The sequence below is a fragment of the Littorina saxatilis genome, linkage group LG13 (genome assembly GCF_037325665.1).
Source record: "Littorina saxatilis isolate snail1 linkage group LG13, US_GU_Lsax_2.0, whole genome shotgun sequence".
Taxonomy (NCBI): Eukaryota; Metazoa; Mollusca; class Gastropoda; order Littorinimorpha; family Littorinidae; genus Littorina; species Littorina saxatilis.
Window position 1 is genome coordinate 25,840,386 of NC_090257.1, and position 57,500 is coordinate 25,897,885.

Below are 57,500 nucleotides of genomic sequence, written 5' to 3' on the forward strand. Positions count from 1 at the left end.
CTTTGACCTTTTTCAAGGTCACAGGTCAGCGTCAAAGGAAAAATTAGACATTTTATATCTTTGACAAAGTTCATCGGATGTGATTGAAACTTTGTAGGATTATTCTTTACATCAAAGTATTTACATCTGTAGCCTTTTACGAACGTTATCAGAAAAACAAGGGAGATAACTAGCCTTTTCTGTTCGGCAACACACAACTTAACGTTGGGCTTTTCTCGGAAACTATAAAAGTGACCGGGCTCAAATTTTATGTGAACGTGACTCCCAGTGACCTCTACACTTTGACGTCGGCTTTGGTGACCTTTGACCTTTTTCAAGGTCACAGGTATGTCTTGAAGGAAAAAAATTGAAATATCATATCTCTGAAACTATTCATCGGATTTGATTCAAACTTTATAGGATTATTCTTTACATCAAATTATTTACATCTGTATTGTGTTGTGAATAGCAATTTCTTCCTGTCCATCTGATGCCTCATATAATATTCAGAACTGCGAAAGTGACTCGATCGAGCGTTTGCTCTTCTTGTTTTATTTTATTTTATTTTTTAAATTCTTGTTTACTATTGTTTATTATGAACGTTTTAATGTTTAAAGGCAGAGTAAGCCTCCCGTAAACCATCACAGATACGGTCAGGCTTTTACACACAGTACAAACACCATTTCATTTAAACACTCACCAATTGAGAACATCCTAGGTGCCCTCCGTAAAGAGCGAACAATTTTCAAAGAATTTATTTTTGCGTGGATTATCTTACCCCTGAGCCATCGTGAACCCGTGTGATCCAGTTTTCCCTTTTCACAATGCAGTCGTCATAGTTAATCATTTGAATGCGACTCGACGTGAGCTTATCTACAATAGCACGTTTTTTTATGCACGAAACAACGGCTGTGGTTCACAAGAACTCTAGCGATGGCTTTTGACTGTTGAGAGGAACGGCGATTTGCACTGTTAAACCGGCCGTCGTCTGCTACGACCCTTGCGTGACCCTGCTTCCGGGCTTTTCTTTTTTTAAACTTTCACAACTTCGAATTGTTCTGATCTTGTCTTGATGAAAAACGAATTCTTTTATGATTAAAGAATGTTTGTGTAACAAGCTGTCAATTTATTATTTAGATTTTAAAAGTTAGGTCTAGCGCAAAAACGAGGCGCCGTTGTTGTTAACGGAACAAGTCTACGAAAATAAATTCTTTGAAAATGTCTCACGCTCGACAGAAAGCAGCCAGGATGTTCCCGTTCGGTGAGCGTTCAAATGGAAGTATGCTTGTACTGTATTTAGACGCTCGGGGAGCTCTGTGATGGTTTACGGGAGGCTTACTGTGCCTTTAAGAGGTTCATGAGAACGTTATTAAAGGATCTTAAGTCTATCATCTCTTTTCCTTCAAAGTCTAAAAGTCTTCTCAAGCCCTGATTGACGGTCAAGACCTCTACCATAATTCGTGTGGTAACGATTTTGGGGTGGGGGGGGTTGAAAAGGTGGAGGGATGGGAGTGGGCCTTTTCTTTCCATTGGTATATCCAGGCACATTTCGAACAACTTGAATACAGGGTAGCCAAAATATCAGGCAGTAGACTTTTAACTTCTTAATCTGTATTACTCTAATGAAAGCGATTCGTCTATGACCAAAGTGATCCGGGTTCGATTCCCGGTATGGGCGGTCTTTTTTTTTTTAATTCTTGTTTACTATTGTTTATTATGAACATTTTAATGTTTTATCTTAATAATTTTTTCAATTATGTAAAATAAATAAAAATAATTTTTTTTTTAAATCCAAGTGATCCAACATTTTAATGTTTTATTTTACCCTAATAATTTTTTTAATTGTGTAAAATAAATAATATTTTTTTTAAATCACTTGGATTTAAGAAAAAAAAATTTAATTTATTTTACACAATTAAAAAAATTCGATTCCCGGCATGGGCGGTCTATTTTTTTTTTTAATTCTTGTTTACTATTGTTTATTATGAAAGTTTTAATGTTTTATTTTACTCTAATAATTTTTTTAATTGTGTAAAATAAATTAATTTTTTTTTAATCCACGTGCACAAGACAAAAACTTTCATACTGGCGGAGCGAGCCAGTCTGAAGAGTACTCGGGTCCAGCGCCAGCGTTTTTTATCCCCGAGTACGCAGTACTAGGGTCCAACAGACTTTAGTTGTGTGTCTGTCTGTCTCGACTTAACAGCTTATTGCTGGGAAACTACTGGGCGCAGTTCGTTCAAAAGTTGATACACTAACTTGATAATAGGTCCGATTGATCGTATTAAAACTTCATAATGTTACCTGGGACCTAAATGCCAAAAATACCACAAAAGTTCTTGACGGTTGGACGAATTCAATCGGAGCGACAGCCAGCCATTAAGCTGATAGAACAGCGAAACACGTCACCCAGTGACGGGAAAAGAATGATTTTCAAGCCAGCCAGCGGGTGCGGGGATTTGGTCTCGGCAAAGAAACTGCAATATTGGTCTCGGTGAGACTGCAAGAGAGCACGAGAGAGAGCGACAGGGACACACAGTGACCAAAGTGATCCGGGTTCGATTCCCGGCATGGGCGGTCTATTTTTTTTATTTTTAATTCTTGTTTACTATTGTTTATTATGAACGTTTTAATGTTTTATTTCACTCTAATAATTTTTTTAATTGTGTAAAATAAATAAATAATTTTTATTTTTTTATTTTTTTTAAATCCAAGTGATCCGGGTGGAAAGCGATTCGTCTATGGCCAAAGTGATCCGGGTTCGATTCCCGGCATGGGCGGTCTATTTTTTATTTTAATATTTTTTTTTTAATTCTTGTTTACTATTGTTTATTATGAACGTTTTAATGTTTTATTTTACTCTAATAATTTGTTTAATTGTGTAAAATAAATAAATAATTTTTTTTTTATTTTTTTTATTTTTTTAAATCCAAGTGATCTGGGTTCGATTCCCGGCATGGGCGGTCTATTTTTTTTTTTTTTTTAATTCTTGTTTACTATTGTTTATTATGAACGTTTTAATGTTTTATTTTACTCTAATAATTGTTTTAATTGTGTAAAATAAATAAATTATTTTTTATTTTTTTATTTTTTTTAATCCACGTGCACAAGACAAAAACTTTCAGTCTGAAGAGTACTCGGGTCCAGCGCCAGCGTTTTTTATCCTTTTTTTATGGATATTTACAGAATGAGTATACGCTACGTGGAGAAGGGCGGATCTGCCCTCATTTCACGAATTGTTTGTTTGTTTCATTTTCTTTTTAATTGCTGAGGATGTTTCGGGTTCTTCCGGGTTTTCTTTTTGTGGCGGTACCGCTCTGCTATGATACATGAGAAGGTTTCATCACAGACAGGTTCATGGCGATTTTACCGCCGCATTGTGGAGAATTGTTATAATGAAGAATTATTTGTTGTCGGTTTCCGCCACAATTTGCGGAAAAGGTTATGAAACAAATTTTTGAAATAACATATCACTTGGATGCATACTATGATATGCACGGGTTGCTTTTTACATTTAGTCAAGTTTTGACTAAATGTTTTAACGTAGAGGGGGGAATCGAGACGAGGGTCGTGGTGTATGTGCGTGTGTGTGTGTCTGTGTGTGTGTGTGTGTAGAGCGATTCAGACTAAACTACTGGACCGATCTTTATGAAATTTGACATGAGAGTTCCTGGGTATGAAATCCCCGAACGTTTTTTTTTCATTTTTTTGATAAATGTCTTTGATGACGTCATATCCGGCTTTTCGTGAAAGTTGAGGCGGCACTGTCACGCCCTCATTTTTCAACCAAATTGGTTGAAATTTTGGTCGGGTAATGTTCGACAAAGCCCGGACTTCGGTATTGCATTTCAGGGTGGTGGCTTAAAAATTAATTGATGACTTTGGTCATTAAAAATCTGAAAATTGTAAAAAAAATATGTTTTTTATAAAACGATCCAAATTTACGTTTATCTTATTCTCCATCATTTGCTGATTCCAAAAAAATATAAATATGTTATATTCGGATTAAAAACAAGCTCTGAAAATTAAATATATAAAAACTATTATCAAAATTAAATTTTCCAAATCAATTTAAAAACACTTTCATCTTATTCCTTGTCGGTTCCTGATTCCAAAAACATATAGATATGATATGTTTGGATTAAAAACACGCTCAGAAAGTTAAAACGAAGAGAGGTACAGAAAAGCGTGCTATCCTTCCCAGCGCAACTACTACCCCGCTCTTCTTGTCAATTTCACTGCCTTTGCCGTGAGCGGTGGACTGACGATGCTACGTACGAGTATACGGTCTTGCTGCGTTGCATTGCGTTCAGTTTCATTCTGTGAGTTCGACAGCTACTTGACTAAATGTTGTATTTTCGCCTTACGCGACTTGTTAAAATATTGAACTGAGAGCAAAAGCGAGCTTTTCAATATTTGAAAAAGCAACGAGTGTAAATCTGGTACGGCACAACAAGCCATGTTTATCCGACATACCGTACGTACGTGTATTTTACTTAAAACGTCCCGCGGTCCATGCGTCCAAAGTATAGAACGATGCTTCTTTTGAAACCTCGATCTCTTCCAAAGCCTTGTGCAATCTTTGACATCAAAGCAAAGAATCGTCACTGTAGAACGTGGAGCGTGACGTGTAAGTTCTAAATATTCTTCCAGGGTAAACAACAAGCGCAAACGTGTTTCCACAATGACGTTTGTCTCGGTGACTTTGGCATCATAAGCAGTGGAAAAGCAGGTCCCTGCCAGACTATAGTTTGACACGACCTCATTTACACGATATACACACGTGTGGTTTGGACGATATTGTTATCTCATGAGTGGTCTCTCTCACGTGAGAGAGACCACTCATGTAGAATAAAGAACGTTTCGTGGCGACTCGTGGACAAATGACATGTAGCAATAATCGACGTAGTGATAGCGACACGTATCGCAATTTAGACGTAGAACAAATGACAAGTAGTGCAAATATCACGTAGTGAACATGAACGTAGTGATAGCGATACGCACCCGTCTCGGTGATACATAATCCTGAGTGCTTAATTTCAGTCATTCAGGAAGGCAGATTGACTGAATGTTTAATATCGCTTTAAGTTTTATGCTTTTTGTAACTTATTCTTGATTTTAGCCCGCCTCCCAACATGTTTACAAATTGTATTTTTGACCAATGCTGGACATAAGCTTCATTGATATACATGTGCAGTTGGAATATGTGACCCTCCACCACGGAATGAGTCGCATGTCACCTCGCGCGGTTCTGCGCTAGGCTTAATATAAGTCCGGGGGGTGTATGGTAACAGTTTGAGGTTCACCACTGGATAGAGCATAAAAAACTCTTTAGGAAAATGTAAATATATGAAAATCACATGCAAAGGTGACATGCGACTCATTTCGTGGTGGAGGGTCACATATGTCTCTGCAGCATGTAGTAATATAAACACATATTACATACATTATGGCATGTACATTGATTATCTATGTAAGACTTCGGATTTAAAAAAAAAATGGAACGTTAAAGGTGTGTATGTTTTGGATATGTCCCACAGACAAGCATGGAGAGAACTATCATGACGCTCTTCTTCCTTCTCGTTCTGTTCGGCTGCTTCGTTCGTGCAACTGACGGCGATGATGACAAAATCCCTGTATTAAGCAACCCCCCAAGCTCCAGTACAGCGACTATCACCACTTCTGCTGCCAAACCCCCTTCGGACCTCGGAACCCCCAGCGTTGTTGCCAACTCTCAGCGTGCAGAACAGACTAGTTCGCATCTGCCAGAGACTTTGAATAAGGAGGAAACCCAAAATATTAAATCAGATTCAACAGAGAGCATGAATTCAAACCCTATGGATCATTTAGATCTAAACCTAACACTAAAAGCGGATACGACGCCAAGAGAGACGGTAAGTTCTGAGCTGAGAGATATCACCAGTTCCAATCCTACAGCGAGGCTTGGTGGTGAGATTAGAGATATCACCAGTTCCAATCTCACAGCGGGGTTTGGTGGTGAGATGAGAGATATCACCAGTTCCAATCTCACAGCGAGGCTTGGTGGTGAGATAAGAGACAGCATCAGTTCCAATCTCACAGCGAGGCTTGGTGGTGAGATTAGAGACAGCACCAGTTCCAATATCACAGCGAGGCTTGGTAGTGAGATGAGAGACAGCACCAGTTCCAATCTCACAGCGAGGCTTGGTGGTGAGATTAGAGACAGCACCAGTTCCAATCTCACAGCGAGGCTTGGTGGTGAGATAAGAGACAGCACCAGTTCTAATCTCACAGCGAGGCTTGGTGGTGAGATGAGAGACAGCACCAGTTCCAATCTCACAGATAGGCTTGGTGGTGATATTAGAGACAGCACCAGTTCCAATATAACAGCGAGGCTTGTTGGCGAGGTCGAGCAGAGTTTGCAACCAGAACAGACAACAGTGGTCACAGCTAACGGTTTAGGGTCAGAGGCCCTGACCAACGGCTCAGCCTTTGCTGACGACAGGTATTTAGAGCTTGATATGAATGGGTTGGAGCTTGAGCCAAAGCCGGTGACAGAGACCCCGTGGTTCCATACTGGTCTCAATGTCCCGCCGAGCTTCAGCGAAAACCATTGGGGCGACCCCACTCACACTTCATCATCCTCGACTCCTGACACCAACGGGTTCAGCATGGAAAGGGAGGCTTCTCTCGTCCTCTCTCACTTGGCCAACAGTTGTCAGGAGGCTGCCCAGGTATGCAACGGGACCACAGAGTGGAATTTTATGAGCGATGCTGAATGCGGAGAATGCATCCCGTGCGGCTGTGGCCCAGAGTGCTACGCCAACGAAAACTGCTGCCTGAGTATTATCCTTGCCGATCGGAAGGACCACGCCATGCACAAGACCCCCCACTGTCACAGCAACCTCTTCCGACCTACAAAGTTGACGGAAAGTAATCACAACTTCATCATCCTGGCGGACACCTGTCCCGACGATTGGGAGGATGAAGAGGTTCGTGACAACTGTATGAAAGGCTCCAGTATTTCCTCTGGCCGGCTGGATACTCGATGGCCTGTGTGGTCAGCCGTGACCATGTCGTCGTACCGTAACAAGGATTGCGCCGTATGTAACGGGCAGCAGAAGGATGCCTTGACGAGGTGGGACGTCAGCATCCTATGTGAGAACGCTCAGAGCCTGAGGAAGAGCGCGGAGAGTCTGGGGAGGATCGTCAGTGAGGAGGTGCAGAACAATTGCAAGCTTACCTTCGGACCTCCTGCTGGAGTCCAGTGAGTCCTACTGCTTCTATCTCTCTGCCCTTTTGTATATGTCCTTTCACCGGCACGGTTGGCCTAGTGGTAAGGCGTCCGCCCCGTGATCGGGAGGTCGTGGGTTCGAACCCCGGCCGGGTCATACCTAAGACTTTAAAATTGGCTATCTAGTGGCTGCTCCGCCTGGCGTCTGGCATTATGGGGTTAGTGCTAGGACTGGTTGGTCCGGTGTCAGAATAATGTGACTGGGTGAGACATGAAGCCTGTGCTGCGACTTCTGTCTTGTGTGTGGCGCACGTTAAATGTCAAAGCAGCACCGCCCTGATATGGCCCTTCGTGGTCGGCTGGGCGTTAAGCAAACAAACAAACAAACAAATATGTCCTTTCCCCCTCTTCTTCTTCGCCTTCTTTCTCTCTGGGCCTCTCTCTCTCTCACCCCCTCCCCTCTCTCTCTCTTTCGGTCTCTCTCTCTTTCTCTCTCTCTCACTCGCTCTCTTTCTCTCTGTCTCTCTCTCTCACCCTCTCTCGCTCTCAGAGGCCAATGGCCTATAAGGAAATAAACCATTGTCTTGTCTTGTCCTCTCTCTCTCTCGCTCTCTCTCTCTCTCTCTCTCTCTCTCTCTCTCTCTCTCTCTCTCTCTCTCTCTTTCTCTCTCAGTACGAACTGTAATTGTAACGTTTTGTTTTGTCAATAATTAAACGTTCCAATAACAAAAAAGCCAAAAAGCACTGTACTCACCTTGGAATAACAAAAACGAAAGAAATACAGGCGTTTTGTTTTCCTTATTCCAACGTGAGCACAGTGCTTTACAGGGCCGGACCAAATGAGTTGTAAGGGGGGGGGGTTCCTCCTTTTTGGGGGGGGGCAAATCAGCGAAGTGGCGAAGCCACAAGCGCGCGCCTGCTGAACTAGGGGGGTCCGGGGGCATGCTCCCCCGGAAATTTTTTGAAAAACGGTTAAAATCTGTGCAATCTGGTGCATTCTGGGCCTTGTTTTGAGGGTTAAGAGCAGCATTGTTTTGGTGCTAAAACTAGTAAAAGTCAAAGCAAGGTACATGCTTTTTCCAGGGGTGGGGTTCCGGAACCCCTGGAACCCCCCCCCCCCCCCTGGGTCCGGCCCTGCTTTATGGTCTTTTTGTTTTTCGCTTTCACGTGCAGTCGCCATTGTTATTTTGCTTTGTTCCAATAAACTACAATTCTTGGGGTTTTTTATTCTGAATTTTGGAACGTGAACAGTCAATCTGTTTTTGGATTCTAGACCGCAAGAGTGTGATCAATGGACCATGGTAGGCCCCTCGACATGCCGATACCCCGAACCCCTCCCTGGTGTTCCGGAGGACAGCACCTTTTCGACAACATGCGCACTGCTGAATGAGGGGGCTCTCCCAGATAGAGTGGTGCCCAATGCCACTTTATTCTGCGCAATCTGCAATCATCTGTCACATATATACTTTGATTCGTGTGTAGTGAGCATTGACACCCCCTTCCCCTTCGTGCTCGTCGTCAGGTATGGAGTTGTTTCATGTGCCTGGTCAGATAAGGAAAATATCGAAATCAGAAACATGTGCTGAGTAAAATTGGAAATGTATGTAGTCAGAAACATGTGCTGAGTAATAATTATTGAGAATGTATGAAGTCAGAACCACGTGCTGGGTAAAATTGGAAATGTATGTCGTCAGAAACATGTGCTGGGTAAAATTGGGAATGTATGTAGTCAGAAACACGTGCTGGGTAAAATTGGGAAGGTACTAAGTGACAACTGCTGGGTAGACTGGGAATGTATGGAGTCAGAAACATGTGCTGGGTAAAATTAGAAATATAAGTAGTCAGAAACACGTGCTGGGTACAATTAGGAATATATATATATATATATATATATATATATATATACTAGATGAATACCCGCTTCGCCGGGTACGGCTTCGCCGGGAAGAAGTCGAGCCGAACGAAGGAAGGGAGATAAACGCCAGGGCCGGACTAGGCTAAGAGGAGGGGGGGGGGGGTTGCCAGTGGTGGTCCAGGGGGATGTTCCCCCTGGCGGGGTCAAGGGGCAGAGCCCCTTGTGGGGGTCAGGGGGCTTCGCCCCCTGAAGCTGATGGGTAGGTCATATTCTGAGATAGGAAAATGGTCGCTCCTTGCATGAAACGGCATAAAATAAACAATAATAAAAAATGTTTTAAATAAGTGAGGTACATGTTTAGGCTAGGGGGGGGGGGGGGGGGGTTGCGCAACCCCCAGAACCCCCCCGGTAGTCCGGCCCTGAACGCGCAAAACACTGGAGAAGAGTAATACCCGGCTTCGCCGGGACAGTGACCTTCTAAAAATAGTATAACGGGAATATGGATTGAGCGTTGTCGACAGTGACCTTCTAAAAATAGAAACGGGAATATGGATTGACGCCACACGAAGGAAGGGAGGTAAACGCTGAAAACACTGGAGAAGATAAGGAAGAGTTACTGGTAGTGGATCCAGACCAAAAAAAACAAAATCGGTTATATATATAGTAATAAACACATGCTTTGTAAAATTGGGAATGTAACTATGTAGTCAGAAACACGTGCTGATTAAAATTGGCTGTAGTCAGAAAAATGTGCTGGGTAAAATTGGGAATGTTTGTAGTCAGAAACATGTGCTTGGTAAAATTGAGAATGTATGCAGTCAGAAACATGTGCTTGGTAAAATTGGGAATGTATACTGTCAGAAACATTTAATTGGTAAAATTGGGAATGTATGTCGTCAGAAACACGTGCTGAGTAATATTGGGAATCTATGTAGTCAGAAAAATGTGCTGGATGAAACTTGGAATGTTTGTAGTCAGAAACAGGTGCTGGATAAAATCGGAAATGTAATATGTAATCAAAAACACGTCCTAAGTAAAATTGGAAATGTATGTTGTCAGAAACATATGCCGATTAAAATTGGGAATGCATGTAGTTAGAAACAAGTGCTGGGTACAATTGGGAATGAATGTAGTCAGAAACAGATGCTGGGTACAATCAGGAATGTATATAGAAAGAAACATATGCTGGGTAAAATTGGGAATGTATGTAGTCAGAAACATGTGCTGAGTAAAATTGGGAATGTGTGTAGTCAGAAACATGTGCTGGGTAAAATTGAGAATGTATGTAGTTAGAAACATGCGCTGGGTAAAATTGGGAATGTATGTAGTCAGAAACATGTGCTGGGTAACATTGGGAATGTATGTAGTCAGAAACATGCGCTGGGTAAAATTGGGAATGTATGTAATACGTACAGTGTGGTCCTCAGGATTGCGTTCGTGTCATTGACAATTTCGTAGGGGTATTGTGGAATGGTTGTGAACAAACTGAAGTTCTTTTTACAACTAGTGGCAGTGTTCAAATGTCGAAGCTGCTTTTCCCAGTTTTACCTGAGAGACCGACTGTATATTGTGTTATTGTATTTGTCAGACTTGATTGTACCAAGTCCCTACACATGTTGTAATTCGCTTAGAGCCAAATATTTTTGTTTTTTTGTAAGGGATAGGCGCAATATAAATAAACTTTATTATTATTATTATTATTATTATTATTATTATTATTATTATTATTATTATTATTATTATTATTATTATTAAGATATTCGCTGAACTAAAATGACTGGGAAAACTATCCCCTTCGTTGAAAAATCACACTTGCGCACTGGCGCGCACAATTCATCAATGACATGAACGCATTCCTTCATGGGTAACGCCCTCATTCTGCCTGTAATTGCTATATATTCAAGTCATTGGTTGTCTAGAAAGGTTGGTTAAAGTATTCTACGTCCTTCAAATAACACCAAAGGTAACAATTTGTTAGTTCGGCTACCGCTCAATTTCAATTCAAACCTCGTACCAGTTGTTGAATTTATCCCAAAATTCTGACTTTTTTTTTTGCAAGACCACAGAAGTCAGGCAATTTTATTTAAAAACTTACCGCTTTGTGGACTGGTCATCCATTGGCTAAAACTAATGTACACTTAGATATGAAGTCATTCGATCAACAGATATAAAGTTATAAGCATTTTGTGGGTTGAGTGTGTGTCTGTCTGCCTGTATGTGTTTGTGTGATATAGTTACTAATAATGAAGTGTTTTTAAATGGTATTATGTATCTTTATTGTGTTCCGTTGTCGCATTGTCAGTGACAAAATGACTTTTTCAAGCTGAGAAATAAAATATGATTGTATTTTATGTTATTTTAGCTCTAAGGCTCTGCTGAGCTTTGCCACGTCGTCTGCTATTGCTGCTCTGAGAGACAGCTGCCGCTGCGCGTCTGATAAAGTTTACGATGAGTTTGAGGTACAGTTTGAATTAAATAGAATCTCGCTAAACCATGTTACTTTTAATGCATTTAACTAGAAGATTACGGTGCGTTTAAAGGAAAGTTTGAGTAAAAGTTGAATTAAATAGAATCCCTCTAAACCATGCCGCTTTTAATGCATTTAACTTTAAGTTTAGGATGAGTTTGAGGTACAGTTTGAAGTAAATAGAATCCCGCCGTTTTTAATACATTTCACTGGAGATTTACGGTACGTTTGAGGTACAGTTTGAGTAAAAGTTGAAATAAATACAATCCCCCTATTCATGCTTAATTCATTTAACTAGAAGTTTTCGGTGCGTTTGAGGTACTGTTTGAGTAAAAGTTGAATTGAATGCAATCCCCCTTAAACATGCACTTTTGTTGCATTTAACTAGAAGTAAAAACGATGAGTTTGAGGTACTGTTTGAGTAAAAATTGCACTGAATGCAGCCCGCTCAACCATACACTTTTTTGCATTTAATTTGAAGTTTACGATGAGTTTGAGATACAGATTGAGTAAAGGTTGAATTAAATACAATCCCCCTAACCATGCCGTTTTTAATGCATTTAACTAGAATTTTCTACACGATGAGTTTGAGTTACAGTTTGAGTACAAGTTGCATTGCATAGAATCCCCATAAACCAAGGATTGTACGATATGATGCATTAAAACAGAAGTTTACGATGATTATGAGGTTCAGTTTGAGTAAAAGTTGATTTAAATAAAATCCCTCTGAAACATGCATTTTTGATGCGTTTAACTAGAAGTTGACGATGAATTTTAGGTGAAGTGTCAGTAAAATATGCATTAATTTAAATAGAATCATCCTAAGCCATGTATTTGTTGATGCATTTAACTAGAAGTTTACGATGCGTTTGAGGTACAGTTTGAGTAAAAGTTGCATTGTATGGAATCCCCCTAAACAATATACGATCGATTCTTTTTTTTTTTGGGGGGGGGGGTGGGGGGGGGGAGATGGGATACTGATGTTTGAAGCTAGACCCAATCCAAAGCAGGGACGCGTCACACTTATTCACACTTCGCACAACTGATTTTGGGGGTACCCTTATTTGAGAGGCGGTCACGTGACCCCTGTAAAAAAAATTGATCCAAAAAGTGTGCCAGACAGCCAAGTGTGATGCCTTTAATAGCAAAGAAAATTTGAATGAAATGACACATGAATTATCATTTAAGTGGGGTACAAACATAATTTGTATTTTGTGTGTGCGAAGAAATGTAATGTCATTGTTATTTGCTTGCATGGTACGGTTAGCCATATCGATCTATTTCCTATGAGCGTGAGAAGTCATTTCCCACCCCTCGCAACCGTCAGCCCCTTGTCTTGGAGCTATATGACCCTCCTTGATAAATTGATATTTGTTTGCAACGTTAAGCAAGCCATATTATACTGAAATATGAGGCTTACCCTCGACCAGAATATGGTTGGCACTTTGGACGTTCTTTTTATGGTTGGCACTTAATTTCTTATTTTTTGGACGTTCTTTTTATGGTTGGCACTTTAGTTATTTTTTTGACGTTCTTTTTATGGTTGGCATTTTAGTTCTTATTGTTTTGACGTTCTTTTTATAGTTAGCACTTTATTTATTTTGTTGACGTTCTTTTTATGGTTGGCATTTTATTTCTTATTGTTTGGACGTTCTTTTTATGGTTGGCACTTTAGTTGTTATTGTTTGGACGTTCTGTTTATGGTTGGCACTTAAGTTGTTATTGTTTGGACGTTCTGTTTATGGTTGGCACTTTAGTTGTTATTGTTTGGACGTTCTGTTTATGGTTGGCACTTTAGTTGTTATTGTTTGGACGTTCTGTTTATGGTTGGCACTTTAGTTGTTATTGTTTGGACGTTCTGTTTATGGTTGGCACTTTAGTTGTTATTGTTTGGACGTTCTGTTTATGGTTGGCACTTTAGTTGTTATTGTTTGGACGTTCTGTTTATGGTTGGCACTTTAGTTGTTATTGTTTGGACGTTCTGTTTATGGTTGGCACTTTAGTTCTTATTGTTTGGACGTTCTGTTTATGGTTGGCACTTAAGTTCTTATTGTTTGGACGTTCTTTATATGGTTGGGACTTTAGTTCTTATTGTTTGGACGTTCTTTATATGGTTGGGACTTAAGTTGTTATTGTTTGGACGTTCTTTATATGGTTGGGACTTAAGTTGTTATTGTTTGGACGTTCTGTTTATGGTTGGGACTTTAGTTATTTTTTTGACGTTCTTTTTATGGTTGGCACTTTAGTTTGGACGTTCTTTCCGCAGTCAGTCGCAGTAGAGGTTTTCTTACATCTTGTGCTGTTGCTACACTTATTTACTCATTTTGTTTCCAGTCTAAATGTCAGAAGCTGCATTGCTCTCTAACAAGAAGATTAGAGAATGGAAGCTGTAGGCCCTTTTTCGAGAAATCGGAGGGTGTGGCTTACGAACTCACAGTTCGTCTCACGCCGACAGAAACCGAGGGAGTACTCGAAGTGCCTGATACAGAAATCCTCCTCGACATTGCCCCTTCGCTCCACAGAGAACTTATCCGTCTGACCGGACTGAGGATGCCCCAAATTGATCTGTTTCAAATGACGGTTAAAACGGAGCAATCTCAAGACAGAAGCCTAAATGCAGTGTTGTTGATCCACAGCGTTGATCTGAAGGTGAAGATGATCACCAGAACTCCTTACATTGTAGAGGAGCTGGATGACCTCCTGCTGCTTGCCTCCCGCTCTGCTTGGAACGTCAACATCGGTGAGAAGAAACTGTTTCGTGCTGCACCTATCTACAGCAAGACTGTTGACATGGACAGCTTATATAGCCAGTATGGGTTTTCACCCGTCCCGGTGTTGTCCTCTGAAGGACCATACAGTTATTACATAGTCGACATCACTTCCGATTTGGAGTCCATTGAGGGTTTTCCAGTGAGTACGGACAGTTACCAGCCAGTGCAGGACAGCTTGAACTGTAGCAAAGTGGCCTTCACTCTCGCAACTGACACATCCCCACAGCAAACTGCAGGCACAAACACTCGAAACCCCTTCCAGGCACCTGACGCCGAAGGACAATCAAAGAAGAATGCACAGACGTCGGAGCAGACAAGCAGCAGCATTGTGCAGAGCGTGGACGAGACTACGGGAGAGGTGATACTCAGCCTGGACCGGGACAAGGGGGAGGTTCAGCACCACCCTTCAGGACGGCGAATCAGCTTCCAGTACGTGGAGCAGCGTGAGGACGGCCTGGTGCTGGTCTGTGCCGAGCAGCTGTACGACACGCTCACCGCCTCCACCACACACAGGCCGGACCCTCTGGTGCTGGAAAAGTTCTTCTCCTCGCACATGATCTACGCCTCTGTGGCCTGCCAGTCCCTGTCCGTCGTCAGCCTCTTCGTCGTTCTCGTCACCTACTGTCTCTTCCCGGAGCTGCGGACCCTGCCCGGCAAGAACACTATGGGAATGGTGACCTCCCTTTTCGTCGCCATGTTGCTCTTTGAGGTTAGTACTCATGATGTATGATGATGATGATGATGATGATGATGATGATGATGATGATGACGATTTGATTTGATTGGATAGTTGTTGCTTTTTGGGTCCAGCGGACCATATAATTATAGGCCAAATCAGGACCCCGATGATGACAATGATAATGATGATGATGGTGTTGTTGTTGTTGGTGGTGATGATGATGATGATGATGATGATGATGATGATGATGATGATGATGATTAGTGGTGGAAGTGCGGTCTCGGAGAACAATGATTGTATCGATATGTGTATTTGTTTGTTTGTTTGTTTATTTGTTGCTTAACGTCCAGCCGACTACGCAGAGCCATATCAGGACGAGGAAGGGGGGGATGAAGGGGGCCACTTGTCAAGCGATTCCTGTTTACAAATGCACTAACCCATTACTTGTGTCCCAGCAGGCTATCGATATGTGTAAAATGTTTTAGTTTTAATCAATAATACAAATAATACATAATACTGTAAATAAAAACAAACAAAAACATACACGGTCTATGACATGATAAACTGGCTCAAGTCGGGTGCAGGTGGGCGTGGCGAGGGTAGAGCTACCGGCGGTGTGCACAGTGCTGGGCGTGGTCATCCACTTCTGCCTGCTGTCCGCCTTCACCTGGATGGTCATCTGCTCCGCCTACATGTTCCACGTCTTCAAGCGCGTCCGCGCCTCACGCCACAGGCAGTCCGAGCACGACAAGTCGCTCTTCGCAAAGCACGTGGTGCTCTCCCTCACCCTGCCGGCTCTCATCGTCACCCCGACCTTGGTCGGGAACTGGGTCGCTCACCGTGACGACTGCGTCCTGGACCTCGGGTACGGTCAAGGCATCTGCTACCTGTCCAACACCTGGAGCCTCGCCTTGGCCTCCGTCCTGCCCATCTGCGTTGCCGTGGTGACCAACCTGGGGTTCTTCATCGCCACCCTGCGGGCGATCCGCACCTTGAGCGCGGAGACCCTGATCGCCACGCAGCGACAACGACGACAGTTGACCGTCTACGTCCGTATGTCTACACTGACAGGTCAGTCCGTCTGAGTGGTTCCAATACGACCTGGGAACCCATACGATTTCGCCGTATTTTGTACGCTTGATTGTCTAAAATACAATCAGTACGGTCGGTGGAAAAAAAATACGATTAACAAAATTTCACACTACTTATTTTAACAAGCGCATAATCGAAGCCGATACAGTATTTTGCATGTTCGAATGCTGTGTGGAGTACACTCATTTTTCTGAAAATACGTCAAGTTTCTTTGAGAATACTCCAAAACAGGGGTTCCCAGGTCTGACAATTGTAATCGTTCGGGAGTCCTAGATATTATTGTTACGTTTTTGTAAAGAAATGTATCTCTGCTATGCTAAGATAAAGGTAAAAGGTAAAGGTATTGTCAGGATCTGCAATCCGCGGGACACGGGTTTCATCAGCCCAGGTTGGGACGGACACTTTGAAAAAAAAATCATTTTAATGGGCGGTTCTGGTGAGGTTATACCCCCTCTTTCTTTGGGCTGGTAACTGGCGCCACCTCGCGGCAAGATCACACAAGAAAGGAAAATAAACTTGCATAGGTCCCAAATAGCACATCGGTTTGGTAACATTTCGTGTGTAAGTCGTGCATTTTATACGGTAAACAGACAATGGTCGGTTCTGGTGAGGTTATGCCCCTTCTTTCTTTCGGCTGGTAACTGGCGCCACCTCGCGGCAAGATCACAGGAGTTGTCTCGCGTTATCACCCCAAGAAGCGCTCATTGCTTTATTGTCCCACCGCTGGGGATTTCGGATCGCTTCCTACCAGTGGAAAGCTAGCAGCAACAGAGTCGTGCTACTCAGGTGTATGCGTGTTTGTGTGTAATCAGCCACCTGCACTGCAGAATGACCGAGGTCTTTTTAGTGGTGACACGGGGGTGGAACATGGATACCGTACCCGTGTCCGTCCGGCCCGGATTCGAACCTGCGACCCCAGGATCACAAGTCCAGTGCTCTACCAACTGAGCTACCGGGGGCCTGCGTCAACTTTATGTGCAGGCTAAGAGAGGCACGGTTACCATGGGTCCCGTTCCTCTGTCACCACTCACTGAGTAGCACGTGAAAGATCTGGTCCTTCTGCCAGACTGTACAGGTGGCTGATAAGGGGCAAATTACACCTGCGCGTAGTCAGCGGCACGGACGACGCACTGCAGATTATTGAGGTAATTTTTTTTTTTCACAGCCCGCTTACTCGTCATAATCCCTATCGCAGCATGCAGCGCCGCTGACTCTGCGCAGATGTAATTTGCCCCTAACAGCCAAACACGCACACGCCTTGGTAGGGCGATATATGTTGCTGCTAGCTTTCCATTGGGAGCAAGCGACCCGACTGATTTTCACAGCATTGGGACAATAAAGCAATGAAAATTAAACTTAAAATACCGTGCAAAGTGGAACATTCTTCTTGACGTTAACCATTAACTACTGTCCCCCCTTTATATATGTCCTTCCAGGTATTAACTGGCTGGCCGGTCTAATCACCGCTGTCATCGACTCTTTCGTCGTCTGGTACATCTTCATCGTACTTTGCGGTCTGCAGGGCGTCTACGTCTTCGTCGCATTCGTCTGCAACAAGCGGGTGCTCGCCCTTTACAGAGCTCTTCTGTGCTGCAGCGTCGGAGGGGAGAAAACGAAGGAAAAGTCGAGAAGGGACGGAACTCCCGTGAACACTGAGAACACCACTTTTTCCAACGGACAAGACTACACCAGGGCTGCGCAACCGTCAAGCATTGACGTGGACTAGACATCAAAACTGAAGAACAACAAACAAACGAACGACCAAACCAAAACCATGATGAACAAACAAACTAGCTTAGCAGCAAACTCACACTCAAACAACCGCACAACCACAAGCACATGATCTTACAATTCCCCCAACCACCATTACCTTTTAGGCCCGGCAGGAGTATATAAGGAGCCTGACCTTCTGCGTTGGCAAATCATTTCAAACCTCTTGCAGGCAACGGACAAATACTGTTCCTACATTTTCTTTAATATCTCGGTTAAGCATGAGTTACGGTGTCAGATTTTTTGTTCACACAGCTGGTTTTCACACATTTACCGCCCTATGCGCTGCGCTTAGATAAGGTTAATTCTCCATAATAAAGAAGATATTCAGTGTAAACAAACATTTCAATGGGGATCTTGTTCAAAGAAAAGGGCGGAGTCAACACTCTCCGACGTCACAGATTTACACCATGCGTTCCAAAAATAGCAAAACACGTGGCATGCGGCAATTTGGTTCCAGAGCATGCTGTCTCAGGTGCATGTGTATTTGTTACATCGGATATGAAGAAAGAAATGCAACTAACCTTTACCACCAGTTGTGGCCTTGATAGGGTATTCCTGTGGGGTTGGGATAAAGCTCTCTCACTAGTTTGAGCACATAGTCGAGCATCATTTCTCGGTTAATGTTTACCCGTGTTGCATTGTCTTGATGTAAGCAAGACGTCTTTTTCACCAAGTACAATGCACAATTCCAAGCACCGCGTCGGTCTAGCATGGACCAATACTTCTTGTAGAGTACTTTTCTAACGCCGGAATTCCTGCGGTGTGGCAATTGGCCTGTACAAAGCCACCTCTGGCGATGATTTGTCACACAAGGGCTGCAAAAACAAAAGGCACACTGGCCTACCCCAGAGGAGACCCCTGCACTAGGACCCGTGTCTCCGGTTTCACCATCGCCTCCAGGATCAGATAACCAAGTCTGCACCCTAACGGTACTACACACACGAGAGACAGCCTCTGTATCGAGGTCACACGATGATGGCCCAGCACCTCTTGGTACACAAGTCGAATCTTTTATTACACACCTTCGAGTTTCAAATGGCCATTGATTCTCAGTAAATAGTCTCCTTATTGCGTTCTCCTGGTCACTGTTAATGTTGAGAAGTGTTAAATCAAATTTCGCCATTTATTTCCATGGACAGAAAGAGATGTCAGTGCAATACAGCTTACAGACCGCAGCCTAGCGCTATAGCCCTTACTAAGTTACTATCACCGTCGGATGTTGGAATGTGAAACACTGAGGTCTTCCCGCCTGCATGATCTGTCGACAACACTGATTGTGTTAGAAGCTCTCGCTGGGTGGAATAACAGACCTTGTCCCAAAGTATGCGTATACACTACGCAGATCATCACCGTTGACTTCGTCTACATGGTCCCGCTAACTATAATTACTATCCCTGACAATGCCTCACAGGATGGCCAAGTTTACTTTGAAAACAGGAAGGGGAAATCTAAACTCGTTTGTTCTAAGTGAACATGGGAAACAAAGGGACTCGTATCTTGGGTCGCCCCTGGCAACACAAATGGAAGAATCCAGGATATGCAAATGGTCTTCTGCAGTTTATTCCAAGGTGGTAGGGGGTTGAAAGGGGGAACGAACGGGAGGGGGGAGGGAACAGTGGTCGGTGGAGCTACTATACTAAGACTGCAGGAATGGACTGGTGCTGTGAAATCATCACCCACACATTTCGAGGTACCCTCCCCCCTCACCATTCGGTTCACAAGCCTGTTTTTGTCCTTGGTCAGTTTGAAAATGATTGGTTTGTTCAAGTATTCCGCAAAAACAAATGCGCCAAGATTTCACTCCTCATTTTAGTGGAGTTTGACGCTTGCCCCACTCACTTAGTCAGAGTCTGATGCAAAAATTGACTCGAGAATTCTGTTCATTGACGTTGTGACGTACTAAACTTGTTTATTGTTAGCGGTTTTGGCTGATTCTGTGTTGTTTTTCTGCAATATCAGCGAAAGTACCATAAGCGGTGACTGAGTTACAGCAACCAAGACTAAGTTTCATTTTGTCCGTTTGACTAGCTTGACATCTACAGCCTTGACTTTGTTATTCTGTTTTTCTCTGTGTGACTAATTTCTTTGACACAAAGGTTCTCTGTGTGAAAGTTCAATTTTATTGTAAATATAAACAAGATACGCAATCAATATGCAAGATATCACAAATGTTCAGAAACGAAATGTGAAAAACTCTGAAGAAGCCGTGTTAAAAGAAGAAATGCTGCTCGCACAGACAGAAAGCCACTTTCTCCTTCCATCTGGCCTGTTCGTGTTTACATCGCGTGCCACGCGTTGTGCTATTTTTGCTAAGCCCCGCCCCTTTTTCTGTTGCATGATGGGAGAGGCCGGATTGGCCGTGACGTGTTTAAGTCGACGCGCGGTGATACACTATGCCCTTTGACCTTCTCGACAAATCAGCTTATCCTTGATATGACTTAAAATAGAATACGAGATTGTGGCACAGCTGTGCAAGGGCACTAACGCACTAAATTCGATTTTTAATACACGCCGCTCAAAACCTTTAAAATGAATTAAAATGAATAATATTATGAGTTATTTCTAATATGCTGACTGTTAGCAAATGGCATCGGACATGTCAGTCGAGAAAAAAGATACCAAGCATGAGCCTTTTAGGCGAATGCTGATATCGTTTGTGAGACATGTCTGTTATCATTTGCTAACAGTCAGCATCAGTATTAGAAATAACAGTTTTATTACCGTTTAATTCGACCAAAAGAAATTTCGAAGCGACGCCGCGGCGAATTAGACAGAACAGCCGCAATGGGAACTGGAGCGCTCCTACCTGATTATGCCTGTCAGTCAAAGACTCGTGACCGCTGGGTCAGCCAATCAGAGTAACACACCTTACGTGATGAATATTCACAGGTCAAATGCGTTTGACACACAACAAACCATGTTGAACCACAGGCGGAAGGTATCGTCCACTGGACTACTACTATCACAGAAAGACTACAAGGTACGTCATCTCACACGGCACTGATAGGTAACATGCGCCTTGAGTCGCCTTGTGTGGTGAGATACGTGCGCGATATAAATCCTCGTAAATAAAATAAATAAATAAAATAAAGAGCGCTTACTTCCCTTTGCTCTGCCTCATTTCGTTTGAAAAATGTACAAATAAAAAGCTTTGCATGCCAAAATCCACTCCTACCACTATTTCTTCGTGTGTGTGTTTGCTTTGAGTGGTCTTTTAAATGTTTTATTTTTTGTTACAGCTAATTCTATCCCAGTAAACTGACACAAATTTATTTTATGTAATATATTGACGTCAGTCTTCATTACTTTTTTGCACGTTGAAATGTTTTATGTTGTGATGTCAATGAAATAAAAAGATTGACTGAAGTAACCTGTAGAAGAGTGAACTAGCTGACAAAAGTGTGTGACTGAATGTATGTGTGTGTGTGTGTGTGTGTGTGTGTGTGTGTGTGTGTGTGTGTGTGTGTGTGAGAGAGAGAGAGAGAGAGAGAGAGAGAGAGAGAGAGAGAGAGAGTGTGTGTGTGTGTGTGTTTCTCTCTCTCTCTCTCATTATCATCATCATCACTGATCATCATCATAATCCGCCCCTCTCTCTCTCTCTCTCTCTCTCTCTCTCTCTCTCTCTCTCTCTCTCTCTCTCTCGTACACAAGAAACCTCTCCGAGTTTTGAGTTCTATTTTTTCTTCTCTTTCTTTACATTTCAGACGGTTACCTTACAAACTGACCAAAAAGTAAATGACATGCATCGATGCCTGCGAATAAATTGGAGGTGTCTGGACAGTTCAGGAATTCTTAGCCCTTACTGGATCTGCTATAAACTTTTACTTGAAACTTCTGGTAATGATTTGATAACAGACAGACATTACAATGTAAGTGCTAACCACATTTTAAGATACTAATAACAATAATAATATAAAAACACTTTTCTGCAAGTCCCAATAACACTTTACAATTCCAATACAAGAAACATTAAAAAAAAAACACCAGAAATGTAAAACATAGCAACAAGACTGAGCACAGTCACCAACAGCACACACACACACACGCACACACACAATTCTTTGGACAAAAACTTGAAATGCACGAAAGACGCTATCAAGCGTTCCATGACATCGTTTTAACTGCATAAGCTCAGTGGTGGATGGTGAGAATGGCCCTATGGGTTACAGAATTTCTCGTGTTTGTCCCCGTTTACTTATATATGGTTTATAGGGCACATACTCTCCACAGAATAAGAAGTATCTGTTTCTGTTCAGATCTTGTTGGTTGCAGAAAATCCATACTTTAGTTTATACATTTGAGATCTACAGTACTAGCACAGACGGATGTTTGGGTCATACTGGACCCACGGAATCTTGATACAGGGGAACCTCCATTCTAAGACCTCACCAATGTTATGTATAATACTCCCTACCATTTTAAGACCTTGCTCCTTGAGATTTTCTGTTCATAACCTCTGTAAATCTACCCCCATTTCAAGACTCCTTTTTTAAGACCTGATATTCTCATATTTTGTTAAAGTCCTAAATGGGGTGTTCCTTCTTCTTCTTCTGCGTCCGTGCGCTGAAACTCCCACGTACACTCGTGTTTTTGCACGAGTGGAATTTTACGTGTATGACCGTTTTTACCCCGCCATTTAGGCAGCCATACGCCGCTTTCGGAGGAAGCATGCTGGGTATTTTCGTGTTTCTATAACCCACCGAACTCTGACATGGATTACAGGATCTTTTTCGTGCGCACTTGGTCTTGTGCTTGGGTGTACACACAAAGGGGGATAAGCCACAAGCAGGTCTGCACATAAGTTGACCTGGGAGATCGGAAAAATCTCCACACTTAACCCACCAGGCGGCCGCGGCCGGGATTCGAACCCTCGACCTTCCGATTAAGAGGCCGACGCCTTACCACCCCGCCACAGCGCCCGTCGAGGTGTAGTTCAAAACATGACATGTAATGGCAAAGGAGATAATACATGTAGCTGCAAAAAGCTCTTTGACTTTCACCCAACTGGTTATCTCCCCTGGAAAACTGAATTTTTACCTTTATTATTCTTATTTTTTGTGTTGGCTTGTTATTTTGGCTTTCAGGTTTAGGTTTTCATATTTAAATTGATTTGTTTTATTTCCGAACATTTAAGGGGTTACAAAAAACAAACACAAACAAAATTATTTACCCTTGCTTTCTTTCACCAAAATTCTAGCACAATTAATGACACCAAGCACAAATGCCACCATAGTGTTACACAAAAATGTGCATAAATTATGAGCCAGTCAGAGTAATAGTCGCATATAACAAAAACAGCTAAATACCATTTTACCAAGAGGTGATCAAACCAACCAAAGAACAACAGCAATTCTTTCTTTCTTTCTTTATTTGGTGTTTAACGTCGTTTTCAACCACCGAAGTTATATCGCGACGGGGAAAGGGGGGAGATGGGATAGAGCCACTTGTCAATTGTTCCTTGTTCACAAAAGCACTAATAAAAAATTTGCTCCAGGGGCTTGCAACGTAGTACAATATATTACCTTACTGGGAGAATGCAAGTTTCCAGTACAAAGGACTTCACATTTCTTACATACTGCTTGACTAACATCTTTACAAAAATTGACTATATTCTATACAAGAAACACTTAACAAGGGTAAAAGGAGAAACAGAATCCGTTAGTCGCCTCTTACGACATGCTGGGGAGCATCGGGTAAATTCTTCCCCCTAACCCGCGGGGGGTAACAACAGCAATAACAACACACATTTTAATATTCCTTAAAAACCCATCCATTTCAATTTTGACACCTGCTAAAAGAAAAATGCCAGGGCACATAAATCCTTGTGACATTAAGCAAATCCATAGGTGTGCCTGTGTAGGTTTGTATTCGCTTATATGTGTTGTTCTTTGTGTGTGTGTGTGTGTGTGTGTGTGTGTGTGTGTGTGTGTGTGTGTGTGTGTGTGTGTGTGTGTGTGTGTTTGTGTGTGTGAGCATGGGTGCATTTTGCGTAAATGTTTGTGTACATGTATGTGTGTGTGTGTGTAAGTAAAATACATGATTGCGATGGTGAAACAGTAATAAAGAACAAAATAGTTGTTAACATTTCTTCAAGTAGGATTCAACACAGAACCAAGGTAAAGATATATCAAACAAGCGTTTATGACATTAGCGATTCCACGGTTTCTTTCAGGTCCTGTACAACAACATCAATCTCAGCCTTGGTTGTTTCTCGACCCACAGACAGCCTCAAAGCGTTCTGAGCCAGCGCACCTGAAACTCCCATGGCAAGAAGAATGTGCGATGGTTTGTTCTGTGCGTGACAGGCAGCACCCACGCTGGCCTGCAGAAACTTCACTTTGGACAGTACAACGTGTCCCATCAGGCCCTTTTTCACAAACGAGACGTTGCATGTATTGGGCAGTCTTTGGCTGGCAGAAAACTTCCCGTTGATTTGGATCTTGCTTCCGAACTCTTTTTTCAGCTTTTCCTCCAGGTAGTCCCGTACTTCTCTCATGTGCGATTCATACTTTGAAATGTTCTTGTGAATAAGTTCCGCGCCTCTACCCAGACCTGCTATCATTGGCGTGTTTTCAGTTCCAGGGCGAAAGTCCCTCTCCTGCCCTCCCCCAAACAGCATGGGATAAACCGGAATGTCTTTGTTAGGGTTGCGGATGTAAATTGCTCCGACGCGAGGAGCGTAAAACTTGTGGCCGACGATGGTGAGAAAGTCGACTCCCAAATCAGTGGCGTCAACTGGAATCTTGCCCAGGGCCTGAGCAGCATCGGTGTGCAACAGCACACGCTTGGTACGCAGTGGCTGGTTGACAGTTTTCAGCAACCGCTCACTGATTTCGGTTATAGGCTGGATAACACCGCTTTCATTGTTCGCCAGCATGATCGTTATCATGATAGTGTTGGGTTTCAGTGCTGAGATCACATCCTCAACTTCCACCATGCCACTTTTGTGTGACACGGGTACGTAAGTGACTTCTGCCAAGCCCTGTTCCTCGAAATGTTCCAAGACGCATTTCACCGAGTCATGTTCTACGTTCGACGTTATGAAATGCGGAATGGATTCACATCCACGTTCTCCTTTGTCGTTTTTTTTATTATCAGAGCTTCTGTACTCACGGAAATACTTCAGGGCCATTTGAAGAATCCAGTTGTTGCCTTCAGTCCCACCTGAGGTAAACACGATATCCGCCGACTTAGCACCCACCATGAACGCCACGTTGCTTCGTGCTTCAGCGATGATTTTCTTCGCTTTGAGCCCTGGCTGAGAAGAGCTGGCTGGATTTCCCCACGCTTCCTTCATTGCTGCTATTACTGCTTCCTGAACTTCAGGTGCTAGTGGTGTGGTTGCGTTGTAGTCAAGGTAAACTTTGTCCATTTTGGCAACTTTCGCGATCGGTTCTTCGTTCGCCATCGCAGACGACTTCCGAATAAGTTAAAGAGAGTAATTCCCCTTAAGTGTACTGAATCTTTCGTGTTATAAGAGCAGGATTGTACGGTACGCTAATCAAAATGGCGTCTTCAGGCAAGCAACTACAACCTTTGGAGAAAATTGAAGGAAATATTGCTGCAGCGATGCAGAGCGCAGGTAAGTTTGCACGAGAAATTGAGGGGGAAACAGCACTGATTCTGTCAACTGCCGTGCTATAGGTCTGTTTTAAGCCAAGATTATCGCCTTTCACCAGACGATTTTTCTTCGGTAAAATCAGTATCAGTAAGGTAGGGGCTACAGGGATCGCGTTTACCGGTAATTTCCGGTATTTTACCGGTTAAGATTCGCCAATACCGGAAAAAAAAGTGGATGTCGGTCAGACGTACCGATTGTTATTTGGTTTGACCGGTAAAAAAAAAAGTAGTAATTACAAAAATCGTTTGTCAGTACGAGGGAGAGAGAGAGCGAGAGCGAGAGAGAGAGAGAGAGAGAGAGAGAGAGAGAGAGAGATTTGGATGGCTTGTTGTGACAGCGCTACAATGTTGCGATTATGTCTCCATTGATGACACTTGATGTCAAGGTGTCAAACATGACGTCAAAAATCAGACATCATACTTTTCGCGCCATTTCTTTCGGTTCCCGGTCCATCGTAAAATCTTTCAGTTTATGTTATAAGGGACGGCGTCTAACTATAGCCGACATAGCATCATACCGGGAAATCACGTACTCACACCAGCTTAGATCTTTGTCTACATACAGTTGATTATTGTGAGGCGAGTCGATTGCGATGAAGAAGCAACGATCTTTACTGTCTTTTCTACCCCCAAGAGGTGAGAAAAGGCCTTTGAATGAAGGAACTGAAAGTGAAAGTACTTCACGGCCTAGTACATCTGCAGAGCCCGAGTCTCAAGCGGCGGCAAAGAAACCAACATCGGCATCTTCCACTGTCAAACGATTTCAGGAAAAATGGTGCAAAGAGTTTCTGTGGTTGCGGACAGAGGGGGAGGGGGAGAACTTTCTCATGTTTTGTGAAGACTGCAAAAAAACACGTCCAAAAAATGGTTACACAAGAGGTTGTCGAAATTTTCAACATTCATCTCTCGAAGACCATTCAAAATCGCTAAGTCATAGAAATGCTGTTGGCTCTGCGCGTGAAAACTTTTTGACAACAAAGACTAGGCGAAAGTGAAACTGTAACAGTAAGTAACTAGTGAGTAAGTCTTCCAGTTGCGTGATTACTATTTGCTTTCCTATTTTATTTCGGAAGTCTCTCTCTCTCTCTCTCTCTCTCTCTCTCTCTCTCTCTCTCTCTCTCTCTCTCTCTCTCTCTCTCTCTCTCACAGCGGCTGCTCAGTGATGTGTCACTGTCAAGTTGTGCGACCGTGAGTTGCTTTGAGGGGGGGGGGGGGGGGGGGGAGAAAAAACGTCCGCATATCACTGACATTGATTCAATGTATTGTAAGTCATTGTTTGTCTTTTACTGGTTGCCTTGGCAAGCTTACCGATTTTCGTGAGAGCCTTGTAGCCAGCTCATGACGTCATACCGGTTTGAAAAATACCTAGCGCGATCACTGGGCTACTGTTACGCCTTTTTTCAAGTCGTAATTTGACTCAGAAATTCTATAGTTACGGCATGACGTCATTTTACTGTCGTAACCCGCTCACTGCAGGCTTCGGTTACACCTTTTCCACGAGTCGTAGAGTCACTCGGCCAGACTTTGATTACGGCGCGGCGTGATCCTACCCGGACATTCTCTAGTTTCGACATGACGCCATTTGGGTCCTGCTAATTACTGTCAACTGCTGTCAACTACCGTCAACTGCCGTTACGGAACTACCGTCAACTTTTTGTGTGTCTTGAACTTCTTTTTTTCCCCCTAAGGCTAAATGCAGGTGGCTGAGTTCGAAACTTGCGAAGGTAGCGAAATCGCCATTTGGGGCGATAAGCACGGGATTTTTGTGATTCACGAAGTAGAAGTGGATGAGAAGTGGATGACTAGGACAAAGTGAAGTATTGAACATGCCGGTGAAAAGTAAGCCTGATTCATGCTACATGCACCCTTATATAATATTTGGGTTGAGAGCCGGATTATCGACGAAATCGATGCAACAATTTCAATGCAAGGGGGGTAACTCTTGTTACTCGAAAGCACAAGTATTGATGACGTCATATGATTAATTAGTGCTTCCGCTCCTTCGTAAATCCTCGCACAAACACGAAAATAATGCCATGAACGGTGAAAGTTGCAAATATATACAGGGTGACCCGAAAAAAAGAGTACCCAAACAAAACGTCATAAATTGAACAAAAATAAAGCAATCTTTATAAAATTTATTTACACACACAAGTAGCCCCTGCATGATTTGCACAGAAAAATTTAGCGTTCTAGCTTGTCTTTCAGGAAAGTTATGATCATTCTACAGAACATGCTCCAAATGGAGCTGCAGGCAAACTTGAACTCGCCGCGCAAAGTTATCAATCACCCGCACACACTCCTGTTGCAAGATTCCGCGAATGGTTGTTGTGATGGCTTTCTTGAGTTCTGTGATTGTCTGTGGGTTGTTCCTGTAGACGTTGTCTTTCAGGAACCCCCAAAGATAGAAACCGCGCTGACCGAAGTGTCTCTGGAACTGTACTTGCACATCTCTGTATGATTTTGTGCGAAAATAGGTCTCTATGCAAAACGTCCGTTGATCATTAGTATAGTTCATTGTGAGAACAGCTTTTATTTCATCCAACCATGCAGTGGATTAGCTTGACTCACCTCAAAAAGAAAGGAAAAAAAGTTAAAATTGACAAAGTTATTCAAGTTTGTTTGGGTACTCTTTATTTTGGGTCACCCTGTATATATGTCATGATTGCAAACAATTATGTAACAAAACACGATCTAATGACGAATTTTCTTATTTCTGATGAGGTTTTCGGAGGTTTTTGGAGACAAGTAGTACCGCCCCAAATGGCGATTCCGCTACCTTCGCAAGTCACTTTTTCGAACTCAGCCACCTGCATTTAGGGAAAAAAAAGAAGTTCAAGACACACAAAAAGTTGACGGTAGTTGACGGTAGTTCCGTAACGGCAGTTGACGGTAGTTGACGGCAATTAGCAGGACCGCGCCATTTTACTGTCGTAACACGCTCACTATTATTCATGTCCCTTGTTAGGACATACTTGTATGTGAGACAGTGACAAAAGGTCAGGTGTCATGTCTACTGTCCCGAATGACACACGATTGCTGACATTTCACCATTGCCAAAAGAATAAACAAATAAGAAATAGGTAGAAAATGAATGTGAAAACTGACTTTGATTGTTGATCAGTATTTTCTATACCACTAACAAATAATCTACTTACACATAGCTGTTTGGCAAATGTATGTTGCATGGGACACACTGACATGAAAGTGGAAGATGTTTTTCCCTCTAGAGAAACTACATATCAAGTTACACTTTTTGTGCTCTTCCATTCCAGTTGGCAATCAATTGTTAACGCATGTTATTAGAAAAAATAGAACGAAAACAGATTAGATAGAATGAAAAATGTACTGGTGATGTCATTTGGGACATACTGACATGAAAACGTCACCTTTTGTCATTGTCTCATGTACTGGTGGTTGATTTTCCAGATATATCCTCTCAGTGATTGAGGCTTATATATGAGGCTCATGAGTGATTATAGATTTCACTGTTCCTTTAGCGGCTTTATTCCGTATTTTTATCTGTACTAATGGTACAGGTGAATGTGGGGAGTGAAGTAGTTGTTTGTTCAACCCATCCCGTTATTTTGTTTCTCCAAACAAGGAATCATTTGTGATGATTTGTGGTGGAATTTCCTCCATGGTGTGTACTAGGATGTACTGTACTGAATGTACTATGGGTTATTGTTCCCGTATGTGTACTATGCACACAGGTTAATTGGAGGGAAAATGTAGTGGTTGTTTGTTTGCATCAGATGGTTTCGTCCTCCATTGATGCAGGCATACGCCGCATAGTCAAACTCGCCAAACTGCAATGCTTCGTTGAAAGTCTTTCTGGGGGCTCGTTTGCGCTGCACCTGCAGGGTTTGCGACGACCAAACGTAGAGCTGGACGAACGCGTTCGTTTCAAAGTCCGAGATAACTTTTTGCAACCTGTCGAAGGACTCGAACGTACTTCCTACTGTCAAAACTGCTTCGCTGTGAAGTCCGCTATCCATGACTAAAGTAAACCGGCCTGCATACAGGTAGAAACGCACAACCACTACTAATGAACTGTTGAACACGTCTGTCCTCACTCGACCCACGCTTTAAAATGGCCGCCCAAACCGGAAGTAGAGCGCGGCCCTGGCGGGGAAATGCTTTGTGGCGTAATCAAAGCAAAGAAGGGAAAAGTTACGGGCGGCGTAAGTGTAGCCACTGCGTATCAGTAATGACACTATAGCATGGCGATCTTAACAAGAACGCTATGCACTATAGTCTATTGCATGATTCGGCCGGTTCGTCTGAAAATGTTGGTATTTTGCATGATCTTCCACGAACTTGGGACCGTAAATCTGCCTTGCTCTGTCTGACTTTTACACCCTAGCATGTACATGTATACATAATCAAACTTTAGCTAGATCAGTCACAAACATCCAATCAACATCTTAGTAACCACCCGTTACCATGACACTCTAAGCAGGTTCCGTGTTTCATTGGTTAAACTAAAGACAAGAGGGGGGGGGTGGGGGGTGGGTAAAGACTACAACATTCGAGCCCAGCTGGCATCGTCTATCATCTACCAATCAAATTCAAAGGAATTAACACCTACTTGAAAACCACTGCTACACAGTGCCGTAGCACAGCTCCTAAAAGTGGTCCGGCCATAAAAAAAATAAAAAGGTACTTTTCCCGGGAAACGAAAAACGTGAACTAAGGTAGATAACTCAGATGTCTCTTCAGTGCAAAACGCGATGGCTCAGTGGATCAGTAATGCGTCTCAGTCGGTGCATACGCAGTTTGCCTTTTAGTTTTACTTTAGATTTAGATCTATAGTCTTCACTTGTGAATGTCAATTAGTGACAATTTCTCGCTTAACGCTGTCATTGTGCGATCTAAGTCACGACCCCTCCTTCCTCCTAACACAGCGCTGAAGCTTATGAAGACGATTTTTTTTTTTTTTTAACAAAAAACTGGTCCGGCCATGGCCGGAGTGGCCAGTAGGGCTGCTACGGCCCTGTACATGCCGCTAGCCCAGGAATACAGAAACAGACAGGCCGCCATATTACATAACAACGCCTGCAGGCTCCTGGTGCCTGTCTCTCCATCCTTCTCCCCCCCCCCCCCCCCCCCCCCCCCCCTTAGGCCATAAAAGTTACGCAACTGACCACCTGCTGGCCAGCAGCTACCTGTCTCTTCCTAGGAGAGCGGCTTAAGTTCAAAGGATCAAAGACTAGTCAGAACATGGACACAGACGGCTAAGCGCGCTTAGGATCTACCGGTGACTTATTGACATGTGCATCTCAAAATTTAACTTAGAACAGATAATGGCATTACACAAACATAAAGCGACCGGCAAAACGTACACAAGACACAAAACACAAACTGATTGGCAACATGAACTACAAACACTGGACTGGACAATGACAAAAAATTTACTCTATAATTGGTGACTGGTCACCCTGTCACAATTACATCTGTAGTTTTTCTGTTTGTTCTATCGTCTGTCCTCTTCTTTTTTTCTGATAAAATTTGGTTATGTGCCTGAATAAAAAAAAACTAGGGTGAAAGCGTCGCTGTTATTTGTTTCATCTTCATTCAGACGTGAGTACAGTATTTGAAAATCAGAATACCGAATACATACACTGATACAGCAAGCCCCCTTTCAAGTTTCATATGATGTCATCAAATCTTGTACATTAAAGTAGCTAAAGTTCACTGGAGGCAGCGCGACAACGATCTGAAAGATCCTTAATACGCCACGCGACTCCGATGAACTTAGTATTTTAAGATGTAAGTTATTATGGTGATGATAACTTATCCAGCTCTGCTATTTTAATTTTTTATTTTATGATTATTTAAAAATAAAATATATTGAAATTTGTTATTTTTTGGTTTTAACCAGGCCAAGCCCTTCAGGAGCTGTCAAAAGACAAACCAGCGTTGAAGCATGCAGAGAGCCACACATCGTCCTTCATCAAGACACTACAAGAGGTGGAGAATGCACTCACGCAGCAAATCAACTACCTGATGCAGGTCACTACAGGTAAGAATACCTGGTAGCTGAGCAGATATTTTTGTTAAAAAATAATAGAATGCATGGTGCGCAAATTTTCGCATATTTCTGTGCATATTGTATCTGCTACATGGATACTTCAGCACACCTAACTTCAGAGGTTAACCTTTGCATACATTTACCAAATTTAACTTCTATCGCCTATTTACTTTAGCAATTATAAGACTTCAACCTACTAACCTAGAGACTGCCTTGTGATCACATTCACATTGCAATAACGCAAGTTTCAAATTAACGAGGTTGCATGTACACATTACACCTACAGCTGCAGAAGGGGTTTTGAAATCCAAAAACAAGTCGACTGCCAACATATCAAAATTCAGAATAAAAAAACAAGAAAGGTGTTTTGTTGAAACGTTTAATTATTGACTAAATGTTACATTCACAGATATATTTTGCCTCCCTTGTGTCTTCCCTGCAAGCGGCTGGACATTTTGTCAGATAAATTTTGTCCAATTAGTGTTTTTCTGTGGACTGAAATGATTCTTTAGGTTCGTATACACAGATATTACCTCACTCTCAAACAATTATAAACACATGTCATTCATCTGCACACACATAATCCAAAACCACACACATCTATAACCACCGCGCTGATATGGCCCTTCGTGGTCGGCTGGGCGTTAAGCAAACAAACAAAAATCTATAGCCGCACCCATATATATACATACATATCTATCCTTAGCGGATTATGACTTTATTCAGTTATTCCCCGGAAAAACAGAAATGCTGCAGAAAAAACGTTTTTCTGGGGAAAAACTGACTAATGTCATCATCCGCCAGAGCACTGCTTTTTTCCGCAGCAAAACAATTTACTGCAGTAAAATTCAAACAAGTCGCGTAAGGCGAAAATACAATATTTAGTCAAGTAGCTGCCATTTTTCAGCAAGACCGTATACTCGTAGCATCGTCAGTCCACCGCTCATGGCAAAGGCAGTGAAATTGACAAGAAGAGCGGGGTAGCAGTTGCGCTAAGAAGGATAGCACGCTTTTCTGTACCTCTCTTTGTTTTAACTTTCTGAGCGTGTTTTTAATCCAAACATATCATATCTATATGTTTTTGGAATCAGGAACCGACAAGGAATAAGATGAAAGTGTTTTTAAATTGATTTGGACAATTTAATTTTGATAATAATTTTTATATATTTAATTTTCAGAGCTTGTTTTTAATCCGAATATAACATATTTATATGTTTTTGGAATCAGCAAATGATGGAGAATAAGATAAACGTAAATTTGGATCGTTTTATAAATTTTTATTTTTTTTTACAATTTTCAGATTTTTAATGACCAAAGTCATTAATTAATTTTTAAGCCACCAAGCTGAAATGCAATACCGAACCCCGGGCTTCGTCGAAGATTACTTGACCAAAATTTCAACCAATTTGGTTGAAAAATGAGGGCGTGACAGTGCCGCCTCAACTTTCACGAAAAGCCGGATATGACGTCATCAAAGACATTTATCAAAAAAATGAAAAAAACGTATGGGGATTTCATACCCAGGAACTCTCATGTCAAATTTCATAAAGATCGGTCCAGTAGTTTAGTCTGAATCGCTCTACACACACACACAGACACACACACACACACACACACACACACACACACACACATACACCACGACCCTCGTCTCGATTCCCCCCTCTACGTTAAATTATTTAGTCAAAACTTGACTAAATATAAAAAAGAATGCTGTAGTAAAACGATGCTGTTGTTTTACTGCAAAACAACTTCTTACATTTTTTCCTCAGCATTTTGTACTTGCTCATTATAATATTGGAGAATGTGAGCGTTTGTTTTTCTGCAGAAAAATTGTCACAGATTATTCTGAAGATAAAGTTAATCGCAATAATGCCGCGGAAAAACATGTAAACATTATGCTGCAGAAAAACTGTTTTGCTGCGGGGAAAAACGATGCTTCGGCGGATGATGACGTGATTCACGGGAAAAAACTTTTTTTTTCTGCAGCATTTCTGTATTTCCGGGGAATAACTGAATAAAGTCATAATCAGATTTATATATATATGTATGTATGGGTGCGGTTATGGATGTGTGTGGTTTTGGATTATGTGTGTGCAGATAAATGACGTGTGTTTATATGTTTGAGAGTGATGTACTATCAATGTGTATACGAACCAAAAGAAACATTTAAGAATAACTGAATAAAGTCATAATCCGCAAAGGATTGCTGTTATAAAGATTAATATATTTAAGATTGATTGTAAGGCGCTTATGTGCATTGTTGCTGTTATTAAGATTATTATATTTAAGATTGATTGTAAGGCGCTTAGACCTATTTTAAGGATTTGCACCCTATAAATACCCTTATTGTTATTATTATATCCACATACACAGTTTTTGAATGTCTTTCACTGATTTCTGTGCAGCCCAGCCTCACGAAGGGTCATGTTACTCGGCCACCAAAGAGCTACAGATGGCCATGCATCGCAGTGAGCACGTTAAGAGTCGTCTGTCGGAGCTGGAGAAATTGAAGCAGGAACATTTACGACTCAAACAGCAGGCGGGCATGACTCGGACCTACTCGCTGCCCGAACAGTCACGATGAAGTGAATAGGAGACATTGACTCTGTGTGTGTGAGTGAGTGTGAGTGAGTGAGTGAGTGAGTGAGTGAGTGAGTGAGTGAGTGAGTGAGTGAGTGAGTGAGTGAGTGAGTGAGTGAGTGAGTGAGTGAGTGAGTGAGTGAGTGAGTGAGTGAGTGAGTGAGTGAGTGAGTGAGTGAGTGAGTGAGAGAGAGAGAGAGAGAGAGAGAGAGAGAGAGAGAGAGAGAGAGAGAGAGAGAGAGAGAGAGAGAGAGAGAGAGAGAGAGAGAGAGAGATTGATTGATTGATTGATTGATTGATTTGGTGCCTGTGTGTTTGAGAGAGAGAGAGATTATGTGCCTGAATGTTCATGAGAGAGAGAGCATGTGTGAGACTGAGAGGGGGGGGGGGAGTCAGACAGGGTGTGTATTTTTTAGTATGTGTAAGTGAGAGAGGGAGATCGAGTTACATTATGTGTGTGTGTTGGCATGAATGTGTGATTTTCTGTGAGCGGTGTCAGTGAATGGGAAGCACTGAGAGAGAGGTGGGGGGGGGGGGGGGGGGGGGGAGAGAGAGAGTGATGGCCATGGGGGGGGGGGGGAGAGAGAGAGAGTCAGACAGGACGGGTGTGTATTTATCAGTATGTGTAAGAGAGAGAGGGAGATGATCAAGGTTCATAATGTGTGTGTATTAGGCTACATAATTATGTGCCTCTCTGTGTAAGTAATGGTTTTCATGCCTCAATCAGGCATGGGAATTGTCCGCCGAAAGGCAAATTTCCGCCGTATTTTTGTTGTTGTTCCGCCGTAAAAGCAAAAGTGTCCGCCGAAAAAATAAAAGGGGGAGGCAAAAATGGTTATAAAAACTGAATTTAATGGCAAACTTGGAGGTCATATGACACCAAATTGCACCATTTGGGTTCTTTGGAAAAAAAAAAATCCGGGGGGGGGGGGGGGGGGGGCATGCCCCCGAACACCCCTAGCAGGGCTAGGCGCTTTGCGCTGTCCACTTTGCTATTACTTACAAATGTTCAGCCTTTTTTACTTTTTTCAATTCCCATGCCTGCTCAATAAATGCTGTCAGTATGTGTGTGCTTCAACATGAGTGTCTGCTATATTTGAATAAGCAGAGAAAGTGGAAAATTCAAAACTGATTTGACTTTATTCTGTTTTATTTGACTGTTACAGGCATGGTACTCTTCCGCCGATCGGCGGAAATAAACAAAAATCCGAAGAAAAAAAAGAAAAAAAAAGAAAAATCTGCTGATTGACTTGAGATTATTATTTTTTCTTACTCAAGCCTTGTTATCTTTCACTTATATCCCTCTCAGCTTCAAGGAGAGGGCACTAAACACATTTGAATTAGTAAAAAGTCATCAGCTCAGGAGCGGCCCCCTGGACCCCCGGCTTTATTTCAGCTGAAATTGACATTCCTTCAGTACCATGCCTGTGTTATGAAGTAGCTGTGTGTGTGTGTGTATACATAAGTTAAACTACTGTGAGACATTAGATCCTTTTCACATCATGTTCTGGACTATGTGGTCAATTTTGTTGAATGTTCTACATTGCTTCATTCCATTTTGGAAGACTTTGTTTTCTCTCTCTCTCTCTCTCTTTTTCTCTCTCTCTCTCTCTCTCTCTCTCTCTCTCTCTCTCTCTCTCACTCATTCACTCACTCACTCACTCACTCACTCACTCACACACACTTTCATTTCAGGTTTTCATGGACAAACAACACATTTAGTGGTAAATTTATAATTTACACAAATGCAATACACAGTGAAAATTGGAATGACATAACTACAAAAAAGTAAAAAGAGTTAGGGAACACTGCTTTCTTGAGGTATTACTAGCTTTCTTTTCGTTCGTTTCACACACAAAACTAAAAGTGCAGCACAACTGAGGAAAAATATGAAAACATTAACAGAACAGTCAAAGCCATACTCTCCACAAAAAGGAGCATGAGCTGAGTAAACTTGGGATTTAACACACTGTCAGGTCTAACTCTACAAAACGACTTTCAACGTACACTGTGCGGTCCCTCCAGTAAAAATACAACCTCGACGAAAGAACACCTTCTGTTGTCCTTTTGTCTTCAATATCTTGACCCAAAAAAGCACTATCATCAAAACTAAGCAACAACTTGTAAATAAAAAATTAAAAGAATAATCGGAAAAAAAGTCCCACAATGTAATGCTGCAGGGTTATAAAAATGTTTTAAATCAAGAATTCTCACACAGAAAAAAAGAGATTACAAATACATTGTATGCATTTCACCACTGATACAATATTGTGTTATGTGACCTGCACAGAAAACATTGGTTTTGATCATTATATACAAGAATTCTGTGCTGTACTGATCTTAACGCATGGAAATCGAACAGTAAAATGGCACATACGTGTACTTCTTTTTCTGTATTTTACCATGTGATGAAAAGGCATACTAAAACAGACAATGTAAACGTTTCAGCTTTGATTCCATGGCACACAAATCTGTAATGTCAGATTTACAAGGTTCCGACTTCTGCAAATTTGCAGATTTATGAGAAATACAAAATCCGAAAACAATGAATGTGGTGGTCATTATTTGCAACATAATATTATACTCAACCGTCCTCAATGCAAATTTCTGCAAGTCAGACCCCAGTTGAATTTTACAGATACAGTGGAACCCCCCTTTTAAGACCCCTCATTTTAATACTCCCTCCTTTTTAAGACCTTGTTTTCTAAGACTTTTTGTTCATAACCTCTGCAAAATGACCCCCATTTTAAGACTCCCTCCTTTTAAAGACCTGATTTTCTCAGATTTGTGGAAGTCTAATTAAAAGAGGGGTTCCACTGTATTTTGCACTCCTTCATTGGGAGCCCTGCATGGTTACAGTGGCACCCCCTTTTCACATACAACTTGAATAATACTTTCGCATCTGCCAACTAATATTTTTAGGCCTGAACACGTACAGTGCTTCTGTAACAGCTAGAGCACTTTTACACTACCATACTGGCTTACAAGTAAACTTTACTTCTACCTTCTTTTAGTTTTAAAACTTCAAAGTACACACGTTGTAGAAATACTATCATATGCTGTGTCAATCTCAAAGCTAACAAAAATTCCAGAGGCTAATTCCGCCATATCATTTTAAGTAGCACCGAGTGCATTTTCTCTTAAAAAAATTAGGACATAAATCTGTAATACAACTTTACAATTTATATGGCTCCAGTCGTAATACAATTAGCAACCACAAAGGTCTAACAGATGCGCAGGATCAGTCAAAAGAGTTGCTGAAACCTACAAAAACAGTGCTACAGACTGTATACAATTTTCATCGCATTTCAAATAAATACATTACAGTGGAACCCCACGTTAAAGACCTCCAAAAATCTGAGAAATCCTGGACTTAAAAAGGAGGGAGTCTTACAATGGGGGAACAGAAAGTTTGAGAAAAGATGGACTTAAAAGGGAGGGAGTCCTAAATTGGAAGTCTTAACAGGGGGGTTCCACTGTACTAAAATTACAATGTATAATCACTGACCACAGACATTGAAAGCACAATCAAAGACATTGCACAAGCTTTTGTAAACACTAAATGTACTTGCACACATTTGATCGAAATGCCAAACAACAACGTGCACAACCATAGCAAACAAGGCCACTGAATTCATCATATTATAATATACATTCAACTTTAATGACACAAGCATACATTCGATGCACAATGAACTGTTTTGAAAGAACGCCTTTGTACATGCATTCATGTTTGCAACTGGGTAGCTCGATCAGTTGGTAGAGCACTCAGCTCAGAACTTGTGATCCTCAGGGTCACGGTCCCGAATATAGGCTGGGACAGCAGTGTCACATAAAAGACCTAGTCCATTCTGCCAGGTGGCTGATTACACCAAAAAATGCACACACCTGGGTAGCGCGACTCTGTTGCCACTAGCTTATTAATCCACTGGTAGCTCAGGTGGTAAGCACTGGACTTGTGATTGAAAGGTCGCTGGTTCGAATCCGGGCCGGGACGGACACGGGTCAACTTTATGTGCAGACCCAGAGACGGTATCCATCTCCCACCCCCGTGTCACCACAATGGCACGTTAAAGATCTTGGTCATTCTACCATAAGTGCAGATGGCTGATACCACCTAAACATGCATACATCAAAAGCCGTGAGGGCGTAAAAACTCGAATCGTATAAACCAATTCATGTCCAATATAGGCAATTAAGACCTGACGGACAATAAGCCCCTTAAAATTTACTACTTTTTACGAAGTGACCCAAATTTCACAGCAATGGAATAATAAAGTAAACGAAAATAATGAAACTAATTGAATATTACACATTAATTTCTATCGTGCTTGCAAAAGAATTTGTTCCGCATGGGTTGGTCAAGTTTTTTGTTAACAGTCTTGGTTTCCAAAGGAAAAGTCAAACCCTAAAGAAAACTACAGTGGAACCGGCCCTTTTAAGACCAACCAATTTAAGACTGAGCCCTCCTTTTTAAGACCCTGTTTTCTCAGATTTTCTGTTCATAACCTCTGTAAAATTACCCCCATTTTAAGACTCCCTCCTTTTTAAGACCTTGTTTTCTCAGATTTTCTGTTCATAACCTCTGTAAATTTACCCCCATTTTATGACTCCCTCCTTTTTAAGACCCTGTTTTCTCAGATTTTCTGTTCATTACCTCTGTAAATTTACCCCATTTTATGACTCCCTCCTTTTTAAGACCCTGTTTTCTCAGATTTTCTGTTCATATATAAACCTCTGTAAAATTACCCCCATTTTAAGACTCCCTCCTTTTTAAGACCTTGTTTTCTCAGATTTTCTGTTCATAACCTCTGTAAAATTACCCCCATTTTAAGACTCCCTCCTTTTTAAGACCTTGTTTTCTCAGATTTTCTGTTCATAACCTCTGTAAAATTACCCCCATTTTAAGACTCCCACCTTTTTAAGACCTTAATGTTTTCTCAGATTTTTGGATGTCTTAAAAGGTACTGTATTCCTTACCGGGTGCATAATATTCAACACTTATTCCCCCCTCTGCTTCTTTACCTCTGTAAACTTGTAGAGCTAGTTATTTTTCGATAATGACCCAGCAACCAAACAAATAACGAGCCAGCAACAGCCTGAATCCTCGATAGTGCAATGGGTTGAGAAGCTGTTCTGTTTTGGTACTACTTTTGCGACTGAAAAGTTCCGAACGCTCTATACGTACGAAATATACATCTCTGGAGCAAACAATACAAACATACCGCATTTAAATTAACAACTACAGGCCTGAACACATGAATCTCCATATAAAATCCTTGAGTTAGGTTGTTTTCTAAATCTAGATCTGCCGTGCACAAACCGTTCATCACAAGCAAATTCCCAAGGCAAGTAACTCCCCATACTCTAGCCGACAAGAGTAGTTCCCCTTCTTTTAACGCAGTTTCTTCGACAACACTGACTGCAATCCGACGGTCAGTTTTCAACAATATTTCATTTTATAAACAGATCACACGCAACCAAATGCACACATCTCATCAATTTAAACAACATAAAGCGGTTTCATACACTATTTTCCCCAGAAAACTGAACCAGAAAAGTGATCAGTAATTAACGTTGGAACACGGGTGCAAAAGTTCGTCTGCTAGTCCCATTTGACGAAAGAACATTATCCTATGCGATACTAAAACATAAACAGAACACACAATATCTTCCTTTACCGCCACAGCAGAATAACAGCATATCTGTGTACTTGATTTTAGTCTAAAACAGGGAAACTGACAAGAAGTGTTAACAGAATGGAATGATTTGCACGGAACTATACAACCGCGCATTAATCGATCGCCTGCGCAGGTTGACTGGTTGAGTGATTCGGATTCGATCAAACTTTCGCACAAAAACTCCTGTTTTTGAGTCACTTGAGAAAAAGTGACTCTATGTAATCGGTCAGTGTTAGTCTGTCCGGCCGGCCGGCCGGCCGTCCATAGACACCACCTTAACGTTGGACTTTTCTCGGAAACTATCAAAGCGATCGGGCTCATATTTTGTTTAGTCGTGACCTCCAATGACCTCTACACTTTAACGATGGTTTCGTTGACCTTTGACCTTTTTCAAGGTCACAGGTCAGCGTCAAAGGAAAAATTAGACATTTTATATCTTTGACAAAGTTCATCGGATGTGATTGAAACTTTGTAGGATTATTCTTTACATCAAAGTATTTACATCTGTAGCCTTTTACGAACGTTATCAGAAAAACAAGGGAGATAACTAGCCTTTTCTGTTCGGCAACACACAACTTAACGTTGGGCTTTTCTCGGAAACTATAAAAGTGACCGGGCTCAAATTTTATGTGAACGTGACTCATTGTGTTGTGAATAGCAATTTCTTCCTGTCCATCTGATGCCTCATATAATATTCAGAACTGCGAAAGTGACTCGATCGAGCGTTTGCTCTTCTTGTTTTGGAATAACTGAAGAAAGGAGGAATAAAGAGGTTTCACACCTCGTCTCAGTGATTATTAAAAATAATAGTCTCAGTTCGCGGTCATGAAAAAGCTCGCTGAAGCTCGCATTTTTCATGATCCGCCAACTTCGACCATTATTTTTAATAATCACTGAGACTCGGCATGTAACCTCTACTTCTCCAGGCCTTAAATTTACATCATGATCCACTTTGACAAAATCAAAAGATAAAAAGCCTCTTGGCTGCTTTTTGTGCAGAGTGGTGGGATTTTTTTGTTAAATTAATTTAGCAGATTGACATTACAGTGGAACCCTCATTTTGAGACTTCCACAAATCTGAGAAAACAAGGTCTTAAAAAGGAGGGAGTCTTAAATTGGGGGGGTCTTAAAAGGGGGGTTCTATGTACTGTATTACTGGTGTGTGTAGATTGGGTGGGGGGTGAAAATGATTGCATGACGTACAGTGAATCACCTTAACTCATTGTCTCCCAGGTACGGATATATTCGTACCCACTCATGGCTCTATCTGACCAGGTACGGATATATCTGCTCAGACTGTTAGCTTCAGTCGCTTCCTGTAATGTCCATCTAACGCCTGCATTCCAGCGTGTTGATACACATGCAGTGGCACTAAATTACTACAATTCTGAGTGACCAGCTGCTCTCGGCTAAAAAAAACTTGGCTAAAATTCCATCTCACACGGCATACGCGCTTTGAACTTCGGATAAGGCGCCATATAAATACCCGTTATTATTATATAGAAAGTGTTAATCAATAGCCGAACTTGCTCCTGTACGGTTGACGCAGGCTTTGCCTCCAATGGCGATTCATGTGTTCCATGCAGTTCTTCATTGTTAAAATAGATTACAGTGGAACCTTTTAAGACCTTCAACAATCTGAGAAAATCAGGTCTTAAACAGGAGGGAGTCTTAAAATGAAGGTAAATTTACAAAGTTTATGAACAGAAAATCTGAAAAAGCAAGATCTTAAAATGGAGGAAGTCTTAAATTGGGGGGTCTTAAAAGGGGGGTTCGGCTGTATACAAGATGGACTGTGACCTTTCAATAAGTAGACTAACTTATCTTCGAGTATCTCGCGCATTTGGTATTGGCCTAGACGAGAAGGAGTGTACCTTTCAACAACTGAACTTACTTATATTAACAATTAATACACATGTAACTGAGTCATGTTACACAAGTTTTAAAAAAATGTACAAGATAAGGTTTAGTGAGCAAAATCTCAGACTTAAAGCTGAATGCACGCACCTTGAACCAACTCAAGACATGATTTAAAACTAGCAGCTGACATAAAAGAAAAGAGAAAAGAAAAAAAACATCTGCTGACAAATAAAAGCTTTTATTGACACAGTCTGGTTTAATGCCCATTTAAATTCACTCCATGCCGTTTTAAAAGGAAAATCCCTTGCTGTAAATTATCTTTATACTTCTATGTTACACGTACTGCACACAACAATTGGCTCTCAGGTTACATGCACAATTTCTAAGTCAGGTTCATCAGCTTTTTTTGTTATATATGTACTACATATGCACAGATCACTGAAACAAATAGTTGATTCAAACAAAGCCTTTTGCCCCAACAAAAACGGGAGAACCTTAGACAGACATGAAACATACTTTTTTAAAAACAAACCAAAAAATATACCACCAAAATGGGAGTCTATTAGACAAAGAGAACATACATTTACATAAAAAAAAAGCATTCCCAACAAACATGGGAGAACCTTAGAGAGAGACAAAGTATGTTAGTTGCAAACCACTAAACACAACAATTTTGTTTTGTTTTAAACACATTAAAAGTCAATGGACAGTATCACATGCAATACATGATACTCTGCTGTTGCCCGGGAATTACAGATGCACATAAATGAGTGTGCCTATGAACTGTGATGATGCACTGCACACACACACTAGCAGACACACACACACACTAGCACACACACACTATCACACATACATGAGTGTGCCAATGAACATGCACTGCACACACACACACACCACACACTCATACACACACTAACACACATGTACATGTATACACAAACCCAGACACACACACACGCATACATATTGGCACATCCTCAACATTCTTTTCGTAGAGCAAAAAACAACCAACAAGCAAAGCACAGAATATATTTGGCGAAAAACCAACAGCAGATCGAGAGGTCCGGGCCGCTAAACAATATCTTGACGGAAGCCATAAAACAAATGTATCACAAAAGTAGAAATAACTTTTAACATCTTGATTTTGGAGTACTACATAAACGAAATAAGGCTCATGCATTAAAATATGAAACAATCAGCAGATCCTCAGATTACTTTGGAATCATAACAATGTGAGTATCAAAGAAAATTGAAAATAACAATAGAGACATCCCGTACGAAACGTTCTTATAAGAAATTGGACCCAATTTCATATAAGATTCTTATAAGAGTCTTGTATGACAATTTCATATATGTGGCTTATAGGTATTTTAAATGCAAATGAGGTAAATTCTTATAAGAAACTTATATGAATCATATATGAACCTATAACCTGAGCTCATATAGGTCTCTTATATGAATCGTATATATTCTCTTATAAGAAAGCTATAGGTCTCTTATATGAAATGTTCATATATGAGACTTATAAGAATCTTATATGAAACCTACATCTCCCTTATAGGATTCTTATATGTCTCATATATGATATTTATATGTCTCATACTAGACACACGACCTTGACCTACATTTGTGTTTACAAGGGAAATAACACCTGCTTAACCCAATTTAACTGTCTTGACTTTGAATTATAATGAATCCAACTGCAAAATACCTTTTGGTTCAGTATATATGCATATCTTTACTGAAGTTGTGTTTATTTTGAGGGCAAAAACAAACAGATCTCTAAATCACTGGTCACAAGAAGAGGAGTAAGACATGCATTGTCCTCTTCAAATCCAATACTTTGAAACTTGAAATTATGAACAAGAAACAACAAACAAGTTACAGCCACAAATAATGTTCTTGAATATGCACAGCTGTCACAGTTTCTTGTTGCTTGAACCAAAGTAGTGCTGGTAAACATGATTTGATCACCTGATGCAGAACCAGAACTGTAAAGTAAAACAAATAATGGAGGGAAATTCTGGATTTTGAATAAAAACACAAACCTGTCAGTGTCAAGCTGTTGGGTTGGTTGGGCTGCCAGCCACCCACAAACATCAGCATGACATAAACATTCTCTTCACATATTCATACATCCAGTCCAATTATTTCTGTAAGAACTTTGCATTTTAGTCCTGCTCTTTCACTGATTTTCTGCTAAACATCCTCACAGAGCTGCTGTCACAAAGATGGCCGTTCAGTCAGGGGGAGATAATGCTCAAGGCAAACCATCCACTTCCTGTTCATATATGAAACATATATGAAAGCCAGTATTGCCAGTAATTCAGCATTGTCCAATATTTTTTCTAAGTCCTGAATTCTCCTATGCAGAAACTATTAGTGATGATTCATATAAGAGTCATATAAGATTCATATAAGAGTCATATAAGATTCATATAAGAAACATATAAGAGAACTATAGGTTTCTGGAAGTGCAGGTTCTCATATATGATTCATATATGATTCTTATATGAATTGGGGTCTTTTTCATATAAGAGACTTATAAGAAACCTATTCCTACAACTGACATACATAGCTTTTTACTTGTCATATATGAAACTTATATGTTTCTTATAAGAAACTTATAGGTTTCTTATATGTCTCTTATATGTTCATATATGTTCATTTCGTACGGGTTTGTACACAAGAGGAAAACAATTATTATGTGGAATCTTGCGTGTGGAATGCAAAACATAAGTGCTGCTAAAAACTAACTAAAATGTTACAGTCAAATCATTAAGCATATTAAATGCTTTCAAATGAAAACTAAGTAAATAACAACAAACCATTCACAAACATTCACAACTCAATATATATTGCATCACAAACCATGCAGTCATCCCTTTGACGTTGACAGTTTGTCAAAACTGCATCAGAATTAAGACATCTGTTTGTCTCTTTCGTTACTCATAACAAGTTGTACGAGAATAAACAAAAGCTCAGGCAAGCAAGGCGATTTTGTTTGATAAAACATCAATTTACTCTAATAAGGATGAATGTATCGATTGAACATTGGAGTCCGACAAAAACTCATATTCAGGCGGCTAACCGAGACTACAAAAGAGTACAATGCATGCATGTTTGTGTGGGCTCAATCGTAAAAAATAAAAGGAATTCTAACTAAAATTGATCGATACAATCATAAAAAGTAAAAGGAAATTGATCGATACAATCGTAAAAAAGTAAAAGGAATTCTAACTAAAATTGATCGAAACATAAATATTATTTGTATTTTTAACCAAAAGATTACATTTTACACAGATCTCAACACTCAATGTTGGCATAGTCTACAAGGAACACTCATGGCTGTCTCGATCTGTGTAAAATGTCATATTTTGATCAAAAATACAAATTACGTATAACGATTTTACAGTTCACGTTGTGTTATTGTTAAATCATACAATTTAGCAGAACTTTTATACGTCATCCCTTACAGCAATACAACTTGTTGGTTAAATCTTTTTTCATGAACAGAAGTCCTTGAGAAAGAAGTCCTCATATCTACATTTAGTCAGTTACTCATTTGTACCCTAGCTTCCTTTCAAGTTTAAGATACATTATTTTATTTATACAAATCATCTTCAAATATACAAGAAAACTCACAGTCTAAAAACATTACACAATCTGCACAATCATTGGATGTATTTTTAGCAATAAATATAGATCTGAATATTATAGTTAAGCTGAACACAGTTTTAGACACCATTAGCAAGGAATGAAAGAGTAAAGAATTAAATCTCACAATCTTTTTTTTGTTTTTGTATAGGAGCTCATCATTATATATGTCAAGGGAACAATGACATTTAATCCTTCCTGTTGTTTGATCAAACATAAACAATTCTCAAACATAAACAATTCATCTCAAATTCATTAACATGATTGACAACCATAAATTCATATACATTTATATTATAATAACTAACACTGTCAATGTCACGAACAAAAAAAGTTTCATTTTTGACAAGGTGGATATATAGACCACAACCATCTACAAAATCCTGCAGAAAGACCCAGAGAAAAGAGTTCAACCAATTGCTTGCAAATTGCAAAACATGTGCATACTCAAAACACAAACTGACAAGCACTGTACAGTGGTACCTGTGATGTGAGGCCCCTCTGATGAGTGGACACCTTCCATGAAAGGACATTTTCTGGAGTCCCTTTTTCTTTTATCTTGAACAAAATAATTGCCTGTCATGATCGACAGGCCACCTGCAATTCTTTCTTTATTTATTTGGTGTTTAACGTCGTTTTCAACCACGAAGGTTATATCACGACGGGGAAAGGGGGGGAGACGGGATAGAGCCACTTGTCAATTGTTTCTTGTTCACAAAAGCACTAATCAAAAATATGCTTCAAGGGCTTGCAACGTAGTACAATATATTACCTAACTGGGAGAATGCAAGTTTCCAGTACAAAGGACTTAACATTTCTTACATACTGCTTGACTAAAACCTTTACAAAAATTGACTATATTCTATACAAGAAACACTTAACAAGGGTAAAAGGAGAAACAGAATCCGTTAGTCGCCTCTTACAGCATGCTGGGGAGCATCGGGTAAATTCTTCCCCCTAACCCGCGGGGGGTATTGCCTGTCAGGATCGACAGGCCACCTGCAATGTAGGGACACTTTAAACGGGTCCCAGGGGTGACACGTCCTTTCATCGCAGGTACCACTGTATTACTATTAGGTATATAGGTTTAGAAATTAAACAGCTTTACAAGAACGGAATGACTTTAGCTTGGAATTGTCACACACAGCATCCACAACTTTTACCAGACAACTTCTAACATCTAAATTTCAAATCTAAAAATGAACTTAAACCTGACAATTGTAAAGTTTTCCAAATGTCTTGTGGTTTGCCCGACCATAAAGTCTCCATTCAAAAACCGCATTCAAAGTTATGCCGATAAGTATACATGTAGTATGAACTTAATGCGTGGATCCACAGGAACACGCAAAGATGGCATATAATATTCACAGGAAAAAAATGCATGCAAAAACTTCACTTAAAGGGATACGTAATGTCATGTAACACCATTTCTACATTTTACAGATTAAGCTTAAAATTGTCCAATACGTGCAGATAAACGTGTTACGCGCCTAATTCTAGACAACACTGTATCTAAGAATTAGAGAAATAGATCAAATATTATATAATTTATCAAAGAGACGTAACTATAATGGATTCAATAATCTCTTCGTGGAACGTTCAGTGTGTTGAGTGTTTTGTGTTGACCCTAAAATACAGAAATTGTACAGCCTTTCATTTCGTTACAAACGATTGCACATAAATACTCTGTGAGTGAAAAAACAACACACAAGTCAGTGTTTCCTTATACAACCAATATCTTTTTACATCTTTCTTTCTTTCTTTATTTGGTGTTTAACGTCGTTTTCAACCACGAAGGTTATATCGCGACGGGGAAAGGGGGGAGATGGGATAGAGCCACTTGTCAATTGTTTCTTGTTCACAAAAGCACTAATCAAAAATTTGCTCCAGGGGCTTGCAACGTAATACAATATATTACCTTACTGGGAGAATGCAAGTTTCCAGTACAAAGGACTTAACATTTCTTACATACTGCTTGACTAAAATCTTTACAAAAATTGACTATATTCTATACAAGAAACACTTAACAAGGGTAAAAGGAGAAACAGAATCCGTTAGTCGCTTCTTACGACATGCTGGGGAGCATCGGGTAAATTCTTCCCCCTAACCGCGGGGGGTATCTTTTTACATACACAGACCCAGAAGCCTATCATACTAGAAGTATGTATCTACTATTACCAGCAGTCGACACGCGGTGATACGTATGCACAAGTTTTCCTTATTAGCTCTGTGTGACGGGCGCAGTGGCGTGGTGGTAAGAGGTCGGCCTCCTAATCGGGAGGTCGTGAGTTCGAATCCCGGTCGCTGCCGCCTGGTGGGTTAAGAGTGGAGATTTTTCTGATGTCCCAGGTCAACTCATGTGCAGACCTGCTAGTGACTCAACCCCCTTCGTGTGTACACGCAAGCACAAGACCAAGTGCGCACAGAAAAGATCCTGTAATCCATGTCAGAGTTTGGTGGGTTATAGAAACACAATAATACCCAGCATGCCTCCCCCGAAATTGGCGTATGCTGCCTGAATGGCGGGGTAAAAACGGTCATACACGTAAAAATTCACTCGTGCTAAAAACATGAGTGAACTTGGGAGTCTAAGCCCATGAACAAAGCAGAAGAAGAAGAAGAAGAAGGTACAAACGATTGCACATACATTAACTCTGTAAGTGACAAAACAACACACAAGTCATGAGTGTTTCCTTACAACCAATATCATCTTACATGCACAGACCCAGAAGCCTATCATACTAGAAGTATGGATCTACATGTGCTATTACCAGCAGTCGACACGCGGTGATACATATATTACATATGCACAAGTTTTCCATTCTTATAAGCTCTGCGTGGCGGGTCAGTGTTTCCTTACAACCAATATCTTACATGCACAGACCTTATAATGCAATGACATTGCACAAGTTTTCCATTCTTATAAGCTCTGTAATTTGTAAACTGTTGAGTGAGCTTAATACCATAACACATTTAAATCACAATAATTGTTCACAGAAATTCCATTGCTGATTATGCTGTTAGTAATTCTGTTACATCAGTTTAACACTTTCGTGACGGGATGCGACTATATTAGTAATAACGCTGCAACGCCCACGGACGGGAAGCGACTATTTTAGTATTAGACATACAAGGTACACGACTCGTGATTGCTTCCCGGTTTTTGAAGCTTGCAGTAAATTGAGTTGTTTCCCTTGATACACGTGGTTTTCTCTTCCGGCTTGATCAAATTAATGCAGATTTGCGTGGTGTTTTCGAACAAAAAAAATGAATCGAAGGCGAGCCTTGTCACGGGAGGAGATTCTCCGGATGTTGGATCTTGAGGATCCTGTAGATCATGATACATCGTGTCGTTTTAGCCTCAAGAAAGCGATAATAGCAGTGATATTGAGGAAGAAACAGTCCCGTTGTTGCTAGTACGAGTCGGCAACTACACGTGGTAGGGGGTGATACTGCTAGACGAACATGTATCTCGGAATCGTGCAGGAGCTATGGGGGCGTGGCAGCACTGATAACAATGGATGGCTGGAGCCTTCAAATCCTTTTGGAATTGTTCATAGGTGGACAGTTGGTACTTTGTTGTGAAAATGTGACTTATATTCAATATGGATTACCTAGACATCATTTGGTGAGTGTTACAGTTTTGTTTCATTTGAGTCAGGATGCTGTGAGTGAATGCGTGATTTGCTTGTTTTTTTCTTTGTACTGTCTCCTTATTTCTGTGTACAATGTTAACAATATTTCAGCTAATTCATAGGTTTTACACCTTGTTTGGTTATAACATTATTAATAATACTTTCTGTTAAAAAATAACTTTTAAAAAAAGCAGTGGAAAATAAAACACACACAAAAAAACGTTAAAAAACACAAATTATCCCCCTTTCACCCCCCTTTCACCCCCCTTTGCTAAAACAAATCGCGTGACAAACTTATAAATAGCACGACTGAACGGGGCATCCATTTTTGAATTAGTACACAAAATTTGGTGGTGATTGGACTTAATTCAAGCTTGCTAGACAGATTTCTTTACAGTTACTGATTTTTGGGAAGTTTCTTGGTGGCAAGCTTGGGCAGGCAGGACGTTAACGCCGTGGCAGTGCTAGTCACAATAGTGTTAAGGGGTGAATTCTTGTGAAAACATTGTATGTCAAAAGCAATTTTTTGGTTCTCCAAAAAGCATATTGGCTGATTCAGGTTAAAATGTTATTAGTAAAATAGTATAATGATTCACACCATATGATATCAACAAAATTTACATCCATCAAATTTTGGTTTTCAATTGATTGGAATACTCTCTCTCTCTCTCTCTCTCTCTCTCTCTCTCTCTCTCTCTCTCTCTCTCTCTCTCTCTCTCTCTCTCAAAAAACACCTTTACTTTTGATCAGAATCTCATTTTTGTACAGTTGCATCACTTTGGTTCTTACTTAAGTTCAATTAGCAACTTAACTAACTAACCAGAAACCAGTACATATAGTAATTTGCTCAGTGGTAATATATACATACCATATTTTCCAGACTATAAGGCGCTTTGTTTTATAGGGCGCAACCCCCACTTTTGAGGTAAAATTGAGAAAAAACATCACATTAGGTATAGGAGCTTCCTGTCTATAAGCCCACATCAAAGGAAGAATACAGAGTGGAAATATTTTTGCTCTGGAGATCAAAGGCAGGTGCATTGTGATAGCTGGTTGGCCTTGAGACCAGCTGCCTGCCCCAGTTTACAAACACTGACCTTCTTGCCCAGGATCTGAGAGGAAACACTGCCTGCCCCAGTTAACAGACACTGACCTTCTTCCCCCGGGGTCAATGACGGAGTATTATCTATGAGACCGTGGTCTCCTTTCAAGTCTGCGAGGAAACACTGCCTGCCCCAGTTAACAGACACTGACCTTCTTCCCCTGGGGTCAATGACGGAGTATTATCTAGGAGACCGTGGTCTCCTTTCAAGTCTGCGAGGAAACACTACCTGCACCAGTTAACAATCAATCAATCAATATGAGGCTTACATCGCGCGTATTCCGTGGGTACAGTTCTAAGCGCAGGGATTTGTTTTAATTTTTTTTTTTAATGCAATTTATATTGTGCACATATTCAAGGCGCAGGGATTTATTTATGCCGTGTGAGATGGAATTTTTTTTACACAATACATCACGCATTCACATCGGCCAGCAGATCGCAGCCATTTCGGCGCATATCCTACTTTTCACGGCCTAATATTCCAAGTCACACGGGTATTTTGGTGGACATTTTTATCTATGCCTATACAATTTTGCCAGGAAAGACCCTTTTGTCAATCGTGGGATCTTTAACGTGCACACCCCAATGTAGTGTACACAAAGGGACCTCGGTTTTTCGTCTCATCCGAAAGACTAGCACTTGAACCCACCACCTAGGTTAGGAAAGGGGGGAGAAAATTGCTAACGCCCTGACCCAGGGTCGAACTCGCAAGTGCGTTACCACTCGGCCACCCAGACCACAGACACTGACCTTCTTCCCCCGGGGTCAATTTTTTGTTTGTTTATTTGTTGCTTAACGTCCAGCCGACTACGCAGAGCCATATCAGGACGAGGAAGGGGGGGATGAAGGGGGCCACTTGTCAAGCGATTCCTGTTTACAAATGCACTAACCCATTACTTGTGTCCCAGCAGGCTTTAGTAAAACTAAATTAATACCTACTGGAAGATTACCAGTTTCCAGTATGTTAAAATAGGCTTAACCTATCTACTGCTGGACTTACATCAGAACACTAACAGATTAAACTATACATGAATCGCGAGACAAGCGGCAAGAGAAGAGATTTTTGGAAAAAATACAGGTGAATGAGCAAGAAGGCAGAAAAAAGAAAAGAATTCATGAAGAAAAAGAGAGCATGACAGGAAAGAGGAACCAAAAATCTACCTAACAGCAAACTAGAAAGCTCCTGCGGTTCCAAAAACAGGAGGGGCCTTTAATTTCATAACCGCAGTGCCCCACTGCGGGACCCGGGGTCAATGACGGAGTATTATCTATGAGACCGTGGTCTCCTTTCAAGTCTGCGAGGAAACACTGCCTGCATCAGTTTACAGACACTGACCTTCTTACCCCGGGGTCAGTGACGGAGTATTATCTATGAGACCGTGGTCTCCTTTCAAGTCTGAGAGGAAACACTGCCTGCATCAGTTTACAGACACTGACCTTCTTACCCGGGGTCAGTGACCGAGTTTAACCTATGGGGTGGTCTCTTTGATGTCTGAAAGGAAACTTGGCCAGGGTAGTTGTAGCAGAAACATGCAATTGCATTATCACAAGTTGTTTGACTGGTACTCACGCGGTCTCTTTGATGTCTGAAAGGAAACTTGGCCAGGGTAGATGTAGCAGAAACATGCAATTGCATTATCACAAGTTGTTTGACTAGTACTCACCTGGATTTCTATTTCAGCCATACACATAAGGCGCTTCTGTTAAATAAGCCGCAGGGGTCAAGTGTGAGAAAAAAGTTGTGCCTTATAGTCCGAAAAGTATGGTAATGTTTCATGTATATATTTCTGACATACAGAATTGAATCAAGATTAAAATATTAATACTATTTTTTTTATCAATCAGCAACCAAGTCCGATACATGTGTGAATCTGGTCCAATTCATGCATGCCTGACTGAACCACCTCTGTCTGTGCAGTCAGGCATTCAGAAGATATTAAGCCATCAGAAACACAATTTGTTTTGGGTCCATTAAACATGTGGCAGATGACAAAAAAATTTTCATGCGTAAACATTCAAGCTAGTTAAAAACAAAACTGAACACTGTATAACAACCAACAACAACCAGCGCTGACACAATATTCTGCCCAGTCTGAGCATTATGAAGTTAGGCCAAACAAAAATATATGTTGGTTTAGGGTAACCCGACCAACCCTATTTTTCCTGCCGACCCTAAAACTTTTTCATTTCTCAAAAACAACCAAAATAACCAACCTCTGGCACATTTTGCGAACCATACCAAGACTACAAATAAAAATAAAAATTAAAAAAAAAGCCGACCTACCGACCCTATTTTATTTTGTCATGTTAGTCCCTAAACCAACATATAATTTTGTTTGGCCTTAGTGCTGAAACTGGTAGCTAGTAACAGCTGAAACCAAACACGTGCATGAACGGTAATCCAGTACCATGCAACCCTGGTGCAACTCAATGTTGAAAACACAAATCAACAAAGTCTGTGGTTTCATTTAATACTGTTAACATAATAAAGAACAAGAAGGGCAAAGCCCATACGACTCACATGCTTTACACATTTTTCCTACCAAAATACATGTGACCTTGACCCAAGGTCAAGGTCATCCAAGGTCATGCAACACAAAGCTGTTAATTCAAGACATAGGAAGTACAATGGTGCTTATTGGCTCTTTCTACCATGAGATATGGTCACTTTTAGTGGTTCACTACCTTATTTTGGTCACATTTCATAAGGGTCAAAGTGACCTTGACCTTGATCATATGTGACCAAATTGTCTCATGATGAAAGCATAACATGTGCCCCACATAATTTTTAAGTTTGAAACAGTTATCTTCCATAGTTCAGGGTCAAGGTCACTTCAAAATATGTATACAATCCAACTTTGAAGAGCTCCTGTGACCTTGACCTTGAAGCAAGGTAAACCAAACTGGTATCAAAAGATGGGGCTTACTTTGCCCTATATATCATATATAGGTGAGGTATTCAATCTCAAAAACTTCAGAGAAAATGGGAAAAATGTGAAAAATAGCTGTTTTTTAGGCAACATTTATGGCCCCTGCGACCTTGACCTTGAAGCAAGGTCAAGATGCTATGTATGTTTTTGGGGGCCTTGTCATCATACACCATCTTGCCAAATTTGGTACTGATAGACTGAATAGTGTCCAAGAAATATCCAACGTTAAAGTTTTCCGGACGTCCGGACGGACGGACGGACGGACGACTCGGGTGAGTACATAGACTCACTTTTGCTTCGCATGTGAGTCAAAAATGCTATCAGCACTCAAAAATGCCACCACGCAAAATTAATCACAGACACTTGAACAAATAAAAAAGTGAACAGAAGTCAAGCCACTCAAGCGCTCTAATATTCCGTCAATTTTCTGTCAGAAATGCTGTTCCTAAACCCATTCTGGTCAGAGCCTCTGGTCCAATCCACGTTTCCAAGACATCTCTGGGCAAATCAACATGTGTACCACATGTGTAAATCTGATCCAATCCACGCTTCCAAGACATCTCTGGGCCAATCAACACGTGTGACACATGTGTAAATCTGGTCCAATCCACGCTTCCAAGACATCTCTGGGCCAATCAACACGTGTGACACATGTGTAAATCTGGTCCAATCCACGCTTCCAAGACATCTCTGGGCCAATCAACACGTGTGACACATGTGTAAATCGGATCCAATCCACGCTTCCAAGACATCTCTGGGCCAATCAACACGTGTGACACATGTGTAAATCTGGTCCAATCTATGCCGCCGAACCATTTGTGTGATCTGCCAGAGCCAATCAGGTGTTGTGATACTCCGTCAGTTTGGCCAGTTCATGGACGCTCTGAAGAAGTCGCGTGCGGTGCTCGGGGTGACGAATCCCCATCTTCATCACCTGCGCTGCCGTAAGGTTGTGAACGGACGCCATGGTGTCGCAGCCGATGCGTAGAAACAAGGGCAGGTACTCCGTGAGTCCCATGCTGCTCAGCCACTCCTGAACCGTCTTTGGCTTTGTCAGGTCTTCGTACGTTCTGGGCACCGGGTCTGCTTTGGTCTGCACAATGCAATGCAATACAATACAATACAATCTTTGGCTTGGTCAGGTCTTCGTACGTTCTCGGCACGGGGTCTGCTTTGGCCTGCACAATACAATACAATGCAATACAATATGATACAATACCGTCTTTGGCTTGGTCAGGTCTTTGTACACTCTGGGCACCGGGTCTGCTTTGGCCTGCACAATACAATGCAATAAGATACAATACAATACAATACAATACAATACAATACAATTCAATTCATCAGGGATCATTCATGGTTCTATGGTCTAGGTTTTTCTCTCTCGTGAGATTGTCGCCAGGGCAGGTTTGGCTGTAATTGTTTCTTATCCTAAATATGTAAGGGAGACCACCCACATCATAACTAAACCATTTACTCGCACATGAATATATATGATGTTAATGACGTTGCGTCAAACTACAGTCTGGCAGAGACCTAATTTTCCGCTGCTCATGATGGCAAAGTCACTGAGACAAACGTCATTCTCGAAACATTTTTGCGTTTGCTGTTTCCTCTAGAAGAATTTTGAGAACCTACACCGGATGCCATAATTTCTAGAGGGACGTCTTTTTGCTTTGAGGTAAAAGTCCAGATTTCATGAAGCTATGGAAGCGATCAAGGTTGCATAAGATGCGTCTTCAATGGGCGGTTCTGGTGAGGTTATGCCCCTTCTTTCTTTCGGCTGGTAACTGGCGCCACCTCGCGGCAAGATCACACAAAAAAGGTTCCTCCGAAAGCGGCGTATGGCTGCCTAAATGGCGGGGTAAAAACGGTCATACACTTAAAATTCCACCCGTGCAAAAACACGAGTGTACGTGGGAGTCTAAGCCCATGAACAAAGAAGAAGACACAAAAAAGGAAAAAAACACTAGCATTGGTCACAAATAGCATATCGGTTTGGTAACAGTTCGTGTGTAAGTCGTGCATTTTATACGGTAAACAGACAATGGTCGGTTCTGGCGAGGTTATGCCCCTTCTTTCTTTCGGCTGGTAACTGGCGCCACCTCGCGGCAAGATCACAGGAGTTGTCTCGTGTTATCACCCCAGAAGCGCTCATTTGGACGCTTCGACTTCGGAACGTTTGGAGCAGAAGGCACGCAAGTACAGTAGAACAAACAGAACACTGCATAGCTTGCTGTGTGATACCAGGTTTACACTCATTGGTTTTTTGCCAATATTGAAAAGCTTTCTTTTACGATCGCATTTCAATACTTAAAAAAACAAATCGTGTCAATCTGTTTCATTATCACACGTACAGCAAGCCATGTGGACTATTCTCTAGTTATCTCGGGTGGTGACATTCAGTCTGTGGTTGCACAATGACAATTAATTTTAAAAAATTGCGGACTTGGGCCAAACAATATCAAGTGACACATGACATTCAAGAACTGGAAAGACAATGATTAAGCAAGAGAGAGACTTGACAATGGAAAGCATGAATAATACAAACAAAATGGTAGGTTACGGGAACATTTAATTTTTGACAAAACAAAACGTTACAAAAAGTGGAAAGCATTAGCATTAAGACATGCAAGCTTGTGCATGAGTGAAAACAGGCATTTTTGTGCATAAACTTACAAAATCACTACACATTTACCAATCACTGTTTCAGTAACCAAACCCACCAATTCCATTTCATTTTCATTTCATTTATACTTTATTATCCCAATGCTGGGAAATTCGGGTCACTTCCTCCCAGTGGAAAGCTAGCAGCAACAAGAGTCGCGCTACCCAGGTGTGTGTGTGTGTTCAGATGTAATCAGCCATCTGCACTTATGGCAGGATGACCGAGGTCTTTTACGGGCCACTGTGGTGACATGGGGATAGGACTTCAATACCGTCTCTGAGTCTGCATTCAAACCTGTGACCCTAGCACATTAAATTGACCCGTGTCCGTTCCGCATTCAAACATGTGACCCTAGCACATTAAATTGACCCGTGTCCGTTCCGCATTCAAACCTGTGACCCTAGCACATTAAATTGACCCGTGTCCGTTCCGCATTCAAACCTGTGACCCTAGCACATTAAATTGACCCGTGTCCGTTCCGCATTCAAACCTGTGACCCTAGCACATTAAATTGACCCGTGTCCGTTCCGCATTCAAACCTGTGACCCTAGCACATTAAATTGACCCGTGTTCGTTCCGCATTCAAACCTGTGACCCTAGCACATTAAATTGACCTGTGTTCGTTCCGCATTCAAACCTGTGACCCTAGCACATTAAATTGACCCGTGTTCGTTCCGCATTCAAACCTGTGACCCTAGCACATTAAATTGACCCGTGTTCGTTCCGCATTCAAACCTGTGACCCTAGCACATTAAATTGACCCATGTCCGTTCCGCATTCAAACCTGTGACCCTAGCACATTAAATTGACCCGTGTCCATTCCGCATTCAAACCCGTGACCCTAGCACATTAAATTGACCCGTGTCCGTTCCGCATTCAAACCTATGACCCTAGCACATTAAATTGACCCGTGTCTGTTCCGCATTCAAACATGTGACCCTAGCACATTAAATTGACCCGTGTCCGTTCCGCATTCAAACCTGTGAGCCTAGCACATTAAATTGACCCGTGTCCGTTCCGCATTCAAACCTGTGACCCTAGCACATTAAATTGACCCGTGTCCGTTCCGCATTCAAACCTGTGACCCTGGCACATTAAATTGACCCGTGTCCGTTCCGCATTGAAACCTGTGACCCTAGCACATTAAATTGACCCGTGTCCGTTCCGCATTGAAACCTGTGACCCTAGCACATTAAATTGACCCGTGTCCGTTCCGCATTCAAACCTGTGACCCTAGCACATTAAATTGACCCGTGTCCATTCCGCATTCAAACCTGTGACCCTAGCACATTAAATTGACCCGTGTCCGTTCCGCATTCAAACCTATATGACCCTAGCACATTAAATTGACCCGTGTCCGTTCCGCATTCAAACCTGTGACCCTAGCACATTAAATTGACCCGTGTCTGTTCCGCATTCAAACATGTGACCCTAGCACATTAAATTGACCCGTGTCCGTTCCGCATTCAAACCTATGACCCTAGCACATTAAATTGACCCGTGTCCGTTCCGCATTCAAACCTGTGACCCTAGCACATTAAATTGACCCGTGTCCGTTCCGCATTCAAACCTGTGACCCTAGCACATTAAATTGACCCGTGTCCGTTCCGCATTCAAACCCGTGACCCTAGCACATTAAATTGACCTGTGTCTGGTCCGCATTCAAACCCGTGATCCTAGGATCACGAGTCCAGAGAGCTACTCAATGTCACAGACAATACTCACAACAACAGGAACATTGGGGGTGCCAGGCTTCAGTTTGCGGGGGATGGGAGGGGGAGAGTCTTGGGGTCCTGGGTCCGAAGACATGGGCAGGACGTGCGATGAACCAGCTACGGCCTGTGCACCTGGGGAGCTGGTCGGTGTTGTGCACCCAACCGAGACTGTTACCGGTATCACCT

The 57,500-nt window shown here is 41.4% G+C and overlaps 3 protein-coding genes across 5 annotated transcripts in view; 1 reads left to right on the top strand and 2 right to left on the bottom strand.

Moving 5' to 3' along the window:
* Nucleotides 1-21,487: 21,487 nt before the first annotated feature.
* On the bottom strand, nt 21,488-25,271 carry LOC138945369 (selenocysteine lyase-like). The gene has a single exon (XM_070316796.1). The coding sequence runs from the start codon at nt 25,235-25,237 to the stop codon at nt 23,969-23,971; it is 1,269 nt and encodes a 422-aa protein (XP_070172897.1). The 5' UTR covers nt 25,238-25,271; the 3' UTR covers nt 21,488-23,968.
* Nucleotides 25,272-25,289: 18 nt separating this feature from the next.
* Nucleotides 25,290-34,591, top strand: LOC138945370 (mediator of RNA polymerase II transcription subunit 11-like). The gene is made up of 3 exons (XM_070316797.1): nt 25,290-25,411; nt 31,334-31,474; nt 33,892-34,591. The coding sequence occupies exons 1-3, from the start codon at nt 25,336-25,338 to the stop codon at nt 34,068-34,070; spliced, it is 396 nt and encodes a 131-aa protein (XP_070172898.1). The 5' UTR covers nt 25,290-25,335; the 3' UTR covers nt 34,071-34,591.
* Nucleotides 34,592-53,588: 18,997 nt separating this feature from the next.
* Nucleotides 53,589-57,500, bottom strand: part of LOC138945371 (phosphatidylinositol 3,4,5-trisphosphate 5-phosphatase 2-like) — a 42,786-nt gene continuing 38,874 nt past the window's right edge. Inside the window, exons 27-28 of one of the 3 annotated variants that reach the window (XM_070316799.1) lie at nt 57,325-57,498; nt 53,589-54,027 (exon numbers count right to left, since the gene is read on the bottom strand). In XM_070316799.1, coding sequence (XP_070172900.1) covers nt 53,773-54,027; nt 57,325-57,498 — 429 coding nt within the window. In that variant the 3' untranslated portion in view covers nt 53,589-53,772. Of the gene's footprint in view, nt 54,028-57,324 lie in introns of all 3 variants that reach the window. The other 2 variants (XM_070316798.1, XM_070316800.1) reach the window with 2 other exon arrangements.

What these genes read in the sequence shown, in the direction of transcription:
- LOC138945369 (XM_070316796.1), bottom strand. Translation starts at nt 25,237, where the DNA reads ATGGCGAACGAAGAACCGATCGCGAAAGTTGCCAAAATGGACAAAGTT.
- LOC138945370 (XM_070316797.1), top strand. Translation starts at nt 25,336, where the DNA reads ATGGCGTCTTCAGGCAAGCAACTACAACCTTTGGAGAAAATTGAAGGA. An exon ending in TGCAGCGATGCAGAGCGCAG is followed by an intron (nt 25,412 to 31,333) that starts GTAAGTTTGCAC and finishes GGTTTTAACCAG; the next exon opens with GCCAAGCCCTTCAGGAGCTG. An exon ending in CCTGATGCAGGTCACTACAG is followed by an intron (nt 31,475 to 33,891) that starts GTAAGAATACCT and finishes ATTTCTGTGCAG; the next exon opens with CCCAGCCTCACGAAGGGTCA.